The 71746-nt window shown below is 35.9% G+C and overlaps 6 protein-coding genes and 1 pseudogene across 18 annotated transcripts in view; 5 read left to right on the top strand and 2 right to left on the bottom strand.

The window, feature by feature from the left end:
* The window catches only part of LOC123905920 (DNA-directed RNA polymerase V subunit 1-like), a 19246-nt gene extending 15581 nt beyond the window's left edge, over positions 1-3665 (bottom strand). The window contains exons 1-6 of one of the 2 annotated variants that reach the window (XM_045955724.1): positions 3523-3665; positions 3328-3408; positions 3144-3198; positions 1976-2081; positions 1264-1390; positions 1068-1183 (exon numbers count right to left, since the gene is read on the bottom strand). In XM_045955724.1, coding sequence (XP_045811680.1) covers positions 1068-1183; positions 1264-1390; positions 1976-2056 — 324 coding nt within the window. In that variant the 5' untranslated portion in view covers positions 2057-2081; positions 3144-3198; positions 3328-3408; positions 3523-3665. The remainder of the gene's footprint in view (positions 1-1067; positions 1184-1263; positions 1391-1975; positions 2082-3143; positions 3199-3327; positions 3409-3522) is intronic. The other variant, XM_045955725.1, reaches the window with a different exon arrangement.
* Positions 3666-11557: 7892 nt separating this feature from the next.
* On the top strand, positions 11558-16429 carry LOC123905919 (pentatricopeptide repeat-containing protein At1g62670, mitochondrial-like). The gene is made up of 2 exons (XM_045955723.1): positions 11558-13265; positions 13450-16429. Exon 1 carries the CDS (start codon positions 11625-11627, stop codon positions 13251-13253), a length of 1629 nt encoding a protein of 542 aa, XP_045811679.1. The 5' UTR covers positions 11558-11624; the 3' UTR covers positions 13254-13265; positions 13450-16429.
* Positions 16430-17978: 1549 nt separating this feature from the next.
* Positions 17979-34103, top strand: LOC123905918 (pentatricopeptide repeat-containing protein At1g62670, mitochondrial-like). 4 transcript variants are annotated; one of them, XM_045955722.1, is made up of 4 exons: positions 17979-19216; positions 30578-30827; positions 31426-32925; positions 33063-34103. In XM_045955722.1, exons 1-3 carry the CDS (start codon positions 18051-18053, stop codon positions 31432-31434), a joined length of 1425 nt encoding a protein of 474 aa, XP_045811678.1. In that variant the 5' UTR covers positions 17979-18050; the 3' UTR covers positions 31435-32925; positions 33063-34103. The 4 variants fall into 4 exon arrangements, with proteins under 4 accessions (XP_045811678.1, XP_045811676.1, XP_045811677.1 ...); XM_045955720.1 differs by having other exon boundaries at positions 30578-32070; positions 32742-32925; XM_045955721.1 differs by having other exon boundaries at positions 30578-32070.
* LOC123904809 lies at positions 32421-34723 on the bottom strand (annotated as a pseudogene).
* Positions 34724-49717: 14994 nt separating this feature from the next.
* On the top strand, positions 49718-55577 carry LOC123905917 (putative pentatricopeptide repeat-containing protein At1g12700, mitochondrial). 6 transcript variants are annotated; one of them, XM_045955717.1, is made up of 5 exons: positions 49731-51848; positions 52070-52664; positions 52753-53005; positions 54413-54578; positions 55146-55577. In XM_045955717.1, the coding sequence occupies exon 1, from the start codon at positions 50011-50013 to the stop codon at positions 51682-51684; it is 1674 nt and encodes a 557-aa protein (XP_045811673.1). In that variant the 5' UTR covers positions 49731-50010; the 3' UTR covers positions 51685-51848; positions 52070-52664; positions 52753-53005; positions 54413-54578; positions 55146-55577. The 6 variants fall into 6 exon arrangements, with proteins under 6 accessions (XP_045811671.1, XP_045811669.1, XP_045811668.1 ...); XM_045955713.1 differs by lacking the exon at positions 55146-55577 and having other exon boundaries at positions 49725-51655; positions 52592-52664; XM_045955715.1 differs by having other exon boundaries at positions 49718-53005; positions 54922-55577.
* Positions 55578-60606: 5029 nt separating this feature from the next.
* On the top strand, positions 60607-65333 carry LOC123905916 (pentatricopeptide repeat-containing protein At1g62930, chloroplastic-like). 4 transcript variants are annotated; one of them, XM_045955711.1, is made up of 5 exons: positions 60644-63122; positions 63398-63482; positions 63704-63795; positions 64789-64863; positions 65209-65333. In XM_045955711.1, the coding sequence occupies exon 1, from the start codon at positions 60731-60733 to the stop codon at positions 62381-62383; it is 1653 nt and encodes a 550-aa protein (XP_045811667.1). In that variant the 5' UTR covers positions 60644-60730; the 3' UTR covers positions 62384-63122; positions 63398-63482; positions 63704-63795; positions 64789-64863; positions 65209-65333. The 4 variants fall into 4 exon arrangements, with proteins under 4 accessions (XP_045811666.1, XP_045811664.1, XP_045811667.1 ...); XM_045955707.1 differs by lacking the exon at positions 65209-65333 and having other exon boundaries at positions 64789-65060; XM_045955710.1 differs by lacking the exon at positions 65209-65333 and having other exon boundaries at positions 60607-63122; positions 63398-63795; positions 64789-65060.
* Positions 65334-67296: 1963 nt separating this feature from the next.
* LOC123905915 (putative pentatricopeptide repeat-containing protein At1g12700, mitochondrial) lies at positions 67297-69266 on the top strand. Its single transcript, XM_045955706.1, has one exon. It carries the CDS (start codon positions 67462-67464, stop codon positions 69097-69099), a length of 1638 nt encoding a protein of 545 aa, XP_045811662.1. The 5' UTR covers positions 67297-67461; the 3' UTR covers positions 69100-69266.
* Positions 69267-71746: the final 2480 nt, after the last annotated feature.

The raw sequence follows: 71746 nt of genomic DNA, 5'->3' as shown, positions 1-71746 counted from the left end.
GAACAAGAAAAGGAAAAAAACTAAGCTAACAATAAGTTATAAATTTATTGATTTAAATTTCAAAAGCATGTCCTTTTCAAGTGGGTCTGAATTAATGAAGTCACAGCTTTATATTGCAATGCAAATCAGCTGCATATTTACCAACCCGAAATTTAGAGTTGAGGAGCACTCTATATTGTCAGTCACCCTAAAACTGGGGAGGGCGGGGCGGGGGATATTTTGATATAGTTAGGAATTATTACAGTTAATACTAATAAAAACATAGCTGATGAAAATGAAACTGAGTACTCAATTCATAAAATATGTACACAAAATACTCCCACCACATGTAAACCCATTTATAATAATTTTTATTTCCGCAATCACCGTTAAGCAGACTTCTCAGAAACCGAAATATTTTTCACAGTTTCTGTTTACATATGATATTGATGTAAACACAACTGCTTCACCAAATTGATCATTAATTCTATTTACTATTTATAATAAAGCATGACAATATTATTTGAATATTGATTTTGTAAATTTTTCATGCAATCATATAAAATTGTCACAGCATAATTTGATAATTACTTATTACCAGTCAGTAACCAACTTCATTTATAGTAAATCATGTTTCACAATTTTTTTTATCATTAAATCAAAGAGCATATTTTTAAAATTATATTATTATTATTAATATAAGAATGAGTTTGACAGTTAAAAAATGAGACCACTTAGTTCTGGTTTAGGGAATGGGATTTACATGAAATTAAGAAAAACTTTGAACAATTCCTCAAAAAAAAAAACCTTGAACAAACAAAAAATGGGTTTATCCCACTACTCTCACTCAAATCCAAAAAGTTTTTTCGGGTAACAATGCACAAGACATTTATGTGGTCCAAAATAATGACAAGAAAGAGAGAGCATGGAAAAAGATAAGTATCTCAAAGGCAAATAGCTTTTCTTGAATCTTATAATTTGAATAATTAAACAAATAGGTAAAGGTGAAAATAAAAGTTTGGCACTAAATATCATTCACAAGTTATTAAAAAACTAAAGAACGTGTTTACGTTCCATTTGAGTGATACCTTTGTTTTCTTCAGTTTTAGGCAGCTTAAGCAGACTAGGCTCAGTATTCGCTTCACCTCGGTTACATGACTAGGATGGTATATTGGCACTGGAAGTTCAATATAACCAAAGTGGCCTGAAAAGTAATATTGATTTAGCCCCAATTCTTTTGAAATATAAATTTTTTTACATCAAAGTAACAATACAATAAAAGACCTTCGCATTTGCCAGCTTCGGAAGTGCCACAAGATTCACATCTTCCGAACTCAAGTGGAAGCCCAAGAAAGGGATTTGCCAGCTGACTAGCATGGCTAATTTGGGAATCGCTGATTGATGCAGTACTCTATCAACAAAAGAAAACAGGAAATTTCCCATTATATTGATCAAATCTAATAAATTATTGAAAAGACCATGACATCATAACAAAGCTTAGTAACCAAACACTGAAATTAAAAACTTCTTTTACTGATGAGAATTAAAAACCAAAACCGTGACTGGTAAGCAGCAATAGGTGCATGCATAAAAACTCCAGAATACAACTTTGCCTGTTTTGAGTTCTTTTCAAAAAAAAGATAAAACAAAAACCAACATCTCACACCATATATTTATATTGACACCAATAAATTTCAAGGAATATCACTAACAAAATAAAAACACTCAAACTAAGGTTCTTAAAGGAACCCAGCAGAAGAGACCACCAAAATTTTAGCAAGGATCCTCAAACCCAAGTATGCAAACCTCCATCCTTGGCGATGATCACAAAAACTGTCCAAATTTATACAGGCTTATCTCGTTGAAGTCATTTCGCAAAGAGATGATGCTTTCCATCAACCGAGTACCACAAAAGCCTATTGCCGACAGGGGCTGCATCTATCTGCTAGTCATAAAATTTAACAGGAAAAAGAAAAGAAAAACATTAAGTGCTTACAATTTCCTGGCGTGTAGCCATACTGAATCGGATCCCAACAACCTTCCCTTCCAAAAGACTTGAAGTAGGATTATCTTCCATCACTACCTTAGTAAATCTACAGTCCCTGTCAACAGATAACTCATAATCATGAGTCATTATTTGTAAACCTTAAAAGTTTCAACAGAATTAAGGCAGAAAAGCATATAAGAAAACAATGGAACAGAAAATTACTGGAAAGGTGGGCTTGTCAAAATCTAACTTTTATTTGCTTACTTTCACAGAATTAAGCAAATAAAAAAATTCTACAAAGACAATAAAAAAAATACATCCAACTAACATATCCATAATTCATAATCATTGACCACCACAGATGTTTGAAAGGATGACAACATAGATATCACATATTGCACAGCTAATACAAATCTTTTCGGATTAAGCACCTTGATGAATAGGTGGTGCCACCATTCTTAAAAGGATGTACCATAACCCAAAAAACACTATGGTGAAACAGTCGACTCAGAAGTCATACATCAAAGCACTTGAAAAATAGAGAAATTATGCAGAACTGTTCAAACCAGACAACGCAATGGCACATTTATAATTATGAACTACAACGTGCTAATCAAAGACAAGTGACAACCATTACTGATGAGAGATTATCTCCTAATAACAAAATTGTGTCTTAAACAGGACACTAATTGGTTTCACATACACATATAAATTCACTCATACATTTCTCTAGGGAACACAAAGTCACACCCCAACCCAAAAAAAAATATATGCATGCTTATCTTCATTTAACCCAACTCCTTAACTTGCTAAAAAGGGAAAACTCCCCAACTACATTGAATAATTTTTTTTTTTTAACCAAACACATTGAATAATTTTTTAACAAAATTAAAAAATAAAAAATCACTACCCATCACCCCATTTGAACACGTTAGAAGAATTTATTTACAAATAATTTTTTTAAAAAAAGTAAAATAAAACACAAAACTAGTGTGAAGTTTTCTAGAAAATTTAAAAAAAAAAAAATTTGTAAGAAAGAAAATATGTGCAATGAGTCAATGACCTTGAAATTTTTCCCCAAAATGATGATCTTCAAAGAAAATAAAGCAAGTCAAACTAAAATCAGCAAAAAAAAGAAACCCACAAAAAAAAAAAAAAGAATTTCAAGCGCTCTCACCTCAAAGAGAAATCTCTGGTAAATCAAAGCTTCTCAGCTAGCTGAACACAAAACCCTAAAACCACAAAAACCAAAACAAAAAATCAGAACAAAAAAGAGAAAAATCGGAACCAAAACACACATAGAGTGGCGTCTTTGCATGAAAGAAAAATGCAGAACCATAAACAAACAAAATCGAAGTTACTTAGTCGTAAACGTTGATCATCAAGCTGAAGAAGAAAACACGAAACAGTGCGTCGATGGTAGCTGATTCAAAAACCCTACACTGTGAAAAACAAAAAACGGAAATGAGAACTAAAAACCGCAAAATCGGTGATGAAAAACGTGAAATTGTTGCATAAACGAAAATGTAGAACGATTGAGGGAGAAAATGATGTACCGTTAGTGTTTGATAGAAGATGAAAAAGCGCGTGAGAGTGAGAGTGAGAGGTTTTAGTTTCAGAGAAAGAGAGTGAAGTGTGTGAGACTGAGAGTGAGAATTTGGGTTTTGTTTTTTTGCATGAAATGAAATGTGTTTTTCATGAAAAATGTAAATCAAAATTTGTTTTTGTTACGTTGTGGTTTGGTAAATAGTACTCCTCGTCGCAAGATCTCCTTTAACCGATTGTATTATTTATGTGTTGTTTTGATCGTATTTTTTTAAAAGTATATAAATATTGTTTGATTTGTCTCAATTAATATTTTTAAAATATCAATTTCTATAATTTTTACTAATAGATAATTAAATATATTCGTAATCAAAATTATGTATCGGCATGGTGGTCAATGAGTTTTTATATTTTGAGATGGATGGAGTATTGTTTTCCCATATGCTATTTAGTAGAAAGTCTTGTTTAACGGTCTCGTAGATTTACCTCAGTTGGTAGGACATCGATTATATATGTAGTGGGTCAGAATTCGAACCCCAATCATCCCACTTATCGACATTAAGGATGAAATTTCTAGGCACTTTCTTACTTTAATAACTATTACAAACAACTTCATCACTACTATATATATAACATTGAATTCAAAAAAAATAATTCAGTTTATACTAACTTCTCTCATTTTCTCTGTGCACACTGCAATCTAAGTTAGTTAACTTGGCCTTCACCTTATCACTCTGCAGTATGCACAATCGCACCTTCTGGTGGATATCAGTACTCAAGTCCATCACACACACACAAATTATGGTGGTCTGTCACTTTCGATTCCTCCATCACTATATCTTTTATGGCAGAAAACAAAGTTTCCCTCCCAACTTATAATTATGCCGCCTAAACCACTTTCATTAATGATCTCTTTCACTTAAGCCTAAAAGACTTTTCCAATTCTCATTGTCTCAAAATTTTGAATATTGCTTTTCTGCAATTGATTAAATATTTTTCATATATAAATTGGCATGTACTCCGTATTTCCATACCGTGATTTTTCAAAACATCTTCACATATCTTTGATTTTTTTTTTTTTGGTCTCAAATGGGTGCTTATCTATTCAACGTGGAAAATGCATATAATTGGTCATTAACGGTTCTTCTACTCATTCGTCAAAAAAACTGTTCATCTACTTTGTGATGTTGTACTACTAGAGTACAAAGTTTTCATCGTAGTATTTTAAATTTTCTTAATATACTACTACAAATTTTCATTGTAGTATTTTAAATTTTCTTAACATACTACATTATTTTTTCTTGACGCACAACATTAATTTTTATTTTTGACACAACATTAATTTTTATTGTTAATGTGTATTTTCTGCTTTTGTATAATGTCAATATTTTTGAGAGAGTATTTTTATGGAAAATGATAATTGGATATTTTTTATTAATATGTTTTTAATTTTGAAAGTATCGTTACAACAATGATTAAATTTGAAATACTATAATATATTAAATTTAAAGAATTCATATAAACTTCCTATAATAGAACTGACCCCTAATAATCCTTAGTTGGTTCAGTGGTGATTGACGTTGAACTTCGTAGGAAGGATCACGGTTCGATCTCCCGCAACTACGATCAGAAGGGGACTGAAATCATTTGATGTTAGAACTGACCCCGAACCAGATTAAATTAGTGGTGAAAGCTAAAAAAAAGTGACCCAATACATTCAGAGGCCTTTTCATAGTGATGTTATAATAAGTACAAAATTTACTTTTTTATATCGATGTCCTTACCATTGAGTTAAGCTTACGGTGATATATTTTAACGAGTATAAAATTTATCATTCAAATTGAAAAATTATATCATATATATAATTCATGTAAAATGTATAGAAATTTAAAATCATTTGGTATATTTGACATGTTATTAAGACTCACAAAAATTAACAATTTATGTATTTTTAGCCCATGATAGAAGAAAAAAAAAATCATGCTACATTGCGGCCCTCCCCAACAATTTAGTCTAGCTCCGCCATTGGGGGATAGTGTCCAAGTCTAAGGTGTTGGATATTTATCTTTAATTTATTTTAAAGTTAATTATTATATAAATAATTTTTTATAACTTATTTTCTCTCTTGACTTGGTCATGTGTCACCGTTAGAAATAAATTAAATGTGCTTCAATTTCCTTTAAGTGCCTAATTAAAAGGATGAATAATAACAATAGTAACGTAAAACTAGGAGTCGAAGGTTGGATGAACTCTTGGAGTATATAATTGAGCTACTGCTGCTTCTTGGAGACAAGGAAAATCGTATGTATATGCATAGAAGAATAATATAATATACATACAAACATATATGATAAGAAATACAAACTAAGTTCCCATGAGCATCCAAAAAGTAGTTCTACCAGACCTTGCTAATTCACGTGCAGTGCTAGCAAGATGTGACTGTTGTATCCTGGAGGGTATTAGCTATGTGACCAACTGCACCGGGTAACTTACCTGTGGTGGCAAAATACTCTTAAGCTCAGTGCAATTTGCACGCTTCAGTCAAAATCGATAAGCGTTTCTTCTTCTCTATTTTAGTTTATTTTATTATGTTACCAATTTTATTTTATGATGTATAATATTTATTTGTACCAATATTTCTTTGATTTATATTAATGAAATAATTCTATGTCTAATATTTTTCCAACAATCTTAAGAGTAATCGTTTTGAATTTGCATAGAATTATTATTATAAAGTATACTTGTTACTAATTCTATTTTTAGATTTGTTTATGCCGCTGCTGATGAAAGATGATTGGAGTGACATGTTGTGATGATCTTGACCACTAGTTAAAATTGAAAAACTGTGGGCAGTATAGCAGCTTGGCGAACTTAATTATACAGGAAAATGATGAATAAATTTTTGAAAGTTGTACCTTGTATATTTCATCCAGGTTCTATCTATTCTACCTTGTTTAGTTCTCTTTGTTTAAAAATGATTTATATGTCCTTGAGTGTCAATTTGTGCCCCTATGAATTGGGGGATATGAATACTTAATTTTTGTGTTGAATTTTTCCGAAAATATAGTAGTGTAGTTGAAAGGTATTAGCATTTTTTAATATATACTGATCTTACTTATACTTGTTTACAATGATATATTTGGGTTGATATATGAACTTGTATTTTTTATGATTGCTGCCATATAAGGAATGCCGTGTCTTTGCTATGCGTTTGAAAGGGTAATTAGTTACACCATTATATCATGTTAGTATATAGTGTTTACAAATTTATTTCTTATTCGATCATGATAATGGAAGAGTTTTGGTTTCCATGACTTAGAATCTCAGCAGAAGTGCATGTGTAGGAATGTGTAATATTATCTAGTCTCAATATAACTTGATTAATTGAGTTAATTATTAATTATGTAAAATTGATCTATGACTTGTATAGCTGGAAAAATAATAATTTGTGGGTATAAAATTTATTGATATATGCACTTTAATTTGTGTAAAATGGTTTTTGATGTGGGGGCTTATCCCATATTCTAAAAATTTAATTTGTACTTAATTTATATATGTGGAAATGATAAGTTGAATTTTGATTATATTATCTTGGAACTTATAGGTTGAACTTATTTGAGATGCGGTCACTGGTATAACATGAGTTTCTAAAAGATTTTGTATTGGTTTATTGTATTACTCTTTGTTTCAATTGATATTAGGGACATTGATATATTTTGATTTTGGAATATGTAAACATGATAATCTTTGATCTTGTTGATTATTAAGAGATGTCGTTGTGTTACGAGATATATTTTGATGTGGGGGGTTTATATTGAGTTTAGTATCATGTTAACTTATTTAGAGTTTCTAGAATTTTATAACCTCGTTAAACATGTAATTTGTGAAATCAGTTTTATGTGTATGACAATATTGACATGATAAAATTTATACTAGTTAAGCAATGGTGAAAGGATTTAGACTGTGAATATTGAATATCTTAATGAGTATCATATTGTTGAATCTTAGATGGTGCTAGCATTTTTTTTTTTTTTTTTTTTTTATTATACATACTGATCATATTTATGCTTTGCTGTGTTTATCGTGTTGAATATTCATAACGTCAACTAATTATTATTTAAGTGATGCAGTAAGTTTTAGTTGCCACTGGAGAAGAATAATATTGGAATTTGGAAACATCGAGTTTCTCGAGAATGGACACTTGCATCTATTATGTATTGAGAAACCATTGGACATATTTGAGCCCAAGATTTTAATATTTGAGAGATATTATGAAATATATATATATATATATATATATTGTGGAGTATCCATTGTATTAGAATAATACAATGATGATTAATAATAAAACTTTTGATAAGAATATAAATATTTAAGTGGATTAATTTCTCCAATGTGGGGGTTTGTCGCTTGAAATTATTTCGAGTAGACTTGGATAAATAATTTGTTTGGAGAATTAATTCTACAAAATGTGGGGGTGTTGTCACTTGGAAATTTTCAAGTAGACCTATACCAATAAATCTAAATATAGATTTAATTTCTCTCATAGTGGAGATGTTGTTACTTAGAATTTATCTAAGTAAGCCTATGATAATAAATCATAGATGTGCATTTGAAAATAAATGATAAAATATTGATTAAGAGACGTCTTAGTCAATGTATTGTGATTTTGTGAAACAACGCGTTGTGAGTGATATATATAAAGGATCCTGTGATAATCCCACTGAGCAAGAAACTAGTGGATGATATATACATCGAGGGGGATGGATTTATGTCCAATACAAAAATTGAGAGTGATGGTAACCCAACATAGATTGTGAAAATTCGCAAGGCTATGTTCATATGGGTAAGAACAAGTCACTTGTCAATTTGAGGAGACACTATCCAAATTCTATTTGAGTTCATCCCTATGGTGTAGGATAGTGTATACTACAGCGATGGAGGTTGGGTTTTTCTCTTAATGAATCTATAGCTCATGAATGAGTGGTGTGCTTGACTGTGGTGTACACTTGATAGATTCACCTATATGAGTGTTGAGGTGAGGCCGCTTCTATGAAAGCTTGGGCAGACTTTCTAGAGCCACTCATGAAATCCAGGAATAGGTGCAAGGCCAAAATGCATCACACCGCGTTGAACAACTTTGGACGAGAGATCAATGTGAGTGATGAAGTCACTGTTTCACATACGGAATGAGGTTCATAGAGGTTATAATCTCACCGACATTCTAGTGGATCAAATTTCATTTGCTCTATGTGCTAGTTCATAGTCCAAAAGACACTAGTGCTTATGCGTTGATTTTTCACGCTCTTGGGAACACTTAAAACTTAAAATCTAAAACTTTAAAATAAATTGTGGGGGATTGTTGGATATTTATCTTTAATTTATTTTAAAGTTAATTATTATATAAATAATTTTTTATAACTTATTTTCTCTCTTGACTTGGTCATGTGTCACCGTTAGAAATAAATTAAATGTGCTTCAATTTCCTTTAAGTGCCTAATTAAAAGGATGAATAATAACAATAGTAACGTAAAACTAGGAGTCGAAGGTTGGATGAACTCTTGGAGTATATAATTGAGCTACTGCTGCTTCTTGGAGACAAGGAAAATCGTATGTATATGCATAGAAGAATAATATAATATACATACAAACATATATGATAAGAAATACAAACTAAGTTCCCATGAGCATCCAAAAAGTAGTTCTACCAGACCTTGCTAATTCACGTGCAGTGCTAGCAAGATGTGACTGTTGTATCCTGGAGGGTATTAGCTATGTGACCAACTGCACCGGGTAACTTACCTGTGGTGGCAAAATACTCTTAAGCTCAGTGCAATTTGCACGCTTCAGTCAAAATCGATAAGCGTTTCTTCTTCTCTATTTTAGTTTATTTTATTATGTTACCAATTTTATTTTATGATGTATAATATTTATTTGTACCAATATTTCTTTGATTTATATTAATGAAATAATTCTATGTCTAATATTTTTCCAACATAAGGTAGGAAATATCTAAGGCTCAAAGAATGATTACAAATATATTTACATATTTATCTCCCTCTAAAGATTAATCCTTTTACCGCTAGATTAATCCTTTAAAGATACTCTCTTTGAATTTTCTAATATACATTAGCTTTTCTAATTATTTTTTCTATTTTTCTACAATTTATAAATGCTAGGATAATACCAGTTGGGATCCTCTCAATTTATAAATACTAGTGGCCAAACGGGCACGTTCCGTGCCCGTTTGTGTGATCCACAATTTCTATTTTGTTAACGTATAAAAATTGCAAACAATGGTTTATTATAAATTTGATTTTTATTTAAATTAATTTGTGTATTTTTAGTTTCCGACAAAATAAAAATTGTCATTTACGTGCATTGGTCCACCATAGATAAAGAATTACACATAAAATAGAAAAATAAAAAGAATTACACATAAAATAAAAATAAAAAAATAACATACATGTATGCACATAAAAAATAAAAAGAATTAATTACACAAAAAATAAAAAAATAAAAAGAATTACACATAAAATAGAAAAATTGCACCTAAATTTGTAAATAATAATATATATGATTGGAATCATGAGAGAAAAATATTAAAAGGACTTTTAATCAAATAGCGATCTTTTGAGTAAAATAGAAGGTATGAAGATGATGGAAGTTTATGGACTATGGACACACCTCCTTTCTTTTGAAAACCACTCAACTTCCTTTCTTTGTACAAAACATTGCACAAACTTATGGTGGGAACAAAGACAAATTCATATTTCATTGACAAATGTTAAAGATGTTGTAGGTAACCTTCAAACAAAATTAGGTACATATGCATGATAAGATGCATGAAAGAAAATGACACATTTAATGACAAAGTATAAACACCGGCAAATAATTGTAAAATTGTAAACATTCAACTCAAAAAAAATCTCTCAACAATATATACCATCAAGAATGAAATGAACCACTTGTAAATAAAACATAGCAAAAATGAATGCATATTATTTAACAATGTTCTATGAAATGAATGCATATTATTTATTCCTTGTTAAGTATCAATCTAAATCTATATATAATAGAAATCACTCACTAAATGCAAAATTGTGTCGTGTGTGAAAATCCTAATATCAATATTCGGTATCATAATTTTAATAAAAATAACATATAAAATAAAATTAAATATAAATAATTGAAAATTTTGGTGTGTAAAAAACAATCTATTAAAAAATTTGGAACTATAACTTCGGTTACGCAAAACTCAACACAGTAGGTCCGATATCTAATTTGCAATTCATTAACCAACTTCTCCCGATCAGATAAATGATTGGGATTCAAGGACCTATATATATATATATATATAAAGTTAGCATAAAGTTTTAAAACAATATCGATTTCAGGAATAAAGATAATAAATCACAAGAATGAAATTTTATACACACCTCTGAGTAAATTAAGTCGAATTGTGGTGAAGTTGTTAACATGAGACATTGAAATGTGGAATATATATTTTTTTAATAGATTTCAATATTGTTGAAGGTGTTATAGTATGAGAATATATATATATATATATATATATATATATATATATATATATATATATATATATATATATATATATATATATATATATATATATAACTTTCCAAATCACACGTGATAATAACTTTCCAAATCTCACATGATAATTATTCTCTAAATTTATGATCCGGTAGAAAAAAAATAATTGATCAGGAAAGACATAAAAATATTTCGTGATCAATAATATAGTCAACAATAATTTTGATATGATATACTTTTAAAATTGATGGTGCTTATTAATTTTAATTACAATTGTAACCCACTTGGGTTGGTGCATTGGTATTGGCTTGGGACCTAGGAGTGTGCTCCTCTTGAGGTCTGAGGTTCGATTCTCTCTGGCGCCAATTTGGGTGGGTCAATTTGGCTTGGGACCTAGGGTTTATGGTTTCCTTGTATACAAGCATATAATATAAAAAATAAAAAATATTTTATTTTCAATTAAATTTAACAAGTCTCTAAACAGTGAGTACTCCATTCCAATTGAAAATGAAACCCTAAATTGAAGCTCCGTTTGTTCCTCTCCATCATCGCTCAAATGTCATTCTTAAGGTTCACCTTTCGATCTTCTTCTTCTTCTTCGTCTCCCATTTCTTACTTAAGGCGATTTTACTCTCACTCTCCATTTCATGTTAATAACAATGTTGATAATGCTGTTTCTTCATTCCATAGCATGCTTCGTATGAATCCAACCCCATCCATCGTACAATTTAACAAGATTTTAACTTATCTTGTTAAGACGAAACATTACCCCACTGCTATTTCCCTTTCTAACCAATTACAATTCAATGGAATTATGCCTAATGTTGTTACTTTCAATATATTGATCAATTGTTACTGCCACCTTCGTCAAATGTCTTTTGCCTTTTCTATATTAGCTAAGATTCTCAAGTTGGGTTATCAGCCCAATGTCATAACCTTAAATACTCTTATCAAAGGTCTGTGTTTCAACGATAAGGTGAAAGAAGCTCTGCATTTTCACGACCATGTGCTTGCACATGGATTTCACCTCGATCAAGTTAGCTACGGGACCTTGATCAATGGACTCTGTAAAATTGGGGAAACAAGAGCCGCCTTGCAAGTTCTAAGACAAATTGAAGGGAAATTGGTCAAGCCTAATGTGGTAATATACACCACAATTATTGACAGCCTGTGTAAAGATAAGCTTATAAGAGATGCTTACGATTTATATTCTGAAATGATTGCAAAGAATATTTCTCCTAATGTTTTCACTTACACTTCTCTAATATATGGATTTTGCATTGTTGGTCAATTGAAAGAAGCATTTGATTTGTTCCATGAAATGCCATTGAAAAACATCAACCCAGGTGTTTATACTTTTACTACACTGGTCGATGCTCTATGTAAAGAAGGAAAGGTGAAACAAGCTAAAAATGTGATAGCTGTGATGATGAAAGCAGGTGTGGAACCTAATGTTGCTACATACAGTTCATTAATGGATGGGTATTGCCTAATCAATGAAGTGAATAAGGCCAAAGATATATTTAACACTATGGCCCAAAGAGGAGTGATGCCCAATGTTAATTGCTATAGTGTCGTGATTAATGGGCTGTGTAAAATTAAAATGATGGATGAAGCCATGAATCTCTTCAAAGAAATGCAAAACAATAAGATTATTCCTAATACAGTAACTTACAGTTCTCTAATTGATGGTTTGTGCAAATCAGGGAGAATCTCTCATGCATGGAAACTTTTTGATCAAATGCATGATAGAGGTCAACCTGCTGATGTAATCACTTACAATTCCTTATTACATGCTCTATGTAAAAACCATCATGTTGACAAGGCAATTGCATTGATCAAGAAAATTAAAATCCAAGGTATTCAACCAAATATGTTCACATACAATATACTTATCGATGGACTATGCAAGGAAGGGAGACTTAGGAACGCACAAGAGATTTTTCAGGATATTTTGATTAAAGGCTATAAGGTAACAGTTTGGACATATAATATTATGATCAATGGTCTTTGTCTAGAGGGCTTGCTTGATGAAGCTGAGGCCCTGCTGTCAAAAATGGAAGACAATGGATGCATTCCTGATGCTGTAACTTATGAAACAATTATTTGTGCTCTCTTTCATAAAGATGAGAATGAAAAGGCAGAGAAACTTCTTCGTGAAATGATTGCTAGAGGACTATTGTAACAGTAACTATAGGTAAGATGATTTCTCAATATATAATTTGTTATTTTGATGACAATTATGTAATTATTATGATTTATTTATTTTGTTGGTAGTTAGATATACAAAAGAAAAGGGGGGGACTACTCAGTGGTCTCACTATCCCTTTTGATATTAATCAAAAGTCATTAATGGTCGATTCTTTCTTTTTTTGACACAGTTATCCTTTATATTTGCATTGTACTGTCAATCAGCTTCATGGTTGTTATCAGAATGTATCCTGCTCGAGTATCATAAGCAGTGGTGGTGAAGTTAAAGTGTGTTGGTCTGTTGTTAAGCTTCAGAGGTCGTTTTCTTGTCCTTAGTGTAGTAGTGGCAGACTTGCCTATGCAAGAAAAGCAGATTACAAAGGTGTTAACTAATAGAGGAAGGCTTTGAGTGTTGGGGCTGAATTGCACAGAGTGGCAGTAGCAAGGGTAAGTAGAGGCTTTTCGAAGGAAGGGTGTGAAGGTATTGGGGGAGGCAACTTGGATAGTATGTTTCGAAACTTGGTAATTTCTTAAGTGTTGGTACATTGATAGATTGGTTACTGAGTTTTTAGTTTTGATTGCAATTGTACATTGAATGGCTGAACTCAGTGCCGTGTTGTAAGAGTGCATTTGGCTTCAGCCTGTTATGCTGAGACGATACTGCAAATTTATGCAGGTGGCAAGCATTTTAGAAATTGATGATCTATCTAGTACCTACTGTGATTGTTTTGAAGCACATATTGTGTTTAATCTTGTTTGTTGCGCTCTATCGGACCACTCAAGTTACGCTCTAGATGTTCATTCCAGAGTGTGGGTGGAGTGTGTTAAGAGTCTCACGTTATATAATATAAGGTCTGAAAATAATTTTATAATTGGGCTAGGACTGTTCAGTTCAGATAGATAACTAAACCGAACCATAACAATGGTTCAGAAGAACTGAACCGAAATGCTATAGTCTTCCTCCGAACCGAACTGAACCGGATTAATGGTTCGGTGAACCAGTTCTTAATTTCGAACCGAACTGTTGTCATACAATTTTTTTCCAAACCAAACTGTATTTTTTGGGTGAACCGAACTGTGTTTAAGACATCCTTATGTTGCTAGTAATAATGTAACATCATATTTAAAGCTTTACCACAAGATGTATTCTGGCCTTCTATGATGCTTGAATTTCATTTGGACTGTAACTCTATTCTATTTTAGCCGACTGTGAAGTTTATCATGCAAATATATTCACAAAGCTGCCATATTCTGTGAGCTCAGGTTCTCTCCATATGCAAGTTTTTGGTATGTTTACTAACTCTTCCTTTGTTTCAGGCTCAAAGGGATGAAATAATACTATGTTATTTTAGAATATTTTTTGTCCCTAAATCTAAAAAAATGAGGTGAAAAATATCTGGTTAAAAGTCAAATTTTCTCCTTCTTTCGAATAGACACATCACACTTGATAGTTACTTGTGAATACAAAGGCTGGTGAACTATGCAATAGGTAACTATCACACTTTAGATTTAATTAAAAGTCATGTGTTGTTATGTTCATTTTGTTATTATAATGGTAGCAACCGGTGATTTTTTTTTTATTCTTGACATAATTATACTTTTTTCCCAATGTATTGTCTATTTTCATCGTATGACTGTAATGATATTTTCATCCATGTGGCTGAAATTGTTGATTCATTCCTGCTATATTAATCGTAGCTTTTTCAAAGGTTATGGTTGTAATTATTTCAGGAATGTGTAGTCTATAGAGATAATCTTGAATTTACTTATAGGGGGTTCTGTTTGAATCGGAAGGGGAAACTCTGGGTGTATTTAGTGTTCACATTAATGTTGTTGTTTACCTGAAAAGAGTCATTCATAGGCATAGAAAATTCAACATTAGCCTAGAATCGTACGTTGTCATATAAGACAACATGATTTGTTTCAACAATATTGATTTGCTCTCCACGGGGCATCCTATTTTTTTGTGATTATAGTCTTGCTGTTGGCTTGATTAGTTACTGCATGGACTCCTTATTTCTAAAGTAAGTTAAATTATCTTCCTTTACCTTTTTTGTGTTGTATATTTGGTTTGTATCAATCACTAGATTTGATTATAGTGTCTGTAACTGTAATATTTGGTCGAGTTTGCATGGTGTGGATGATGTACCTTGGAATTTAAAAGGCTGTGGAAGGCGGAGGAACAGGGGCAGCGAAGAAGATGGGGGTAGAGCGTGAGCAGGCTGATTCAGTTGAGTCTGAGGAAGAACGTTAATTAAGGCTTTCAGAGTTTTGAAATGTGGTAGTGGCAGAATCGTGAGATTGAGTTCAACAATGTGTCTGTTACCAACAAAAGAAATGAACTTTTAAGAGTCTTCAAGATGTGTCAGTTAAGAGAGGAGGATACTATTATATTTTCTTCGAGTATTTGTTAGACTTCTCATCAGTTTTGCTGTTGAGAGTAATGAAGAGGTTTATTAAAGGCTGAGAGTTTTGAAATGAGGTAGACCTAGAATTGTGAGAGTGGAAGTGAATTTTACGTGTCTATGCTATAATGTTAATAATAAATTGGGTGCGAGACCATGTATAGAGAGTGGGAACTACAAATGAACTTGTTTTAGGAGTCTTCACAATATGTTTGTTAGAAGAGGAGGATACTACTAATTTTTTCTTTGAATATATGTTATACTTCTCATCAGTTTGTCATAATGAATGCATAACATAGCATACTATTCTTTCTTATCAGTTTTCGGGGCTCTCTTGCTGTAAAACTGAAAGTTTGAAGGTTTCAGAGATTTTATAGATTTCTGTAGTATGGACAATCTGGTTGCAGGATTTTTAGTTTGAATTATGATAGAACACTGAGTTCTATACGTGTGATGATCCAATCATTGGGCCCAATTCATACAAGCACATATTCTAGAATGTTATAGAAGCTGTGAGAATAACAATTAGTTAGTAGGGATTATGCGTTACTTAGTAGGCAATCTTCTATTATAAAAGAAAAGGTAGAGAGGTGAGTGAGGCATTGAAAATATTGTTATCAATTTGTTTACGAGAGAAGTTCTCTCTGGATTAGGAGCTTAGCTTTGGTAGGAGTTCATAGCTCTCTGGTTATCCCTTTCTTTTTCTGTTATTACATCCATTGTATTCACATACATTGCAATAAAAATCCATTTCACTGTTTCTGAATTCCTAAGCATGCAATGATGCAGAAAAACAAGTCTGCATATAAATACGTAGTTGATAAACAACCTTATTATAACTTATAAGAGGAAAAACAAAGACATGAAGTAAGCAAAGCTTTGGTGATTATAGTCTCCCAAGTTCGATTATTTGGGGCTACTATTTTGATTTTTAGTTGAACTTTTTCAAAAGAAATTGTCATGTTGATTAACACCACAAACCATAATGATATACTTGTTGCCAATTTTTTTTTAAAAAAAGACTGGTCAATATATCTATAAAATATTAGAGAAATAAAAATATATTTTAGACATTTTAACAAGGAAGTATAAATAAATTTTTGCTTAAAAAAAGTATAACTTTTTTGTTTCCTAAAAATGATTACTATGTATGTTGCCACCACAAATTGTGATCAAGAATATATATAAAATACATTTACGTTTATTTTAGATTTCAATTTGGTCCCTTACGTTTTAAAAGTATCAATTTAGTCCCTTACGTTTATTTTAAGTTTCAAGTTAGTCATTTCCGTCAATTTTGTCACAAGTGGCAGCCAATTTGCATATGTGGACTGACACGTGGCACTTGGACACACCGACACGTGCACTGTTCAAACGGTGTTAGTGGCAAAACTAATGGAAATGACTAACTTGAAACCTAAAATAAACGTAAGAGGCAAAATTGATACTTTTTAAACGTAAGAGACCAAATTGAAACCTAAAATAAACGTAAGGGATCAAATGTATAGTTAACCCTATAAATTTTCAACATATATAATATTAGAGAAATCAAATTGGGGGATTCATAGTGATGTTATAATAAGTACAAAATTTACTTTTTTATCGATGTCCTTACCATTGAGCTAAGCTTACGGTGATATGTTTTAACGAGTATAAAATTTATCATTCAAATTGAAAATTTATATCATATATAATTCATGTAAAATGTATAAAAATTTAAAATCATTTATTATATTTGACATGTTATTAAGACTCACAAAAATTAACAATTTATGTATTTTTAGCCCATGATAGAAGAAAAAAAAAATTCATGCTCCATTGCAGCCCTCCCCAACAATTTAGTCTAGCTCCGCCATTGAGGGATAGTGTCCAAGTACAAAGTAGGAAATATCTAAGGCTTAAAAATGCTTACAAATTTTTTTACATATTTACCTCCCTCTAAAAACACTAGTGGAGCTTGAAATCAGAACCTCTCGAATTCAAGACTTATATCTTTTTATCGCTAGATTAATCCTTTAAAGATACTCTCTTTGAATTTTCTAATATACATTAGCTTTTCTAATTATTTTTTCTATTTTTCAACAATTTATAAATGCTAGGATAGTACCAGTTCGGATCCTCTCCATTTTCTATTGTTTCTATTTCTTTCATTATCATAGTTTTTAAATTTTTTTGGGTGTATAAATAATATTTGGACTCATTTAATGTCTCATTTATTTTTTTGTTACATTTAATGTCTCACTTTTACATTTATATTCCCAAAACAAAGGAAACAGAAAGAATTGAAACATTAAAGGTAACAAGTCTCTAAACAGTGTGTACTCCATTCCAATTGAAAATGAAACCCTAAATTGAAGCTCCGTTTGTTCCTCTCCATCATCGCTCAAATGTCATTCTTAAGGTTCACCTTTCGATCTTCTTCTTCTTCTTCGTCTCCCATTTCTTACTTAAGGCGATTTTACTCTCACTCTCCATTTCATGTTAATAATGATGTTGATAATGCTGTTTCTTCATTCCATAGCATGCTTCGTATGAATCCAACCCCATCCATTGTTGAATTTTGCAAGATTTTAACTTCCCTTGTTAAGATGAAACATTATCCCACTGCTATTTCCCTTTCTAACCAATTACAATTCAATGGAATTATGCCTGATATTGTTACTTTCAATATATTGATCAATTGTTACTGCCACCTTCGTCAAATGTCTTTTGCCTTTTCTCTATTGGCTAAGATTCTCAAGTTGGGTTATCAGCCTGATGTCATAACCTTAAATACTCTTATCAAAGGTCTGTGTTTTAACGGTAAGGTGAAGGAAGCACTGCATTTTCACGACCATGTGGTTGCACATGGATTTCACCTCAACCAAGTTAGCTACGGGACCTTGATCAATGGACTCTGTAAAATTGGGGAAACAAGGGCTGCCTTGCAAGTTCTAAGACAAATTGAAGGGAAATTGGTCAAACCTACTGTGGTAATATACACCACAATTATTGATAGTTTGTGTAAAGATAAGCTTTTAATAGATGCTAAGGATTTATATTCTGAAATGATTGCAAAGAATATTTCTCCTAATGTTTTCACTTACACTTCTCTAATATATGGATTTTGCATTGTTGGTCAATTGAAAGAAGCATTTGATTTGTTCCATGAAATGCCATTGAAAAACATCAACCCAGGTGTTTATACTTTTACTACACTGGTCGATGCTCTATGTAAAGAAGGAAAGGTGAAACAAGCTAAAAATGTGATAGCTGTGATGATGAAAGCAGGCGTGGAACCTAATGTTGCTACATACAGTTCATTAATGGATGGGTATTGCCTAATCAATGAAGTGAAGAAGGCCAAAGTTATATTCAACACTATGGCCCAAAGAGGAGTGATGCCCGATGTTCATTGCTATAGTGTCGTGATTAATGGGCTGTGTAAAATTAAAATGATGGATGAAGCCATAAATCTATTTAAAGAAATGCAAGACAAGAAGATTATTCCTAATACAGTAACTTACAGTTCTCTTATTGATGGTTTGTGCAAATCAGGGAGAATCTCTCATGCATGGTGTTCTGGACTAGACTAATGCTAGTCCACCTAGACCCTCACAAAGTCCACATGGCTTGCCCAACCACCTCCATGTCAGCATGGCACAACCTCTCCACCAAGATAGGGTAAAATTACTACTCTACCCACTATCTAAGGGTGATATCTTGGCAGTCCCTCTTAATGGGCCTTGGCTAGTCCAGCCCACTAAGAGGACCTTTGGCCCAGAGCTGGGGGCTATAAATACTCTCCCTCTTGGGAGAGCAAGGTAGACACTATTCATTATTGCAATTACTCTCTCTCTCTCTAACTTCTCTCTAGTACCTCTTTGCTCTCTACCTTTACTGACTTAGGCATCGGAGCACCTGCAGGTACAACCCCCCCCTCCGTGGATCATCTGCTCGGACCTGCTGCCTACCACCTGCTCAACGGACTTCCAGCTGGCCTTCTACCTGTTCTGATCAACAGATAAGATCAGTGGCGCCGACTGTGGGGACCTGAGTTCTCCCCTTCTTTGTTTCGAGCAAGTAAACCAAAGAACAAAACCAATCAATCACTTTTTCATCATGGCCAGTGCATCTCATTTCAACAATGACATTGAGGACGCTGCTCCTCCCGCTTCTCCCCGCCTGTCTCCTGCTCTCATCCCTGACCACCAGGCCCTCCCCGAGTCTGACCCAAGAGACGGGCAGGAAATTTCCTGGACTTCTGAGGACGGCGACTTGGTCGTCTTGACTGAGAAGCAGGCAGGGAAGCGCCCTCAGTCCGAGCAGGGCAGATCAGCAGAAACCGACTTGTCCACTGCTTCAGTTACCAATGCTGAACTAGCAGCACTCATAGCTGCCCTAAAGCAAACCACCGAAGCTCTCCAGGGCCAGAATCGCCGAATGGACGAGCAGAATATGAGACTTGATCGCTTGGAAAGGAACCAGCGATTCTCAAGGAACAACTCTCCCCCGAGGAGAGCTCCTACTTCTCCATCCCCTCCTCGTCAGGAAACTGTCAGACAACGACGACCTGCCCTTGAGAGGATCGAGCAACCTGGCAGAAAAAGAGACCATGTCTCCCCTCCCCGCGAGGGTATATCCTCTCCTATTGTGAAGAAAGGAAAAACGGTGGACCGAACACCTCCTCGTCGTCATTCTCCTCAGGGACTTAGTTTGATGACCAAACAAGCGCAGCCCGTAAGTCGCAGCCAATTCTCCAGGAGCCCAACTCCTGATCGTGAGGACTCACCTCCCCTAAACTCACATGAGAGTGACGAGGAGGATCCTCGCTGCCCCTTGTCTCATGACATTCTCCAAGCACCTGTGCCAAAGGGATTCGAGCGACCACCTGCTCTCCCAGCCTACGATGGACTCACAGACCCAGATGAACACATTGCTTCAATCAACGCTACCCTGAACTTCTTAAGGGTCAGCGGAGCAATAAGATGCAGAATTTTCCCAACTACCCTCAGGAAGGGAGCTATGGCCTGGTATCACAGCCTACCTCCTCGTTCCATAGTCTCATGGATGGACCTCTCCGACCAGTTCCGCAGACACTTCACTGCTTCCCGCAAGCAGCCAAAGACCGAGGCAGTCCTGGACGCCATCTTCCAAGCCGAAAATGAATCTCTCCGCAGCTTTATAGAGAGGTTCAACAGGGAAGCCGTCCAGGTTGAAACAACAGATGATATGAAGAAATACTTGCTCCAAAGGGGCCTCAAACCAAACAGCGATTTCGCAAAAGCCGTGGGAATTGAAAAACCGCGCACATTCAGCGACCTCCTCCTCAAGTCTCAAGCATACATTCAGTATGAAGAGCAGCAAGCTGCAGACGCTGCCCGTTACGGGCGAGCAGGAAACAGTCAACCTGCTCCTCGTTCTAACGCGGAACATTCCAGCCGAGGAGGAGGAAGACAAAGAGGCGAAAGGCCTAGGGAAACCCGTGGACCCCCCAGCACATTTAGCAATTACACTCCCCTTAACAGGACAAGGGATGAAATTTGGAAAGAAGTTAACTCAGCTGAGTTTAACAAAGCAGGAATCAAATTCCCAAGACAACAACCCGCCAAGCCTGGCCAGGACAAGAGCAGGTACTGCAAGTACCATAAAGGTTATGGCCATTTAACTGAGAACTGTATCCAGTTGAAAGATGCTATCGAGATTTTGATTAGGAACGGACAGATCAAACAATACGTGAAGCGGGACAATGCTCCCCGGGCAGAGGCTGCTGAAACCAGCAACACAGAGGAGGCTGCACCAGAAAGATCCGGGCACAAACCAGTTGCCCTTGCTATCTCCAGACCAGAAGATTTCTTCGTCCCAGACCATCTGGATGACACATATGTTGCTCCTACATTGAACAAGTGGGATGCACTCGCCCAAGCAATGGTGATCTCCGCTGGGGGTTTTGACAAACAGACTGTGGGATCAATCAAAAGGAAATTTGAAGAATTACTGGATGGCTCCTCTAACATGAATGCAACCTTAGACAAACCAAAAGGGCAGTCAAGGCCCATATCTTTCTTTATGGAAGAGCTGCCCGGAGGAGCTGCAAACTCCCAGATACCCCTGCTCATCAGAGCGGACATGGCAAACATGGACGTCCGCAGGGTACTGGTCGACCAGGGAAGCTCCTGCGACATCATGTATTCCCAACTCTTTAAAACTCTGCAATTGGATGAAACCTACCTCACTCCCTATTTTGGATCCGATCTTTCTGGATTCAATGGGGCAACAACCAAGCCATGGGGCTACGTAGACTTGCTAGTCACCGTCGGCTCCGAAGAAACTGCAAAAACAATCAAGGTGAAATTCCTGGTAGTGGACTGCCCGTCTCTCTACCAATGCATCCTGGGCCGGACAGCCATTGCTGACTTAATGGCTGTCCCATCAACCGCCCATCTCAAAATGAAGTACTACACGCATAAAGGCCAAGTTGCAACCTTACATGGAGACATTGAAGCAGCAAGGAGAGTCTTCAATGCCTCCTCCAAGGGAAACGAGTACATCGGGCAGCTCCCCGAACCAAAGAAGCCCAAGGCAGCAGCTTCACTGCCCTTGCCAGAAATCAGCTCTATTGACCTCGACAGCCGCTTTTCCAAGCAGGAAAGCAAGGATGAAAAGAAGCTCCGCAAGGAGATGAAGGAGGACGACGAGGCGAGCCAAGAGCACCGTCGTCCAGTGCCGGATGGAGAGTTTGAGCTGATACCCTTCGGAGAAGACCCGAACAGGGCAGTGAAAATTGGGACTGGGCTCCCCGAGCTTGCTAGGAAACAACTTGAAGCCTGCTTGAAGGAAAATGCTGATCTGTTCGCCTGGCACGCTTCCGAGATGCCCGGCTTGGACCCCAACATAGCATGTCACCAGCTGACTATTGATCCCACTGCACTTCCCGTTGTACAACGTAGGCGTAGGCAGTCTCCTGAGAAATCGGAGGCTGCAGAAAAATGTGTAAAAGACCTCCTAGAGGCAAATTTTATTTCGGAGGCCAGGTATACAACCTGGCTGTCCAACGTTGTACTCGTCAAAAAATCTAATGGAAAGTGGAGGATGTGTTGCGACTATACCGATCTTAACAGGGCTTGCCCTAAAGACTCTTATCCCTTACCTTGCATTGATAGACTTGTTGATAATTCTTCTGGCTTTAAATTATTGTCTTTTATGGATGCTTATTCAGGTTATAACCAAATTCCAATGGCAGTAGCAGATAGAGAAAAAACAGCTTTCATGACCGAGTCGGGCAACTATTACTACAAAGTAATGCCCTTCGGTCTCAAAAATGCAGGAGCTACATACCAGCGAATGATGAACAAAGTCTTCCGAGGACAAATAGGAGACATGCTCGAGGTATACATGGACGACATGATCGTAAAATCCCCCGAGGAACTCGACCATGTCGTGCACCTTCGAAAGGTGTTCGAGCAGGCCAGGAAACACAACATGAGATTCAACCCAGAGAAGTGCACCTTCGGGGTCCGAGCAGGAAAATTCCTGGGATTTTACCTAACCGAGCGAGGAATTGAAGCCAACCCTGACAAGTGCAGAGCTTTTGCCGAGCTCCCCACCCCGAGCGATAAGAAGTCCATACAAACTCTTAACGGAATGCTAACATCGCTTTCCAGATTTGTATCCAAATCAGCACAACATGCACTTCCCTTTTTCAAATTACTAAAGAAAGAAGCGGTCTTCGAATGGACAGATGAGTGCGAGCAAGCCCTCCAACATCTGAAAAAGGCCTTATCAGAGCCACCTGTCCTCTCACGACCAAGTGACGAGGAGGTATTATACCTGTACCTTTCCGTCGCCTCAGAGGCTGTAAGTGCAGCTCTCATTCGTGAGACAAACGAAGGGCAGAAACCAGTATACTTTACAAGCAAAGCCTTGCAAGGTCCTGAACTAAGGTACCAACAAATTGAAAAAATAGCTCTTGCACTAGTTTACGCTGCGAGGAGACTAAGACATTACTTCTTGGCTCATACAATTGTGGTCCGAACAGACCAACCAATTAAATCCTTGCTTGGCCGACCAGATATGGCGGGCAGGATGCTCAAATGGTCCCTCGAACTCTCAGAATTCGACATTCGTTACGAGAGCAGAAAAGCTCTAAAAGCCCAAATCCTAGCCGACTTCGTCGCAGAGATGACGAGCTCCTCCCCTACAGTGGACGGGGCAGATAAATGGACAATCTTTGTGGACGGAGCATCAAGCGCCACAGGAGCAGGTGCAGGTATCATTCTTGAAAATGAGAATGGCTTACTAATCGAGGTCTCCCTAGCACTATCCTTCCCAACTTCAAACAACCAAGCAGAGTATGAAGCATTCCTCGCCGGACTACGTTTGGCCGAGGACTTGCAAGCCAAGGAGATAAAAATCTACACAGATTCGCAACTGGTCGCCTCACAGGTGCTAGGAGAGTATCAGACCAAGAATGATAACCTCTCTGAATACCTGGTGCTAGTAAAGGAAAAAATCACCAAGTTCAACTCTGTTGAAATATTACATGTTCCCCGCGAGCATAACAAAAGGGCAGATATCCTGTCCAAGCTGGCAAGCACAAAAAGGAAGGGCGGAAACAAATCTGTCATCCAAGAGATACTCCCTCGTCCAAGCATAGAAAAACCAAGCAAGGTTGTGGACATAAACGTCATTGGCGACAAAGACTGCTGGATGACTCCAGTATACAACTTCCTCGAGCACGGAACTCTCCCTGACGACCAGAAACAAGCAACTATAGTCAGACGAAGAGCCTGCTCTTATGTCATCCTTGATGGAAAATTATACAGGAGAGGATTCTCCATTCCTCTCCTAAAATGTGTGGACGAGGACACAGCAGATTACATCCTGCGCGAAGTCCATGAGGGCATTAACGCCCAACACCTGGGAGGAAGGTCACTTGCCAGGAAAGCTCTACGAGCAGGGTACTATTGGCCTACTATGCAACAGGACGCCAAAGACCACGTAAAAAAATGTGACAAATGCCAAAGGCATGGGGACATGCACTTAGCTCCCCCTCGAGAACTAAAATCTTTGTCTTCCCCCTGGCCCTTCGCCTGGTGGGGCATGGACTTACTTGGTCCTTTTACCAAAGGACTTTATCAAAATCGCTACCTAATAGTAGCAGTGGACTACTTCACAAAGTGGGTGGAAGCCGAACCCCTCTCCGACATCACATCACTCAGAGTCCTGCGCTTCTTCAAAAGAAACGTGCTAGCTAGATTCGGAATACCACAGGTGGTAGTCACAGACAACGGAACACAGTTTACAGACAAAGATTTTCAAGCATTCCTTGTTGCCCTGGGCACCAAGCAGCACTTCACATCGGTCGAGCACCCCCAAACCAACGGGCAAGCTGAAGCAGCCAACAGAGTAATCCTGAGAGGGTTACGAAGAAGACTCGACCAAAACAAAAAGAAATGGGTCGAAGAACTTGACAATGTACTATGGGCTTATCGAACAACCCCACACTCCACAACCGGAGAGACCCCCTTCCGAATGGTATACGGAACAGAGGCAGTTATCCCCGTAGAGATTGGGGAACCATCTCGTCGAACTGAGCAACCTCTAGACGAGGAGCAAAATGACGAGGCACTTCGAGAAGAGCTTGACCTCGTTGAAGAAATCCGAACGGGAGCTTCCTTAAAAGAGGCCACCCTGAAGCAGAAAATAGCTGCCCGTCATGACACCAAAGTCATCAAAAGAGAATTCGAGGTGGGCAGCCTCGTCCTAAGACGCAATGCAGACTCCCAGGATGGCAAACTTGCACCCAATTGGGAAGGACCATACCGCGTCATTGACAAAACAGAAAATGGTGCATACTATCTCGAGGACCTTCGAGGAAAGAAACTTCCTCGACCTTGGAATGCCCAGAAATTGAAACAATATTACAGCTAAGTTATTGCCACACTAAAAGGCTGCTCGCACTTCAGAACACAACGAATCGAGCACCTTAGACAACGGAGGGCACCATGGCACACGTGCTCATCTAAAACCATAGCAGGGGAACTAATTCACCATAAGGGAAATGGAACTCCTGCTAGACGAGGATAACTCTTGAAACGAGCCCATCGTCCCCGTGCCACGACCTAGCACCCAGCTCGCGATGGGAGGTTCAGGTTGCGAAGAAGGGTACACTAGCGTGCTTGTATTCGCGTAACTTAGAAACAACTCTAAGTGCTTATACAGTTCCCTAAACTGTTTAAGTCAAAACAGAGGAGACTACCCTCAATAAAACATGCTCAGTATCAAGCAGGGGAGACCTCCCCGGCGAAATAACAACGAGCGCAGCATTCATACATGCAAAAATATGATAAGTATACAAAATAGGCATAAAAATAAACAGGCAAAACTTAGCACACCAACTTGCTCGAATGAGCATACCAGCATGCCAGACGAGCACCTCAATAACGGGGAGGTAATCTCCCCGGCACGAAATTTAAACAACACATTTCGTTAAGTTAAAAATGGGGACAAGCTCCCCGGTTCAGGTTTTGAGCAATAAACTAGCATAAAATTTGGCTAAGTTAAAAAGGAGGAACCAAATCTCCCCGGTTGAAATTCTTAACAACAAATTTCATGAAAAATTTTCTAAGTTATGAGACGGGGAAGCTCCCCGGTTGAAATTTTTAACAACAAAATTTCCCCAAAATTTTCTAAGTTAAATAGACGGGGAGGCTCCCCGGTTGAAATTTTAAACAACAAATTTCTCCAAAAATTTTCTAAGTTAAAAAGGAGGAAACATACATGCGAGCAGAAAAATGTAAACATACATGCGAACAGGTATAGACGAGCAGTTATATACAAGCATATATAAATAAAACGGGCACCTGCCCGGAATTGTCATAAATATCAAACGGGGACAAAAGCCCACTTGTTCCAAAAATTACAAACCATGGCTCAAAGGCCCCAAAAATTCAAAAAGACAAAATAAATTACAATAGAAGGCCGGGGACATCTACTCCTCGCACCTGTCCTCCTGCTCAAGCCCGTCGCCTTGCTCGTCTTCTTGGCCCTCCTCGAGTGCCAGGTCAACATCATCCTCTTCTTCATCAGAGTCGGCCAGACCAGCCGGGATAACTATCTGCCCATCCTTGACCTGCCCGTTCACATGCATTCCTCGGGTCACCAGCTCCACATCAGGATTGAGACACTTGATTTGCTGCACGGCATTCTCGAAGGCGTACTCAGTACCCTCTACAAAGTCATGGGACAGCTGAGCAATCACCTTGACCAAGTCTGCTCGGGTGGTCAACCCCTCGGCAGCCTTATGCTCGTTCTCGCCCGGAGCCATGACAGCATTAAGCCTTTCAATTTCAGCCCGAGCAGCATCCAAATCCTCTCCCCTTTTACGGTGCTCGTCCAGCTGGTCACCCCAATGTTTTTGCTTCTCCCTGAGGTCATCCACAACAAGTTCGAGCTGGTTGATCCGACCTTTGGCCCGCTCGTGCTTGGTCCGGGCAGTGTCCCGCTGCTTGACTAACGTTTCCCGCTCGTCACCAAGGACAAGGCTGCTCGAGACCATTCGCACCATAGCAGCCATGTCACGAGCATGCTGCTGCCGGCGAACCTCTGGTTCCTGGTCAAGAATAGCAGCCCGTTCAGTTTCAAAGACCTCCGGAGGATACTTCTCAAAAAATCTATCCACGGTAAAGCACCGAGGAACTGGAAAATTTCTGCATCCTCCCATGCCCGCATCTTCAACCGGGGAATCTTCTTCTCTTGTCCTCTTCGCTGGAGGAGGCCGGGGAGCTGAGGTAGGGGTGCCCGAACCAACACCCGAGGTCCCAATCACCTGCACGGAAGGGGTCCCCGGCCTCACTTCCTGGGAAGCTCTGGCAACAATCTTCTTTTTTCCTCGGCCAGACCTGCTCGCCTTCTCATCCTGCTTGGCCTTCAGCATGCGCTCGGCAATGGTTTCCATTTCGTCTGCAAATAAATGACGAACACGTTAGTAAAGCACGAGGAATACACACAACAATAGCAGAAATTTTTGCTAAGTTAAAAATAGAAAAAAAGCAATACCCAAGCACAGCCTAACCTCCCCGGCATTCTTACACTTGAGGAGGTTCCTAGTATTTATAAAGCGGGGAGAGACCTTCGCCTTCCCATGCTCGTCCCTTAGAGTGACTCCCTTACGAGTCGTCCAGATGCCCGGAGTAAAACCGGCCACAAAGGCCTTCAAATTTTCAAAGGCAGCCATCTCCTCGGGAGACAAGTCTGCGTCCCCGGTAGTATACTCCTTAGGTTCCTTCCGGAAGTGATCATACGACCAACTAAGGGGGAACTTAGGAACTGCTCGGAAGATAACTTGCCCGTTGTCATCTTTACGAGCAACACCCTGCTCGTCCCTATCTTCTTCCAGTTCCAACAAACTCTCCCGGGCAGCTGGAGACTCTGGCCGGATGATGAAATACCTCTCCTTGAAGTCCTTAATAGAATCCACAAACATTTTAAACAATTTGACATCCTCGTGATGCTTTAAGGAAACCCAATTCTGACGAGGGGCACGCCCAACCTCCCTCGTCGGCTTACGTTGAATCTTGAAAATTCTAAAGAAAAGAGGAAGAGTGGGACGAACACTCCTATACGTGCAGAGGTGCTCGAACCCCATGATAAAAGACCATGAATTCGGATGCAGCTGCGACGGAGCCACCTGCAAGGCTTTAAGCACGCTGGCCGCAAAGGGGCTGAACGGCAGCCTGAGCCCCATCTCCTTAAATACAAATTCGTACATAGCAAAGTCGTGCCCGGCAAAGGACGAGCACACCCGGTCACCCTCCCCGGGTATACGGGTCGACCAATTCTGAAGCCCATCTGCTCTCTGCTGCTCGACAATCATATGTAATCTTGGGTCCTGGGAAGTAAGCGCCGAGGCTATCCCCCGGGGTTCTGGAGCAACCCAATCCAGCGCAGGATCGGTTATGCAGTCGACCAATGTATACTTCTCCGCACCTTGGCTTTCCACTACCTCCTCGGACTCTGACATTTTACAACCTGAAATGCAGCAAAAACAAAGTGAATTCGATGATCAAATCCACCCTTTCACCGCAATTCAAGTGAAAGGGCGCAGGATAGGACGAGGACGCTGTCCCCGACCAAAGCCCTTTTCAAATGGCAATCAAAATCGTTTCCGAGGAGGGTAAGGCAAATAAAGACGGGGAGATAAGCTCCCCGGCATGAAATTTAAACAGCAAATTTCATGCAATTTTCTCTAAAGACGGGGAGGTAAGCTCCCCGGCATGAAATTTCAACAACAAATTTCATGTAAAAATTTCTAAGTTAAAAACGGGGAGGTAAGCTCCCCGGTATGAAGTTTAAACAACAAATTTCATGTAAAAATTTCTAAGTTAAAAACGGGGAGGTAAGCTCCCCGGTATGAAGTTTAAACAGCAAATTTCATGCAAAATTTTCTAAGTTAAAAAGGGGGGAGATAGGCTCCCCGTCACGAAGTCAAACTATCTAAAGTTTCAAACGGGGAGGTAGGCTCCCCGTCACCTAAACAAACTATCCAAAGTTTCAAACGGGGAGATAGGCTCCCCGGCTCTTAACAAAATATCCAAAGTTTGAAACGGGGAGATAGGCTCCCCGTCACTAGTCGTCTAATCTAAAGTTTCAAAAGGGAGGAAAGCTCCCCGGCACTAAATCCATATGGTGCCCGGCATGTTCATCCTAATATTCATAAATTCATGCAATCTTCATAAAAAAAAACGCCCAAAACTGGGCAGGAACAACAAAAAATGGATCAAAAGAGCAAAATTTGAAAGAATTACCTTGAATATGAATGAGATCTGAAGAGCGATTTGACTAGTAAGTTGAAACTTCAGAGGATTCACAATTGAAGAGAGAGAGTGAAAAGTAAGAATGAAGTTCACTCTCCTCTATTATATAGATCAAGCCAGGGGAGTGAAGAGACGCTTTGATCCAATGGTCCTTACACTCCCTCGTAAAAATCAAAGCAGTAAATGCACCCTTTCACGTCCCCAATGAAAGAGGATGCTTGAATTTCACTCGAGCAAGTCTTCAAGCAAAAAGCTGCACTTCGCAGAAAACCTCCTCGTTGCTAACTTCCTCGTCATAGCAACGAGCAACAATTCTTTCTTGAAAAATCGTCTCCTCGTCATCATTGCGAGCAACAAAACTTCTCGTTGTTATCTCTTCGCTATAGCAACGAGCAACTATTCCATCTTGTGCAATATCTCCTCGCAGGAGATACGAGCAACACATACTTCCTCGTAACCATAATTACGAGCAGGATATTAAACACCCTCGAAAAATCGATTCGAGCAAAACACTGCAGATACTTGCTACGAGCAAGTCTTTGACGAGCAACTTCCTCGTCCACTTTTGTTCAAGAGAGGTTGCAAGGAGATTTCTTTCTGTACTTGGGCACACATCTAAAGTCATCACTCCTATGCCTAGGAGCAACGACTTGGGGGGCTCCTGTTCTGGACTAGACTAATGCTAGTCCACCTAGACCCTCACAAAGTCCACATGGCTTGCCCAACCACCTCCATGTCAGCATGGCACAACCTCTCCACCAAGATAGGGTAAAATTACTACTCTACCCACTATCTAAGGGTGATATCTTGGCAGTCCCTCTTAATGGGCCTTGGCTAGTCCAGCCCACTAAGAGGACCTTTGGCCCAGAGCTGGGGGCTATAAATACTCTCCCTCTTGGGAGAGCAAGGTAGACACTATTCATTATTGCAATTACTCTCTCTCTCTCTAACTTCTCTCTAGTACCTCTTTGCTCTCTACCTTTACTGACTTAGGCATCGGAGCACCTGCAGGTACAACCCCCCCCTCCGTGGATCATCTGCTCGGACCTGCTGCCTACCACCTGCTCAACGGACTTCCAGCTGGCCTTCTACCTGTTCTGATCAACAGATAAGATCACATGGGAACTTTTTGATCAAATGCATGATAGAGGTCAACCTGCTGATGTAATCACTTACAATTCCTTATTACATGCTCTATGTAAAAACCGTGATGTTGACAGGGCAATTACATTGGTCAAAAAAATTAAAACCCAAGGCATTCAACCAAATATGCGCACATACAATATACTTATTGATGGACTATGCAAGGAAGGGAGACTTCAGGATGCACAAGGGATTTTTCAGCATCTTTTGACTAAAGGCTATAAGGTAACAGTTTGGACATATAATATTATGATCAATGGTCTTTGTCTAGAGGGCTTGCTTGATGAAGCTGAGGCCCTGCTGTCAAAAATGGAAGACAATGGATGCATTCCTGATGCTGTAACTTATGAAACAATTATTCACTCATTCTTTGAAAATGATAAGAATGAAATGGCAGAGAAACTTCTACGTGAAATGATTGCTAAAGGTCTATTCTAAGAGAAAGACTAGTTAAGATGATTTCTTGCAACTTATTAGGCTACTTTGAATTTTGATGACAATGGTCTAATCTTTGTTATTCGTTTAAATATTTACTTAATAGTTACATATACAAAGGATGATCGACCACACAATGATCAACATAAAAACACATGACATCAAATAAAAACTATGTTGATTTTGCTATTATAATGATACAATTGGTTGATGTTATTTTATTCTTGACATAATCATATTTTTCTTTCCAATGTACTGTTCATTTTCTTCATACAGTTGTAAGGATTTGTTTCACTCATTGGTCATTCTTTGAGTTGCAAATCACAAACTAAGCTGAAATTAATGTAAATTTTGAATGGGGTTTGTAATGTTCGCTCTCACCCTGCAGGGTTCTTGACAGATGGACCAACATTTTTCCAAAGGACATATGGAAGGAGAATATAAGCTAGCATGATTTGATATTACTTTTTTTGGTTGTTCTATCGTTTGTTGATACCATGTCTGTCTTGTAGTATTTCTCATCTTTGGCTGATGTTTGTTGTGTGTGATACAGTTCATGTGTCCTGTGTTAGACTTGCACAAATTGCTGTTGTTGAGTGGTACGAGTTTTTGTGTCACTGTCATGGGTCTAATCACTTTCTTATTTTGTTACTATCTGGTATGACTGCGGTTCATTTTCATACACAATATGGATTATCTGAATATTGTTATTCCTCTAGTTGGTTGAGGATTTAGTTCCATTTTGTGCTTGATATTTTCTAACCTTACATTTCTTTTTTTGGTCTGTCTAATCTTTCAATTCTTTCTCTTTAGACAACAAAATAGAAAATTTATATATCAATGCATAGATCTCTTTTCTGACCTTAGAGATATGGTTTTAACAGTAACTTCAAAGATATTGGACGGTAAAGCTATGATAGAAGATACTGACATGCCATCTAAGATGCAGATTCAAGCCATGGCTTATGCTTCTGAAGCTCTTGATCTATTTGATGTTCTTGATTGCAAATATATTGCAGCCCACATAAAAAAGGTTACATTTTTCTCTATAGTCCTTGAATTTCACATACAATATCCTTAAAACTTAGTCTAATTTCTGTTTATATTTGAAGACTTAAGAAAAATGCAGATCATTTTCCTTCATCATTTTCTTCTTTTTTCCCCTTAGTTGTTTGATATTTTCAGATGGAGATTATATTAGCAACTCCCTGGTCATGAAGTGAATTAGACCGTCCCTTTGCAATTATGGATATTTAGCTCATTGAGTTCAGTATTTTTCATGATAAAGTTTTTCACCTTTTCTATCTATCATTAGTTTAGTATTGCTTTGAATATGGTCACCTTATCTGAAAGTTTTTTTGTGGATGCTCTTTTTTCAATCCTTCATTTATCCATAGTCTGATAGTGATAGTACAACAAAATTAGATTAATTACATGCACAAAATAATATATTTTATGAATCACAAGTTGATATATCCAGTGAAACCCACACTCTTTTATCGCTACTTCATCGTAAAGGGTTTCATCATTGAAGAATCTAAATGTTAGCTTTGGATTATAACTGGTGCTGTTCACATCATTAATGGCTTTTATTTCTTCAACTGCTTCCATTATCTGCTTGCAACTTGCTGGATCATACCATAAAAACACATGATTTGACATCATGTGGATTGACTAACTTTATTCGGCCATATCAAACTGAAGATGTTAGCTCTTGCGAAACTTGTTTTATTTTTTAACAAACTTGAGAAACCTACACCATATCCCATATGGCCTTGAGAAAGAAGCAAGTAGTAGGAAAAACTGAGCAAATAAGGAGGAAGCTCCAGAGTGACAGAAACTTGTGTAGAAGGGTAATGAAACCAATATTTTCTGACAGGCATAGCAGGTAACAAGTACCAACTAATATCATCATCATCATCATCTAAAGATGCATTTTCTGAATTTAGTCTTGCTCGTAGTTCAATCCCATCAATAGAATCTTTCAAAACTGTTCTATATGAATGTCCTTCCAATTTTATGCAGTTATAAGGAGCAGAAAACCACACTTGGCTTTGTCCGATGGTTCATTCATTGAACTCGTTACTTTCTCAAAAGATTCACAATTACTGATAACAAAATATGGAATGAACTGTGAAAGTGCCGGAATAGATTGAAGCATTTTACAATTGTAAACATATAGACATTTAAATCTGGGAAGATGCATAATGGTTTCAGGCAAGCTTGTCTGGGACGATAGTGTTAAAGACTCTAATGACGATAGTACGGAAATATTGGCTGGGATTTCAGACAAGATTGGAATATCAGTACCAAAGATTAAGTGTTTTACACTCAGGAAGACAGGACTATGAAGTACTTTATGTAAGGTGATGGAAGTGTCACGTTCACCTTTCAGTGGATTCACAAGCCAAATAGTATTGGCAAAGTTTGCAGGAAGATCTACAAGACTTTCACTCATAGGGAAAAAAAAAGATTCCGAGATTTTTTGTATGCAATATTGATGATGAAGTTTATTTATTTGCACCGCACTCTGCTAAACCCAAAAATAAACTATCAACTGAAGCAAATGTGACAGTGACCTCTTGGAGATTGATGCAATTTGTGGCAATAAATTCGGAGAGGGCTGGTGAACAAGTGTTACTGGAAAGGCTCTTAAGCAATGTGCATCCATTCATGATTAAACTTTCAAGCTTTTGGAGAAGAAAAATTGATGAATCAACTTCAGGCAAGCTTAAACAACCACTAAGTTTTACATATTTTACATTCGGCGAACCAGACACATTTGGAAACTCTATTAGCATTTCAGGACAAAAGGTTGGAGGTAGAGACTTCCACGGATATCCATCCCACAAAAAATATCTCAAATTTTCTGGCAATAAGTCAAGACCACTAGTAAGGCTTACAGATTTAATTCCCTTGCGGTCCTGAAAAGCAAGTAACCTTAGGTTTGACATCTTTTCAAATGCTTTTGAGCTTAAATTTATGTGTATATTCAGTAGCATAAAAAAAATATGACTTCAACAATCTCAGTTCCTTGAAAAATAATATAAAAAATCAATGTTTGTATTTCTGTAGTATTGTTGCATTTTCTGTATAGAAACATGTTATTAGCAAGGAAAGTCAGGGTATCATTCTCTTACTCTATTATTTTTCAATATACTACAAACGTCTTTAAGATCAAACAGTCTACTTCGTTGTCCTGGATTCTTAAGAGATTCTTCACGAACAACTTGTTTGCCCATCTGTTGTTTCAAGTCATGCATTTGTATGTGAATTTCTAAGTCAAGTCTTATGAGCAGTGTTTTAAAAACCGGACCGGATGGGCCGGTCAAACCTGGAACCGGAGGGGGTCTGGTCTGGTTCAAACGTTGGATCGGATAAGCTGTTAGATCGGTGGGAACCGCTCAAAACCGGTGAACCGGCCAGTTCGCCAAATCGCCGGTTCGATCGATTGCACACATTTTTTATTTCCCACCCAAAAGGACGTTTTGTTTTTTTTTTTTTGTTGGACAAAACGTCATTTTGTTATTAACTTATTATTATTAATTTTTTTTTTTAAAAAAAAGAAGAAGCTTACAAAAGAAACAGATTACACGAAGCAAATAATAGAAAGGTTGAAGTGTTGAACCCTAGCACACCATCGCCGTCCCCTGCATCTCAGTCCCGTCGCCGTTCGCTGTCTCCATCTTCGTTCGTCATCTCTCTCACGAAGCTTTCAGGTAAGCTCTATCCTCATTGCTTCTCATTTGTTTCCAATTTCTTGTTATTTCATATTTGGATCTTTCCCTCTACGTGTTTCATATTGAAAATACGATTAGTGATTCTTATTACCCATCTGGGTTCATCTTCTGCATTCCTCTCTATTTCCACAATTGTTAACCTTCTAGGTATTTGTAAAGGAATTTTTGGTAATGTTATGGGTTAATTGTTTCAAACCATGTTATCACTAAGCTTATAGTGAAAAATTTACCTAAAATTCTATTTATGCTTTTGTTCCAACTTCTGTTTATGTCTGTTAATTTGTGATGTTTATCCTTCTATTTCATGTATAAAATTTCATGTTTTTCTTCTATTTATTATGCTATGTTAATTTGTAATGTTGCTTTGTTTCTTACTTTCTTGTTACTTTTTTTTTTTTGTTTGGTTTGTGTTTGCACTTTCTAAATTAGTTAAATGACATCATCTTCTGAAACACCATCATCACAACCACCATCGGTGCCACAATCACACGAAGCTTCTTATGCTCCAAATTTAGTTGAAAGGAATGTTAGGAGGAAGAGTGATATTACTTGGGGACATTGTAAACTGCTTCCGAACAAGTCTATTGTGTGTATGTACTGAGAATACTGAAATTTGTAAGGATGTGCCTGCAGAAGTTCGTTTTCTGGTGAAACAAAATTATGATGAATAGAGCAAGAAAAGAAAAACTTCAGAAGTGGCTAAAAATGTCGCAGCTACTGCAGAGACAAACTCGGCACCGACAACATCTAAAATAGGAAAGAATGATGGTCTCATTGGTACTTATTTTTTACCTAGAACAACTCTGGGAGCTCAACCTACTTTAAAAAGTGCGATACAAAGTAAAGAAGTGGTAGAAATGTGTGATCTTGCTGTTGCCAAGTGGTTTATTGATGCATCTATTCCTTTTAATGCTGCAATTCCCCTTATTTTCAACATGTAGTTGATGCTCTTTATTGCATGGGTGCTGGATATAAAGTACATACTATGCATGCCCTTCGTGGTAACTTGTTAAATAAATGGGTTGCTGGTGTGAAGAAACATATAGAGGAATATCGTTCTTATTGGAAAGATATGTGTTGTACTCTTATGGCAGATGGTTGGATTGATCGATACAGTGGAACTCTTATCAACTTTTTAGTTTATTGCCCCGAAGGAACTGTTTTCATAAAATCTGTTGATGCTTTTCAACATTCTAAGACTGCGGACATGTTGTTTAAGCTTTTCAAGGAAGTAGTATTATATGTTGGCACTGAAAATGTTGTTCAATTCGTCACAGATAATGCTGCGAATTATGTTGCTGCTGAAAAATTGTTTGAAAATGAGTTTCCGAAGTTGCATTGATCTCCTTGTGTAGCGCACTATATTAATTTAATGTTGCAAGGCATGTGGAAATTAGAGGAAGTAAAGGAGGCAGTGTCACATGCTTCAAAAATTACCAAATTCATATATAATCATTGTTTTGCGTTGTATTTGATGAGGCAAAACACAGGTGGAAGAGAAATACTTCGTCCTGCTCCAAATCGCTTTGCCATTAATTTCATTGCCTTGCAAAGTATTTTGAATAAGAAAGATATTTTGAGAACCATGGTAACATCCAAAGAATGGACAACCACACATTATTCCAAAGAAGCCAAGGCAAAACAATTTGTGGAACAAGTCTTAGACTCAAAATTTTGGTTTACATGTGTGGACATGGTGAAAATCACAGAACCTCATGTACGTGTGTTGCGTATTGTTGATAGTGAAGATAAGCCTACTATGGGATATCTCTACCGAGCTATGTATATAGCAAGAGAAGAGATTGAGAAGAGGTTTAAAAGAAATAAGCTGATGGTGGAGCCTTATTTGAAGATTTTGGATATCCGTTGGGATGCACAACTTCGCAAAAATCGTCATGTTGCTGATTATTGGTTAAATCCTTCATCTAGATTCAGTCCAGAATATGAAAACTACGAGACCACCACATGTGGCTTGTTGGATGTCATTGAAAAGTATGCTCATGATAGTAGGGACCTTCAAACAAAATTAACAGCCGTAGAAGATCGAACTGAAGTGTTGCCAGGTAAAATTAGTTGATAACCCTTCCACGGCTGTTCGATCTTCAATTCAGTTCGATCTTCTAGCAACACTTCCGTTCGATCTTTTACGGTTGTTCTCCTTCCAAAACTACCTTCACAATTTTTGAATGATTTCATCTCAACTGTTAATTTTGTTTGAAGGTCCCTACTATCATGAGCATACTTTTCAATGATATCCAACAAGCCATATGTGGTGGTCTCGTGGTTTTCATATTATGGACCGAATCTACATGAAGGATTTAACCAATAACATAGCTCTCTTCACTATCAACAATACGCAACACACGTACATGTGGTTATGTGAGTTTCACTATGTTAGCACATGCAGACCAAAATTGAGTCTAAGACTTGTTCCACAAATTGTTTTGCCTTGGCTTCTTTGGAATAATGTATGGTTGTCTATTCTTTGGATGTCATGGTTCTCAACGCATCTTTCTGATTCAAAATTCTTTGCAAGGCAATGAAATTAGTGGCAATGCGAGTTGGAGCAGGGCGAAGTATTTCTCTTCCACCTATGTTTTGTCTCATCAAATACAATGGAAAACAATTATTATGTATGAATTTCGTAATTTTTGAAGCATGTGGCACTGCCTCCTTTACTTCCTCTAATTTCCCCATGTCTTGCAACATTAAATTAATACAGTGTGTTGCACAAAGAGACGAATACAACTTCAGAAACTCATTTTCCAACAGCAACATAATTCGCAGCATTATCTGTGACGAATTGAACAACATTTTCAGGGCCAACATATAACACTACTTCCTTGAAAAGTTTAAACATGTCTGCAGTTTTAGAATGTTGAGAAGCATCACCAGATTTTATTAAAACTGTTGGATATTTGAATTGGCTTAATTTTGCTAAAACAAATATACTAACAAGATGTTGGATAACATGTTACAACATCATATTTATTCAAGGAAATCTCGCGCATTTATGAGAGCATCTGCTATTTATGGAAATCCACTTAAAGAGCACGCTCAATGGAGATTTGATCTGATCAGGAGCTTTAAGGATAAGACAAACTTAATGGAATAGCTGGATGACTTATCCTATCACATAAAGTCCTTTAAACACTTTTGGAAAGTCTTGATATATCCTTAATGAAGATTGAAAAAGTATCAGATCATCCTTTATGATTCTCAAGGAGCGTCTGAGCATTTGTGAAGAAAGAGGAGCGTGCTAGATCATTATATATACGAAGACCAAGCTCAAGACTATGCATCTGATTGAAAAATATTAGTTACACATATTGAGTCTTTGTTGAGTCTTTTATTGTTTGATTGTAATTCTTGCTTGTGGATTCTATAACACAAGTTAAGAAGTAAGTTTATTATTTTAAGGTTACTCATAAGCTTTGAAGTACGGAGTTTACCGTGTGTGATTCACTTGAAGCTTTTAAGCAAAAGTGAAGTGTTGTCTTGGCAAGTTGTCGCCACATCATTCTCAACATTGTATAATCAACACAGGTTGTGTTGTGTGAGTGGAAGTGAGATGAGATCTCATGTCTAGGAGTTCCTAGGCAGAAGTTGCATGAGTAGTGTCGAGGTTATAAGGCGTAAACCAGGGGTTTGCTGGAGGTCTTAGTTTAAGGCGTAAATCCTAGGGTTTGCTGGAGGTCTTAGTAACTAGAGCTATTAGTGGATTTCCTTCCTGGATTGGTATCCCCCAGAGTAGGCAGTTGGCTGAACTGGGTTAACAATTACTTGTGTCATTTATTTATTCTCTGTCAGTTTTTATATGTTATATAAGATGTGCCAACAATAGAAAACAACATTATTCACAAAGTAGTTGTTGGGACATCTTAGGCAACATCATTCTAGTGATACCAGAATTTCAATTGGCATCAGAGCAGGCACCCTGTTCTGTTATTTTGGGTGAGCTCCAGGGAGAGTACTTTCTGGTACAATGGATAAAGAAGGAGGGTCAGTGTCTAAACCCCCCTTACTGACAGGTCCTGAGAACTATGATTATTGGAAATCTAAAATGGAGGCTTTCATAAAATCAATTGACAGCAGGACATGGAAGGCTGTGTTACGTGGATGGGAACCACCAATGGTTCTTGACAAAGATGGCAATAAAACTGATGTCAAGAAGCCAAATGATGAATGGACTAAAGATGAGGATGATCTGGCTCTTGGCAACTCCAAAGCCTTGTATGCTATTTTTAATGGTGTGGATGCAAACATGTTCAGGCTTGTTAAGAGATGTATTACTGCTAAGCATGCCTGGGAAATTCTGAGAAAAGCTCATGAAGGAACATCGAAAGTTAAGCTATCTAAACTTCAGATGCTCAAAACCAATTTTGAGAATCTCAGAATGAAGGAGGAAGAAACCATTCATGACTTTCAGATGAATGTGCTTGATTTTGCAAATTCGTTTGATGCACTTGGAAAACCTATCTCAGATGAGGAGCTAGTTGGAAAAATACTCAGATCTTTGCCTAAAAGATTTGATATGAAGGTGACAGCTATTGAGGAGGCTCATGATCTTTCAAGTCTAAATTTAGATGAACTCATAGGATCACTTCAGACCTATGAAATTGGCCTAAACAGGAGAAATGAAAAGAAAGATAAGAATCTAGCCTTTGCTTCAAAAAGTGCTGCTGATGATTTACAAATTGAATCTGAAGGTGAAGAAAGCTTAGCTGAATCTATGGCTATGCTTGGGAGACAGTTCAACAAGTTGATGAAGAAAGTGGATCAAAGGCACAAGCCAAATGGTCGACTCAACAACAACAAACAGTCCAGCTTTCAGAAAAAGACAAATGAAGATGAAAGAGGAGTGAAATGCCATGAATGTGAAGGATTTGGACATATCAGACCTGAATGTCCAACCTTTCTAAAAAGGCAAAAGAAAAGTCTTGTGGTTTCATGGTCTGATACAGATTCAGAGGAGGAAGAATCTGCCAAATTTGTTAATGCTTTAACAGGAGTTTGTGTATCTGACTCAGAATCATGTGATGAGGAGGTAACTTATGAGGAACTAGCTGCTACCTATAAAGATCTTCATACTAGAAGTATAGAAGTTTGCAAAGCATTAGAGAAACAAAAGAAGATCAATGGTAAACTACAAGCTGAGAAAAATGACTTACTCATAAACATTGATAATCTCAATGCTAAGGTTGAAGATCAGAGTAGTCAAATTCAACAGCTGAAAATGGAGAAGTCTAACCTCCTGTGTAAGGTTGCTGAACAGAATGAAGAAGTAACCAAATTAAATGCTGATTTAGATCAAGTCACTAAAGTGGCTAAAATGATGACCAAAGGTACTGATGCCTTTGAGGAAATGCTACAGAGACAAAACTATGGGAAACCTAAGCCCATTGGTTTTGAACATGAAAGAGTAAAGCAGCAGATGAAGTTCAACAATGCTACTATACATACTCCAATCAGCAGCACGTTTGTGTCAGGAGGATTGTCGCAACATCTGATGGGACATTCTATGCCCAGGTTCTATAACTGGACATGTCATCATTGTGGCAGGAAAGGACACATTAGGCCTTTCTGCTATAGGCTGCACGGATATCCAAGGAGAGTTCATCAAGAATTCTATACTCCTGTCTTTCCTAATGTTACAACAAGACAGGAATGGAGAGAAAAGAAGAAGATCACAGGTCTAATAGCTCATACATCCTTGAGAGCTTCTTCAAGAGAAACCTGGTACTTTGATAGTGGCTGTTCTAGACACATGACAGGTGTTGAACATTATCTTGAAGACTTGAAGTCATATGCTACCAGCTTTGTGACCTTTGGAGATGGAGCCAAAGGAGAGATCAAGGGAGTTGGTAAACTTGCAAACCATGGCTTACCAAAGCTAGATAATGTGCTGCTTGTAAAAGGGCTTAAAGCAAATTTAATCAGCATAAGCCAACTTTGTGATCAAGGCATGAAAGTTAACTTCACGAAAGCTGAATGTCTAGTTACAAATGAGCAAGGAGAGTTGTTAATGAAAGGAGTAAGGTCAAGAGACAACTGCTATCTCTGGATCCCTAAAGAAGAAGATGTACCAACATGTCTTATTAGCAAAGAAGATGAGGTAAAGTTGTGGCACCAAAAACTTGGCCATCTGCACCTTAAAGGCATGAAGAAGGCAATAGCTAAAGAGGCTATCAGAAGACTTCCAAAGCTCAAAATAGAGGAAGGAAGTATATGTGGAGAATGTCAAATAGGGAAGCAGACAAAGATGTCGCATCCAAAGTTGCAACATCTTACCACAACAAGGGTTCTAGAATTACTGCACATAGACTTGATGGGGCCAATGCAAGTGGAGAGCCTTGGAGGAAAAAGGTACGCGTTTGTCATGGTAGATGACTTTTCTAGGTTCACATGGATTGAATTTCTAAAAGACAAATCTGAAAGTTTTGATGCATTCAAAGAACTTTGTCTTCAACTCCAAAGAGAAAAGAACTCTGCTATTGATAGGATACGAAGTGATCATGGTAAAGAGTTTGAGAATGCAAGCTTTCTTGAATTCTGCATCTCTGAAGGAATCAAACATGAATTCTCAGCTCCAATCACACCTCAACAAAATGGTGTTGTTGAGAGGAAAAACAGGACAATACAAGAGTCAGCCAGAGTGATGTTGCATGCAAAACATCTTCCATATCAATTCTGGGCTGAGGCTATGCATACTGCTTGTTATATTCACAATCGTGTCACACTCAGAACTGGAACTTCTACTACACTATATGAACTGTGGAAAGGCAGAAAACCAACTGTCAAACACTTTCATGTGTTTGGAAGTAAGTGCTATATCCTATCTGATAGAGAGCACAGAAGAAAAATGGATCCTAAAAGTGAAGAAGGATTGTTTCTTGGATACTCAACAAACAGCAGGGCCTACAGAGTTTACAACCAGAGAACTAAGGTAATAGTAGAATCTATCAATGTTGTGATAGATGATTTGACATCTGCTAAAACATCTGATACTGAAGATGATGTTGCAACAACTTTTCCAACATCTGAAGAAGCTGTAGCAGAAAAGGAATCAGATTCAGATGATGAATCAACCATTCCTACACCTCGCCCTGTGAGCAAAGTTCCTTCAATAAGAATACAGAAGAACCATCCCAAGGATCTCATCATAGGAAATCCTAACCAGGGAATTGCTACAAGAAGGACAAATGAAGTGGTTACTAATTCATGTTTTGTCTCAAAGGTTGAGCCTAAAAATGTTAAAGAGGCTCTCACTGATGAGTTCTGGATAGAAGCCATGCAAGATGAATTAACTCAGTTTAAGAGAAGTGATGTGTGGGATCTTGTTCCTAGACCCAATGGTGTTAATGTCATAGGCACAAAATGGGTGTTCAAGAACAAGTCAGATGAAAATGGTGTTGTAACAAGAAACAAGGCAAGGTTAGTGGCTCAAGGGTACACTCAGGTTGAAGGACTTGACTTTGATGAAACATTTGCGCTAGTTGCAAAACTGGAATCTATTAGGCTACTTCTTGGTATAGCATGCATCTTCAAATTTAAGCTGTACCAAATGGATGTCAAGAGTGCCTTCCTTAATGGGTACTTACATGAAGAAGTTTATGTGGAGCAGCCAAAAGGTTTTGTAGATCCTGCTAATCCTGATCATGTGTACAAGCTGAAGAAGGCTCTTTATGGACTGAAACAGGCTCCAAGGGCCTGGTATGAAAGGCTGACAAATTTTCTTGTTAGTCAAGGATACAGAAAAGGAGGCCATGACAAAACCTTGTTTGTTAAAGAACAAGAAGAGAAGCTGATGATTGCCCAGATTTATGTTGATGACATAGTATTTGGTGGAATGTCTGAAAAGATGGTGCAACATTTTGTACAACAAATGCAATCAGAGTTTGAAATGAGTTTGATAGATTGGGCTGGAAGTGCTGATGATAGAAAGAGCACTTCAGGAGGATGCTTCTTTTTGGGTGATAATTTAATATCATGGTTCAGCAAGAAGCAGAATTGTGTGTCTCTATCCACTGCAGAGGCTGAATACATAGCTGCAGGTAGCAGCTGTTCACAGTTGATGTGGATGAAACAGATGCTGAAGGAATATAATGTCGACCAAGATGTCATGACATTATATTGTGACAACTTGAGTGCAATCAATATATCAAAGAATCCAGTTCAACACTCAAGAACCAAACACATAGACATCAGGCATCATTTCATCAGAGACCTTGTTGAAGACAATTGTGTGGAACTCAAGCACATTGGTACAAGTGAACAGCTAGCTGACATTTTTACAAAGGCGCTTGATGCTAATCAATTTGAATTTTTAAGGGGCAAATTGGGAATCTGCCTGCATGAAGAAGCATAGCAGTTACAGCAGTTGAGGCGTGCAAAAGGAAACCGTTTTCTCTCCCATCATTCAATGCACGCTAATTTAGGGAAATCATTACAAACTTTCCTTAAATGTGTCTGTACACGCAATCAATATACTTTCACTCAAATCCTAATTTTTTATCGTGAACCCTATTCTTCCACTTCCAACTTCAACTTTCATCTATTCAACTTCCTAAACCTCAAAAATCATCATTCAACCATGTCTGAATCTTCCCAAACTACAAAGTCCGGTCGTTCTACTCGATCAAAGGCACTAATCATCAAGGATGCTGTACCTGTTACAACTGTTCGTGCTTCCAAATCTAAAGCCCAAACAAATGTCGCTGAGAAGAAAGGGAAAGGAAAAACTGCTGAAAAGAAAGAAACTTCAAAAGTAAGTGATGATATCTCTCCTTCGACTGTTAAATCTAGTAAAGGAACCTCTAAAAGGAATAGAAGGGATTATAAATCTAAGTTTGCTCTGTCTATGTCCGATTTGGTTTTTGAATCGAATGTTAACACATCCGAGAAAGCAACCGTAGTAGAATCTCAGAACCCTAAATCTGTCTCTGAAGTTGTTGAAACACTTATTTCAATTGCTGGAAACCCTAATCAAGATAATTTGGGATCTGATGCTGAGAAGAGAGATCTGAATAATATGCCTGTTGATACTGAGATGGAAGACACTCCTACAGAGGTTGAGCCTAATATTGCTGAGAAATCACCAACAATTGCTGAGATGGTGGCTGAAAAATCAACCCCTGTTGTTACTGAAGAAGTTGTTATGAAGGATGTTGAAACATCTTTGAATGAGAATGAAGAAGTTGAAACTGCAACTGCTGAGGAAGAACCTGTGAAGGAAACTGTTGCTGAAAAGGATGTTGAGACAACTGTCACAACATCTGAAACCTCAGATGAAGAGACTGAAATTGCTGATGAAGGAGTTTCTGCTGATGAAGAGGAAACTCAATCTGAAGAGAGCAACCAGTCCATCCCTACAGATGAGCAAGAGGTTGAAGCTGACAAGCCTGCAAAAGCTGAGAAAGAGAAAGATGTTGTTGATGTTGATGATTATGTCACCACCAAGACTGCTGTAAAACCAACTGGTGGTATAACAAAAAGGTTGAGAAGCTGTACAGGGAAGGCTGTGGCCACTGCAAGCAAGACTCCTACACCAAGAGTGAAAACAAAAGGTGTTGGACCAGTCAAAGGTTGGAGTAAGGTTTTCTCCCCTCCCAGCAAGAAGAAGGAAACACTGAAGAGAAAGAAGGAGTCATCTAGTGACTCAGATTATGATGTTGCTGAAGATGTTGTTAACATCTCATCTACCAACCCTAAGAAGACTACTGTGAAGAAGGCTCCTCAAGGTGTTGAAGAAGCCCCCTGTGATAACATTTCCTTCCATCGTGCTGCCTTTGCACTGAGATGGGACTACATTTACCAAAGGAGATTGGCTGTTGAAAGGGAACTGACCAAAGATGCTCTCAAATGTCAAGACATCTTTGACTACATCAAGGAAGCTGGTCTGATGAAGACAGTCTGTGACTTCAGTCCCTGTTATGAGCTGCTTGTGAAAGAATTTCTGGTGAACATCCCTGAAGAATGTGATAACCCACTGAGCAAGGACTACCACAAAGTTTTTGTCAGAGGTAAATGTATCAATTTCTCCCCTGTTGTAATCAATAATTACTTAGGTAGGTCTGTAGAACCTAAGGCTGAATTAGAGGTTGCCAATGATGTTGTAAGTGCTGAAATAACTGCTGGTAAGGTTAAGGTCTGGCCCACAAAGAAGCTGATACCCACTAGTAAATTGAATGTCAAATATGCCATCCTCAATAGGATAGGGTCAACAAATTGGGTGCCAACCAAGCATGCAACCAATGTTGCTACAAACCTGGGTAGATTTATATATGCTGTAGGAACCAAGTTTGACTATGACTATGAGACCTTTATTTTTGATCAAACCATTAAGCATATTAGATCAACAGCTGTGAAGATGCCAATAGCATTTCCATCTTTGCTATGTGGAATTATCTTGGCCCAATATCCAGACATCAAGGTTGTGACTGACACACCCAAGAAGAGGGAATCTGGTTTTACTTTTCACCACAAGCTGTTTGGTAATCATAATGTCACTGATCATGTTGGAACATCTGCGGCTGGAGTTGGTGTTATGACCAAAAAGGAGATTATTGTTGGTTTGAAAATTCAATGTCAGGACATAGATAAACAGCAGGCTGAGCTTGAGGAAAGGAAGAAAGTGTTCTTGCAGATGATTGAAGGCTTGGAAGCTGATGAGGTCCCTGTCAAAGCTAGTGCAAATGTGGCTACTGCAGGTGAACAAAACAATGCAGATGAGGATGAAGGATATGATACTGCTACAGATGAGGAAGAAGCTTCTGATAGCAGTGATGATGAATGATTTTGTAAATCTGTTTAATATTTTACTGTACTTTGTTATTTGGTTTGTGGGTGTATTTGTGCCCTGGATTTTAGCACCTTCTGAGTGCATGGTCTGTACTTTTAATTCTGCACTTTGGATACTTAACTTTCCTGTTTTGGCACATTTTGTGGCTAAAAAGGGGGAGTAGTACTTTGCTTTGTTTGTTTCTGCTACATGTTGTTGTGTCTTTTGTTATGACATGTTTTTAAGTAGCAGTAAGCAAGTATTCAGGGGGAGTAAAAATTTTACCCTGAGATGATGCACAAGCTGATGAAGTCAGGGGGAGTTTGCTACTGAATGGATGCTGCCCTGATTGGACGAACATGTTCTAGAAGATGTGCTCCCATATGTCACAACACCTTTGATGACATATGACATATGATATATGTCTTGCTCTGATACCACGTTTTATTTTGCTCGAGGCTAATTGATGATAACTCCGCTGCTGCTGCCTCTGATGCATTTATTTTTCACCTATGTGAAATTTTGTTTAAATGATGCTCTAACATTCCTTCTTTTGTGTGACCATGGTGATTTGAAGGATTGCGCTTTTTAATCTCTCAAAGGTAATGGCCTGAAATTGTTTTAGCCAAAAATTGCCAAAGGGGGAGATTGTTGGATATTTGAATTGGCTTAATTTTGCTAAAACAAATATACTAACAAGATGTTGGATAACATGTTACAACATCATATTTATTCAAGGAAATCTCGCGCATTTATGAGAGCATCTGCTATTTATGGAAATCCACTTAAAGAGCACGCTCAATGGAGATTTGATCTGATCAGGAGCTTTAAGGATAAGACAAACTTAATGGAATAGCTGGATGACTTATCCTATCACATAAAGTCCTTTAAACACTTTTGGAAAGTCTTGATATATCCTTAATGAAGATTGAAAAAGTATCAGATCATCCTTTATGATTCTCAAGGAGCGTCTGAGCATTTGTGAAGAAAGAGGAGCGTGCTAGATCATTATATATACGAAGACCAAGCTCAAGACTATGCATCTGATTGAAAAATATTAGTTACACATATTGAGTCTTTGTTGAGTCTTTTATTGTTTGATTGTAATTCTTGCTTGTGGATTCTATAACACAAGTTAAGAAGTAAGTTTATTATTTTAAGGTTACTCCTAAGCTTTGAAGTACGGAGTTTACCGTGTGTGATTCACTTGAAGCTTTTAAGCAAAAGTGAAGTGTTGTCTTGGCAAGTTGTCGCCACATCATTCTCAACATTGTATAATCAACACAGGTTGTGTTGTGTGAGTGGAAGTGAGATGGGATCTCATGTCTAGGAGTTCCTAGGCAGAAGTTGCATGAGTAGTGTCGAGGTTATAAGGCGTAAACCAGGGGTTTGCTGGAGGTCTTAGTTTAAGGCGTAAATCCTAGGGTTTGCTGGAGGTCTTAGTAACTAGAGCTATTAGTGGATTTCCTTCCTGGATTGGTATCCCCCAGAGTAGGCAGTTGGCTGAACTGGGTTAACAATTACTTGTGTCATTTATTTATTCTCTGTCAGTTTTTATATGTTATATAAGATGTGCCAACAATAGAAAACAACATTATTCACAAAGTAGTTGTTGGGACATCTTAGGCAACATCATTCTAGTGATACCAGAATTTCAAAAACAATTCCTTTGGGGCAATAAACTAAAAAGTTGATAAGAGAACCATGTAATGGCACATCAGCTATGGAATTAGCACGACCCGACGATCAAATTCTTGGTGGGAATCATCAACTTTATAATGTTTTAATAACGGCTCACACAGACTAGAGTTCATAAACCGGCGGATAGGGTCAGAGGTTAGCATTTCTAAGTTGTTCTGCTTTGAATCTACTAACGCCATAGGATGTCTTTCAAGAGAACCTATCTTTGTGTTGGCTTTCCCAATTCATTCGTGAATAAGAGTTCATGGGCTAGAAGCGCGGGGCTAGAAGCGAGCGCTTCTAGCTGCTTCCCATGCTCTCCTTCATCGCTCAGTCTAACCATCTACCATAAAAGTACAACCCGTATATTTCCAATAAGAAAGATATTCCTCTATCTGTTTCTTCACATCAGCAACACACTTATTTAACAAGTTACCACGAAGCACATGCATAGTAGGTACTTTATATCCAACACCCATGCAGCAAAGAGCATCAACTGCAGGTTGAAAATAAGGGGAATTTGCAGCATTGAAAGTAATAGATGCATCAATAAACCACTTCGCAATGACAAGATCACACATTTCTACCACTTCTTTACTCTGCATCACACTTTTTAAAGTAGGCTGAGCTCCCGAAGTTGTTCTAGGTAAAAAAATAAGTACCAATGCGACCATCATTCTTACCTCTTTTAGGTATTGTCGGTGTCGGGTTTGTCTATGCAGTAGCTGCATCATTCTTACCATCATTCTTATATTTGTTATTAAAAATAATAAATTTGCTGACGTGGAATTATTATTTGCCGCATAGTATTGTCACATAAGCGTTTTTGTTGTTGACGGGTTAAAAAATAGGGTGAGAGACAAAAGTGCAAAAACATTCAAATTCAAAATAGGGGGCTAGAATGTTTTATTTTAAAGTAGGGGCCAAAATCGAGTATCTTGTAAAATATGAGATCAAATATGCAATTAAGCCTTAAAATTAAGTTATTGAAGTCAAATAGTTAATGAGTTTTATCAAAGAATGAATCTTTGAGAAAATAGATGACAATTACTAAATGGGATAATTTCATAGCTGAATTTTACTTGGCCGCCAAACTATAAATTATCAAACTTTTGCCACCAACCCGAGAGTTAACTTCAAATAAAAAAAGAATTTTTTTTCTGAAAACTTGGTATCCGATCCTAGGACCGACTAATCCAAGAGACCAATCCCACCGCCTATTTGCGGGGCCCATTTAAAGTGAAAGTTTTTTTTCCCACTTATCCACCGAAATTGGCACGGGGAAGAAATGCGACCTGGATCCTCTGCAGCGGCAAATATCTGCTGCAATGCCTGCTGCTAAATCAACAGCATTTGATTGATCACGCGGCTTGAAATAGAAGGCACGAATAACATTGATTGTGCGGTGGATACAAGTTAACTAAATCACATATTTCCTACAGACTTTGTGCGTCTTCTTCGCAGCGGCGGTGTCGACGTCATGCAATCTCATCTGTGGCGGAAAAGAGGAGGGCGGCTGCAGTGAGCAGTTGAGCTTGTGCAAAAGCATAAAGGGATAAATCTAATTTTGTTGGAGAGTATACGGTATCAATGAATTCTCCCTCTTCTCCATGTAATTTTGAGTTAATTATATAATTCATTGAATTGAATTGTATTTCTATTTGAGTTAATTCTATTGGGGCAAAAGCTGAGAAATTGATTTTTACAAACATGAGAGACTCTTTGATCGATTATTTGAGTCATGTTCATCTTGGGGATTAAACCAGAAGATATATGCTGTGAAACGAATGATTTTGTGTCTTTTATTTCAAGCCGTCGGATCAATCAGATAGTCCAAATTTAGCAGCAGACATTGCAACAGATATTTGCCGCAGCCGAGGATCCATTTCCGAATAAATGAAAGGTTAAATCGAAATGAGGACGAAACCCTAAATTAAAGCTGACTTTGTGTGTGTTTGGTTATGCATCGGCGATAATTGAGTTTGGTAGAATTGAGTTTGACATAATTGATTTTTATTAAAAGTGAGTTTGATAGAATTGATTTTTGTTTGGATACATTAATGTAAAAGTGATTCTCATTAATTTATGTTGTTTAGATAGTTTGAATCAAAATTGATTTTAGATGTACAATTACCAAAATAGGTTTTAAGTATATTTAAAACTAGATCTCATAGTTATTTTTTTCCTGGTATTATTTTAGTTTTTTCTTGTACTTTTTTTATAATAGTTTTTTCTTTTAAGTTATTTGACTTTGTAACCTAAAAATATATAGCAACTTGTGTCAAAAATAAAATGAAATAAGTATTTTAAAAACAAATAAAATAAGTAATAAAAAATATATAGCAAATTTTTTGGCCGTCAAAATATATATATATATATATATATATATATATATATATATATATATATATATATATATATATATATATATATATTGCAACTTTTTTTACGGAAGTTGGAGCATAACAATAAAATAGCAACTTTTTGTAAAAATAAATAAATATTTTAGTTCTTTTTCCCTTTCCTTCCACCACTAGTTCCGGCCGGTCGTTTTCTTCCCTACTGTCGTCGTCGTTTTCTCCCCCTTATACTAGTTTCGGGCGTTATCTATCAATTGCTAATATTGGCTGTTGAAAGCAAAAGTTAAATCCCTAATTTGGGGAGAAAAACCCTAATTTGGTGATTACCGTAAATTATAAGCTTGGTTTGTTTCGTCTCAAAACTCTGAGAGTTGATACACAGAGACATTCTTCTCCATCATTCGATCGATCAAATGTCGCTTTTAAGGTTCAGGTTTGGTTCTTCTTCTTCTTCTTCTATTCCCACTTTTATTATTCCCTTCTTCTTAAGGCTGCGATTATACTCTCACTCTACATTCATTCCCAATCATGATATTGCGGTTAAAAATGCTGTTTCCCCATTCCATTACATGCTCCGTAAGAATCCTACCCCATCCATTGTTCGATTTAACAGGATTTTAACTTCCCTTGTTAAGACTAAAAACCATTACACCACTGCTATTTCCCTTTATCGTCAAATGGAATTCAAGGGGATTACCCCTAACTTAATTACTTTCAATATATTGATAAACTGTTATTGTCACCTAACTCATCAAATTACTTTTTCCTTTTTTGTATTGGGAAAGATTCTCAAGTTGGGTTATCAGCCAGATACTATAACCTTCACCACTCTTATTAAAGGTCTATGTCTTAGTGGCAATGTTCAGAAAGCATTGCACTTTCATTACCATCTTCTGGCAAAGGGATTTCAGTTGAATCATGTTAGTTATGGGACTTTGATTAATGGCTTGTGTAAAACCGGGGAAACTAGAGCTGCCCTGCAAATGTTGAGACAAATTGAAGGGAAATTAGTCAACACCGATGTGGTAATGCATAACATAATCATTGATAGTTTGTGTAGAGATAAATTTGTAACCGATGCTTATGAGTTATATTCTGAAATGAGCACAAAGAGAATTTCTCCTAATGTTGTCACTTTCAATTCTCTAATCAATGGATTTTGTATTGTTGGTCAACTGAAAGAAGCATTTGCTTTGTTTGATGAAATGGTATTAAAAAACATCACCCCAGATGTATATACTTTTAATACATTGGTTGATGCATTTTGCAAGGAAGGAAATGTGAAACAAGCTAACAATGTGTTGGCTATGATGATGAAAGAAGGTATAAAACCAAATGTTGTTACTTATAATGCTTTAATGGACGTGTATTGCTTAGTTAATCAAGTGAACAATGCCCTAAATATATTCAACACTTTGGCCGATAAGGGAGTGACTCCTAATGTTCGGAGCTACAATATCATGATTAATGGATTATGCAAGAAAAAAATGGTGGATGAAGCCATGAGTCTCTTTGAAGAAATGCAAAGCAAGAAGATTGAACCTAATACAGTAACTTACAGTACTCTTATCGATGGTTTGTTCAAATCGGGGAAAATCTCTTTTGCATTGGAGCTTGTTGATGAGATGCATGATATAGGTCAACCTGCCGATGTAATCACGTACAATTCTTTATTACATGCTTTGTGCAAAAATCATCAACTTGACAAGGCAATTGCATTTGTTGATAAAATTAAAGGCGAAGGTATTCAGCCAAATGTTTGCACATACAATATACTAATTGATGGACTATGCAAAGGTGGAAGACTTAAGAACGCTCAAGTGATTTTTCAGGAGCTTTTGACTAAAGGCTATAATGTAACTGTTTGGACGTATAATGTTATGATAAATGGGCTTTGTAAGGAGGGCTTGTTTGATCAAGCACTTGCATTATTATCAAGAATGGAAGACAATGGTTGCATTCCTGATGTTGTAAGTTATGAAACAATTATTGATTCTCTCTTTCAAAACGGTGAGAGAGATAGGGCAGATAAACTTGTACATGAAATGATTTCTAAAGGTCTCTACTACAAGAGTAAAACGCAGTAAGTTGTTTTGGGTAGGAGAGGAGGAATGAGGATAATGGTATCATTCCCGATGCCGTAACTTATGAAACTACTATTTTCGCTCTCTTTCATAAAGATGAGAATGAAAAGGCGGAGAAACTTCTCCGTGAAATTATTTCTAGAGGTCTACTGTAACAATAACTTTAAGTAAGATAATTTCTCATTATATAATTGGTTGTTTTGATGATGACAATTATGAAATTATTATGATTTATTTATTTATTTTGTTGATAGTTATATTTACAAAAGAAAAGGTGGACTACTCGATGGCCTCACTATCACTTTGATATTAATCAAAAGACATGCGTTGCTGTTATGATCATTGCAATATTATAATGACATTAATGGTTGATTATATTTTGACACAGTAATCCTTTATCTTTGCAATGTACTGTCAACCAGCCTCATGGTTGTTATCAGAATGTATCCAGCTCGAGTATCATAAGCAGTGGTTGTTATCAGAATGTATCCAGCTCGAGTATCATAAGCTCGAGTATCAGAATGTACTCCCAATCATGATGTTAAAAATGCCGTTTCGTCATTCCATCGCATGCTCTGTGTGAATCCCACACCATCCGTTGTAGAATTTAACAAGATTTTAAATTCCCTTGTTAAGATGAAACATTACCCAACTGCTATTTCACTTTCTCACCAATTGGAATTTAACGGAATTATGCCAGATATTTTTACTTTGAGTATCTTGATCAATTGTTACTGCAACTCCCGTCAAATGATTCTTGACGCTGTAACTTATGAAACAATTATTTGTGCTCTCTTTGAAAATGATAAGAATGATAAGGCATTGAAACTTTTACATGAAATGATTGTCAAAAGGTGTACTGTAAGAAAAGAACCAGTTTGAGTTAAAGTTTCAATCCATTCCAATGCAGGAATGGACACAAATGAGCTCAGTATTTTGAGCAAATGATACTTCTGAGTCCTCACTCAGCTTAAGGACTCTTGGTTAGCATCATGACATGTCCTTGACCCTTTGTTGCATAAACAAATGTACAACTCATCTCAAGAGGCAAGTTTTTTCTTCTTCATGTAGGGTATGAACAATCCAAGAGTATTCCATGTGACATCCTATGGTGCAGACTGCAGACACAACAGGAAATTCAGATAGCACAGAAGCACTACTTGCAGCCATAGCAGATGCAGGAATGCCATCAAATGATCTACGTGAAGGACATTTGCTGGAAAGCATAAAAAACCTTGCAGGTGCACAGATTAATCTTGAAGGTGGAAATTACATGATCAGCAGGTCATTAAAGCTTCCGGTAGCCGGCGTTGTGAACCTCATGGTATGAACTGTCATTTGTTTGTTAACTTTACATTCGCATATAGTTTTTCATGAAAAGTATTCGAATATCTTTGCGTGCAACTGAAGAGACTATTTCTAAAGCCTAGTAAAAAACCACATAGGTGACAAAATTGCTCTAAAAGTTTTAACTCTGCTGCATTTCAAGACCGAGAAATATTTATCTTTGAGAAATATACTTCACGCTCTCATTTTTATAATATGAAAAGTATCTACCAAATTTTACATACCCCTTGTTATTATTTTGACAATTGGCAGTTTTTTAAGACTTTATTTCAAAGCCAAATTCAATTTTTTGAGACAAGTCGTCTCAATTTAGCATATTTTAGTCATGATGGTGTAGCAGTTGGTATAACTAGACCAAGAAAAATGAGTATTGACTATTTCTATTAATATATTAGAAAAATATTTTCCTTTTTCATTTGTTTATTCAATAAAGCATTCAAAAGAAATCAAAATATTTGACCTTTCAACGTAATATTTGTTGAATTTAATTTATATGCACCGTCAGTGTAAAGTTATTTTGCACATGCGTCCAATAATATACAGACACATCATGTATGGTAATTAAAAACACATGATGTGTCACATTCATTAAATGATGTGGCAACGCGTCATTGGATGTATGTGTAAAAATCTTTACACCGACAATGCACAACAATTAAACTCATATTTGTTTTTATAATTTGATGAAAAAACAGATACATGGAGGAACAATAAAAGCCTCAGATGATTTTCCTAATGATGGCTACATTATTGATTTATCAAATAATTCACCTTCAGCAGCCTACAATATTGTACATGTCTTTGTATATTGATTTCACACAACCATTTATTTTATTTTTTATATTTTGACAGATTTATATCATTATTAATTACTGTTTGCTAATATATATGTACATGATCGATTCTGTAAAAAAAACTTGTCATTGTTCACCCTACTTCAGCTGACAAGCTGGCATACCAGGGTTACTCATAACCATAAGAAAATCCCCCGAACAGCAATCCCATTGATTTGGGTGGACTTGCTAATGTGTTTTTTGTGTGACCAAATGATAGTAATGAAATCCCCCCCCCCCCCCCCCCCCCCCCCCCAATGATAGTTGAAGTTGTGCCTTTTGTCCCTTACCATATGTCGTCAAAGCACTGCTCGTCACTGTTTTGCTAAGAGTGAGGTTGTTATCGATGCACCACCAAGTCTTGGTTTTGTCGTCATTGTGCAGCCGTTGCATAGGGGCCTATCTTTGTATTGACATTGTTGAACCTATCTTCCCCTTTGATTTGCGCTATATGATCAATTGTTCTGTTTATGATGCTCCTCGATGAATTCTTATTTTATTATCAGCATGTTATAGTTCGTTGCCTTATTTTAGTTTAACTTGATCTTCAGTTTCTAGTAATCTGTACTTTGACTTCGAGGAATTCCGACATTGCAAATGTTGCTAACGAATTTGGGAGCCACACCACGTCTGATTTGTAAGTTCATCGCTCGTAGCAAGGCGAGCAATTGTAAACATAAAGACATTTGAATCTGGGAAGATACATAATGGTTTCAGGCAAGCTTCTAACATTACATTTTTTTTTTTTGGGGGGCACTGTTTAGCATGACCCTATTAAATATACTAATTGATTTAACTAAAAATATAAACCTGAAAATGTTATTTATAAAGAAATTAGAATCTCTTTGGAAATTAATGCAGAAACTGCAGATTTTTTAGAATCCTTCTTAGCAAATATGTGTATTTGTATCTTTCCCTTTTGGATGACCTAATGAACACTAAACATGGTTGTACTTGCTTTTGTATATTGATTTAACACTTTATGTATATGTATCTTTGCCTTTGTATATTGTACTTGCCTTTGTAACTAGTAATGATACAATTGTTACTACCATTACAGAACGTAATCCTGTTGTTGCAACTCCCTTGTTGCTGGAAGATTGATTTCCTACAATGTCTCAAGGATCAAATCAGCATGTTTACTTTGTTCCTGAAATAAACAGAACTTATAAAGTTCCATATCTTGAGATGATCAATTTCGAAAGTTTTGGTGTTTTTGTGTTTCATTAGATTTGATTACGGTGTCTTAACACTCTTTTTGTTCTGCATTTTGCCATCCACCAGGTTGTATATTATCAGGTGCTGGGAGGCAGCCTTACAGTAAGGGCTAGGTTTAGTGATTCTCAATTCTAGGTGTTTTGGTTGGACAGACATTTCACACTCTTTTTTAAACAATTAGGACAAATAAATAAACAAAAAGATTTGGTTACTTTGAAGGTTAACTATTTTTTATTTTTGTTAGTTGATATAAGAAGGTTGACAACTTTGACTTAGCCATTTGATCAGACATTTTTTATTTAAAAGAATTTTAGAAACTAGGATAAAACACTCGGTGACGCACCAGATACGGCGTTGCTGCAATTTTTTTAATGTAAGGCGAATTTGTACCGTTAAAAAAGTATTCGTCATCGTAAGATTGTTATATGATGTATGATAGCTATAATTGTAATATTTATTAGTGACAATTTCTTCATACATAATAATATTGAACTTGTTGAGGTGATATTTCTCACTTTAATATAATGATTTCTCATATACGTGCTCTACAAAACACAAAGAAAAAAAAACATGTTACTTGTGATAATATATTTGAAAATTATTTTTCTATTATTTTGAAACGAGGGAGTAATAATATGGATTTCTACTATATCGTAAACTTGTAGTTATTTTAGTCATTGTTGATAAGTATATGTTTTGTATTTTTTATTATTGCGCTTTTATTTGAATTATAAATATTACTGAATATAAAATTTGACAAATTTGATTAAAATATATTGTTTCCCGTGTATAGTAAATAGATATATTTTTTTTTTATGGTTTACAATGAGTTGGGGATCGAACTCAGGACCTATAACGTACTATCAAAAATTCTTACCACTAGACCAAATCTAGTGGCTTAGTAAACATATTGTTTTCGTGTAGTTAACAATTTGTCCCCCATATATAATAGTTAAAATAAAATTTTTATGGACAACAATTTGTTCCTCCTATATAATAGACTAATAGTTAACTTAATTGATATATATATATTTGTGGAGAGTTGAATTTTCAGATTTAAAATTTGGACAGAAAGAGAGACCGAAGTAGTGGGACATGCGATTCAAGGCCTGTTTGTTATGAATTTTTATAGTGGTACATAATTTTGTGTAAAAAAAATTTACAAAGAAACTTTTCATAAAAATTTCAAATGAAAATTTGGTTGTAATAGTTATTCTTAAAATGTTATTTTTTGATATCAAAATTTCGAAAAACCACTTAATTTTGAAGCTATTTCAAATAAATTTTCATAAAAATCATTTTTGAAATACAACTTTTTGAAAAAAATTATAATTTTGACTATGTTTTGATCTTCAATAATGTGTGTTTATGTTATATAATGTCAAAATTAGTGTTTAAATTTAGAAAAAACGAAAAAAACTTGTAATATTTTAAAAAACGGTTTTAGAAAATCTATTTTAACAAATACAAATAAAAAATCCATTTTTTTAAAGCTGAAACAAACAGGCCTTCAATGTGGTGGTACGAGCTCATCGGCGGACTTGTGTAAGGCTTGGTGTGGCTATAGCCACACCAGTCCAGCCCAATTTTTTTTTAAAAATAAATAAATATATTTTATAAATAAGTTTTAGTCATTTTGTATACATATTTGTAGTCTACCCGGTACGTTTTGTGCTAGGGAGGCTGATTTAGTTAACATATTTCATTTTGGCTTGTTCAAAAAATATTTGTACAAATATTAGTGTAAATATTAGTTTAGAGTTTAAACTAATATATGTACAAATATTAGTGCAGATATTAGTTCTGAGTTACTCTAGTATTAACGATTTCATGTATTTCATTTTATGGAGAGTATTAATTTAAGTTGTATAATTTAATTTTATAATAATTAACTTTGACATTGTTTGTCAAAAAATAATGGATAATTAATTGAATTTGTAGTATTGAGTAAAATTAACAATTAAACTAGCATATATAAATATGGAATGACATGAAGAAAAAAAATGTTTAATTGATATTTAATTTTTCAAGTAAGATAATATGAGTAAAATTCAGGGCCAGCCCTACCACACATACAACATATGCGACGACATCGGGCCTCCAAATTTCGATAAAAATTTAGGCCACAAAATTTCGAGAGCTTACATTATTAATAGTTATATATTGTCAATTTTTATTAAGTATTGCATTTGCATTAATAAACTAGTGGTAAGTTGTGATGTTTGTGTGTGCATGGTCTTTGGTTCAAATCCCAACAATTTCATTTCTTTGCATAATTTTAGCTTGATTTATTTCAAATTAAATTAAAATTGGCCTTGATTATGATAAATATCTTTTTATGTTATTTATAATGATAATTATTATGTCTTTAATGTTATTTATAATTTAAATAGAGAATGAATTTCAATTTTTTGTGTGTAAAACATGATTTTTTTTTTAAAAAATTGTATTTTTTTTTTATTAAGGGACCATTTTAATATTTAAGCCGGGCCTCCAAATACTCGGGACCGGCCCTGGTAAAATTGGATTTGCTTATCAAAATAAACTGATTTTTTTTTATACCCCTACGTTTATCTCTTTACCCCAACATATTTTAAAATATTCCTATTCTACCCTTATATATTGTGTTGGTATGTTAAAAGTGTGCTGATATGTTAATTAAAGTGTACCGATATGTTAAAGTGTGCTGATATGTTAATTAAAGTGTGTTGTTATGTTAAAACTACATCAAAATTGTGCTGGTATGTTAAAAGTATGTTGGTATGTTAATTAAAGTATGCTGGTATGTTAAAAGTGTGCTGATATGTTAATTAAAGTGTGTTGTTATGTTAAAAGTGTCTCTTCTTCTCTCTCTCAAACATATTTTTTTCCGAATTATTTCCGACACCATCACCAAATTCACCACCACCTTTACAAATGTTGTTTCTTTCGAAATCGAATCTTTGTTCTTTATAGTTTTCACGGTGGTAGAACGAAGCTAGCATAAGGGTTGAAGAGGTTCTTTCTTCAACCCAAGGTTTAATTTATTTTCAAGTTTGTTTCTTTTCTTTTTCCATTCTTACCCATTTGATTTTTTCTCTTCCATGATCATTCGACCAATACAATGATTTTTTTTTTTTGTCTCTTTCCAATTTCTGTTTCTTGGGTTGTTTTGATTCTTTATAATATAATAATATACGAAGCACGAGCACAAGACACGACACACACGTCAACACCGATAATAATTTGAGAAAACAATATAATTCAGTGTATTCATAAGTGTCGGTATCGTGTTGGTGTGTGACATCGACGCATGCCCGACATCGAGATACGCCTAATCTGAGAAGTGTATGTGCTTCATAATGCAATAAAAATAAAGTACCTAGGTGCAATGTTTTAAACCCTTTTTTATGTTTTTGTGTTGTGAACAGATTCCACAATGATTTTGATATAGTAATTAGCATCAAAAGATAGGAAATTTGAAGATGGGTGAATCCAATAATGCAACATCAATGGTGCAACAACAAGCTATGAATGTGAGCACCCCAAGAAAAAGATGACAAACAATTGACAGGAAAAAGGGATGATATACGTTTGCATTCTGCAGCAAGAGCAGGGATACCCTTAATTCTGATGAGGAGGATGAATTATTGGCTAGACAGAATCAAGATGGAGAAACAACTCTTTATGTTGCTGCTGAGTATGGTTATATTGATGTTGTTAGAGAAATGATTCAATATTATGATCTTGTTGATGCTCGAATTAAAGCAAGAAATGGTTTTGATCAAGGTTATCAGAACCGGATCAAACCGGCTGGTCGGACCGGTCGGACCGAGAACCAGGCATAAAGACGGTTCGGCCAGGCCTCAAAACCGGACAGCAGATGGACCGACAAAAAAACCAATCTTGATAAACATAGTTAATAAATTATAATTATTTTTCAATAAAGAATTACTATTTTTAATTGATTTAACATGTACTTCCTCCGTACCACAATATTTGTCACTTTGACATTTTTACGCATATTAAGAAATATAATTAATGTTGTATGAAAAAGAAAAATTATGAGCTATTTTACAAAATTGTCCTTCATTAATTGTATGAGAAAGATAAATTAATTGAAGATTTTTTTTTTGAATAAAAATAGATTTATAATTTGAGAGAGTAATAAATAATTAAGGGTATAATAAAAAAATAACATTCAATGCTTCATTGATATTATAAAACGATTTATCATTTGATATAATTTTTTTTCTTCTTCAAACTGACATATAATATGTTACGTTACACAGAAAGTTGATAATAGAATGTACAAAGTTGAGATCTCTCCATTTTCTATCATTTCCATTTCTTCCATTACCAAAGTTTTTAAATATTTTTGAGTGTATAAAAGTATTTGGATCCACTTAATATTACATTTTTGCATTTATATTCTCAAAACTATATAATAATGAAGGAAATAGAAATTATGAGAAATGAAGAGGCTCCTAACTCGAATGTACAGTACTAGAAAGCCAAAAAAAAAGTACAGTAGTACTAACAATTGAGTAAATCGACAAATACGCCTTGAATTTTCAAAATTCGTCAAATATCCCCAAAATTTGGAAAAAGACAAATACCCCAGAAATTATAAAACGTCAATCAAATTACCCCTGATGTGGTCTATGACTGGTAGTGTCAGGGGCAATTTAATTGACGTTTTATAATTCGAGGGAGTTATTTACCTATTTCCAAGTATTTGACGAATTTTAAAATTTCAGGAGATTTAATGGTGATTTTTTTTTCTACCCCAACAATTGTCAATCTACCCCAACATTAATTTTGAACGGATGAATTTGCCCTCATATATAAACTAAAACCTTGAAGAAAAAAATTTGGTTACCGGAACACTTTGAAAAAAAGTGTTCTTATAAGTAATTTTTTTTTTTACCTGAACACTTTGAAAAAAAGTGTGTAGGTATGTAAAATTTTTCCAAATTTATTTTGTTACCTACACACTTTGGAAAAAAGTGTTCAGGTATATAAAATTTTTCTAATTTTTTTTTTACCCGAACACTTTGAAAAAAAGTGTGTAGGTATGTAAAATTTTTCCAAATTTATTTTGTTACCTACACACTTTGGAAAAAAGTGTTCAGGTATATAAAATAAATTTCCAAAAATAGCCTATTTTTTTACATACCTACACATTTTTTTTTCAAAGTGTTCAGATAAAAAAAAATTAGAAAAATTTTACATACCTACACACTTTTTTTTTTAAAGTGTTCGGGTAAAAAAAAAATTAGAAAATTTTTACATACCTGAACACTTTTTTCCAAAGTGTGTAGATAACAAAATAAATTTGGAAAATTTTAACATACCTACACACTTTTTTTCAAAATGTTCAGGTAAAAAAAAAATTTACATATCAGAACACTTTTTTCCAAAGTGTTCCGATAAACAAATTTTTTTTCTTCAGGATTTTAGTTTATATATAAGGGTAAATTCGTCCATTCAAAATTAATGTTGGGTAGATTGACAATAAATAAATTTTTTTTTCCTTTAATGGTTTACTCAAGTTCGAAAAAAACTGAAACCTAGAGTTCGGGTTCTATTACAATTTCAGTTTGAAGGAAACTAGTCATCCTAGTCTATCGGGACTGTCTAATCCTTTCTTTCTGCCATACGCTTCAACCATGAGATTGAGATTGAGAAGGTTATGTTTTCTCTCTAACCCTTCTGTTGTTATTATTCCCTTTTTACCCTTCAGAACCCTATCATCTCACTCCAATTCTTTCCATCCATCAATTACCTATGATATTGATGTTGGTAATGCCGTTTCTTCATTCTGTCATTTACTCCATTTACATCATACTCCACACATTCTCCAATTCAACAAAATTTTAACTTCAGTTGTTAAGATGAATCATTACCAAACTGCTATTTCTCTTTTTCGACATATCGAAATTAAGGGAATTGTTCCAAGTATTGTTACACTTGGTATTGTTATCAATTGTTATTGTCATCTAGGTCAAATGAATCTTGCATTTTCTGTATTGGGTAAGATTCTCAAAATGGGTTATAAACCCGATACCATAACCTTGAATACACTTGTTAAAGGTATGTGTCTTAAAGGTGAAGTTCGTAAAGCACTTCATTTTCATGATAAAGTTGTTGCACAGGGGTTTCATTTGGATCAATTTAGTTATGGGATCTTGATTAATGGATTGTGTAAAATGGGAGAAATAAGCGCGGCTATGGAGTTGTTGAGACGGATTCAAGGAAAATTGGTAAGGCCGGATGTGGTAATGTATAGTACCATTATTGATAGCTTATGTAAAGATAAACGTGTAATTGATGCTTATGATTTATATTCTGAAATGATTGGGGAGGGGATTTTACCTAATGATGTCACTTACAATGCTTTAATATATGGTTATTGCATGGTTGGTCAATTTAAAGAAGCAATTGGTATGATTGATGAAATGATGTTGAAAAATATTAAACCAAATATTTATACTTTTAGTATATTGATTGATGCTTTATGTAAAGAAGGAAAGATGAAAGAAGCTAAAAATGTATTAGCTGTGATGGTTAAACAAAGAGTGCAAATAGATGTTGTTACATATACTTCACTAATGGATGGGTATGTCCTAGTTAATGAAGTCAATAAAGCCAAAGTTATATTCAACACTATGGCCCAGAGAGGAGTGGTGCCCAATGTTTATTGCTATAGTGTCATGATCAATGGGCTATGTAAGATTAAAATGATAGATGAAGCCATGAATCTCTTCAAAGAAATGCAAAGCAAGAATATTGTTCCTAGTACGATAACTTACAGTACTCTTATTGATGGTTTGTGTAAATCAGGGAGAATCTCTCGTGCTTGGAAGCTTCTTGATGAAATGCATGATAGAGGTCAACCTGCCAATGTAATCACTTACCATTCCTTAATGCAGGCTTTATGTAAACACCATCATGTTGACAAGGTTATTGCATTGATTAAGAAAATTAAAGACCAAGGCATTCAACCAGATATGTACACATACAATATGCTTATTGATGGACTATGCAAAGAAGGAAGACTCAAGGACGCACAGGTGATGTTTCAAGATCTTTTGATTAAAGGCTATAATGTAACAGTCTGGACATATAATATTATGATCAACGGTCTTTGTTTAGAGGGCTTGTTTGATGAAGCTTTTGCCATGCTGCAAAAAATGGAAGACAATGGTTGCATTCCTGATGTGGTAACTTATCAAACAATTATTTACACTCTCTTTGAAAATAATGAGAATGATCATGCAGAGAAACTTCTACGTGAAATGATTGCTAGAGGTCTTTTGTAAGAGAAAGACAAGTTGAGATGATCTCTTGTTGCATATTAGGTTATCTTGATTTTTAATGGCAATGATCGAAATTTTAGTATTTGTTTATACATATACTTTATAGTTACATATACAAAGGATGGTGAACTACACAATGAGCTCACTATTACTTTAGTTTTGATAAAAAGTCAGGTGTTGTTATTAAAATGATACCAATGCTTGTTTTTTTATTCTTGACTTAGTTATATTTTTCTTTCCAATGTGCTGCCAATTTTCTTCGTATAGTCTTTTCATTCATTAGTCATTCTTTGTGTTTCTAATAAAATACCATGCTGATACTGATGAGTTATGAATACTTTACCTTTTATTGTTTACCCTATTTTCCCTTAGCTATAGAAAGTAGAACTGTTTTATATTTCCGTGGTAGATATTGATTATATGGAAGATAATCCAACAGACAAATAGTGATAGACCAACAAAGACTTTATGTCCAACTATTAAAAAGGATTTAGATATAATATTTTGTCTTTACTAAATTGTGATGTTGATGATGGTTCATGTAGTCGACCCCATTTAGAGGAAAGAAGCATTTTCTTTCTGTGCATTGTTTTCGCAAAAAGGGAAAAATGTACGGATTCAATCTTTTCTGTTTGTACCATCTGAGTTTTCTTTAGGGCAACAATTGTTGATATATTCTTTGAAGTCATTGCTGGCCGTTCATTTGGAGCATTTTCCAAGGCAACAGCTGTAATTATTTCAGGTATGTATGGTCTTGCGTTACAGAAGAATGAAGAAAACATATATAATGAATTGGATGATTTATAGAAGTCTTGATTTTATATTCTAGTGTTACTTGTGATCATTTTTGTGTTAACAGTCAACTCGTCATCATTATACTTTTCTTTTTTTTTGTTGCTCGTCATCATTATACTTACTGTCAGTTGTGTTGTGTCGTGTCAACTGTGTTACTCATGGCATAATTTAATCATCTATTTTCTTTTGACATAGTTGGGTGTTTCATTTTTGTGGTATCAGGAAGAAAAGGCGTGGAGTTACATGTCAATGATGTTGTCATTGTCAGACCATATGTGAACTGAACTATTATTTATGGACATTGAAGGTACTTGGACAGTTAATTCATAATTATTTTCTTCTAAACTCTATTTACATGTTACCAATTAAATAGTTATGTTCTTTTTGGTAATTGATTAATTAAACTAGATTAATTTTCCCTATGTTTGGTTTAGCCACTGATTTTGATATTTTGTTTTTATTTTGATGTTATTGTAAACTCTCTTGGATTGTTGATTCTCTGCCATCTTGGTTGTGGACATCCCTAAGCATTGAAGCTGCCTTTATGTGCGTTCAAGGCGTTGGACAGTGATGGTGTTGGGAGGTTGTTGCGGCTGGAAAGCGAAATCCGTAAATTTCAGGTGGGAGCTGATTTCTCATTAAGGGGTATTTTGGAAATTGAATTGTGTGTGAATATGCTTATTGAATTGGTTGTTTGTTTGTTTGGTTGTGTTGGATCAATTGTTGGCTTGAATTGTTTTTCATAGTTAACCGTAACTATGCTAGATATTTGATGATTGCGTGTTCATGAATAAGGTTTTCCCACAAGAACCTTATTATGCTATGTAGTTAGGCTCTATGTATGGCCTCTAAGTTTCAGTTGTCTAAGTCGTTTAGGAGTTTTGTGTTATGTGCATTTGTTTTTGGACTTAGATCCGGAAGGGTTGGAACGAGGTTTTGAATTCGGTAAATTTGATTTGATAACGGGTTGGATCCCTACTTATTGTATGGTTCAATTCTTTTTGAGAAAAAGAGTATTATGAGCATATGTCATTTATCCAAACTCAATAGACTGAAACATGATTGTATTTTAAAATTGGTACCGTTACTACTCGGGAACTTATGTTCCCTTTGTTTGTCTGTTGTACAACAATTCAACCAAACTATAGTCGTTGTCGTTTGAAGATTTGGATCCCTTTTTAGGAGATTAGGAATGTGGGGGCCAAAGAGACCTTGGGGATAGATTGGCGTGATTAGATTCTCAATGGCTCAATGGATAGCTACATTGATTGCCGGCAATCATGTGGACAACAGAGCTATCTCGACACTCCACTGCACTAATTCAGGATCATAGCAGAGCACTCTAGCGAAAGTTCCGAGGAGTAACATGATGGTAACTACCATTTGCAGGCTTGTTAATTATGAGTTGCTAGTAGTCTTGATCGCCAAATCGACAAACCTTGACAACTATTTTATACAAAATTATGATTATTACTTCTTATTTTCCTCAATTATGTGATTTGTGTGTTTGTGTTTGTATTGTTGGTTTGAATTTCCATATTTACCCGTATAACTTAATGCGTAATTTGACTCCCATATTCTTTTCTTCTACTTCTCTTTGGTTTTGTTAGTAGCTGCCTATGAGGATTGGATTGCACAAGTGTGACATGATTGAGACCTTGTCCGATTTTGATGGTGGCAATTGAAGTGTAGGTTGTTTAACTTAGATGATTATATGATGTGATATTAGTTTTGTAGGTCCTGGATTTGTGTATATATGTATTTATGAGAACTTTCATTTTCATGTTCGTTGGATTTAGAAACTGTGTATTATCATTATGTAATACCTCCCTTGTCATTTGAAAATCTATTGCAAATCCAAAGAAAAAATTTATTTGAGGATTTACTTTTTTTTAGGCTTAATTGCATATTGTCCCTTATGTTTATTTTAGGTTTTAATTTGGTCCCTTATGTTTAAAAAGTTTCATGACCCGATTTCTGCTCGATGACATTCTAATGGCTTTCGATGTATAAACCCTAATTTTGAGGTGCAGCAAATTGGAGTTTCTGATCCATAGCAACTCACTGTGATTCCAATGTCATTCTTAATGTTGATGAACAGGTTTGTCTATAATCACATATCCACCTACACACTCTTAAGATCATATTCTCATGAAAGGTCTATGTCTTAGTGGCTATGTTAAAAAAGCACTGCATTTTCATGACCATGTGGTGGCAAAGGGATTTCAATTGAATCAAGTTAGTTATGGGACTTTGATTAATGGGTTGTGTAAAATGGGGGAAACTGGAGCCGCCCTGCTTTTGTTGAGAAAAATTGAAGGGAAATTGGTCAACACCGATGTGGTAATGTATAACATAATCATTGATTTTATGTAAAGATAAACTTGTAACCGAGGCTTACGAGTTATATTCTGAAATGACCGCAAAGGGAATTTGACCTGATGTTGTCACTTTCAGTGCTCTAATCTATGGATTTTGTATTTTGGGTCATTTGAAAGAAGCATTTGCTTTGTTTCACGAAATGGTATTGAGAAACACCAACCCAGATGATTATACTTTTAATATATTGGTTGATGCATTTTGCAAGGAAGGAAATGTTAAAGAAGCTAACAATGTGTTGGCTATGATGATGAAAGAAGGTATAAAACCAAATGTTTTTACTTATAATGCTTTAATGGATGGGTATTGCTTAGTTAATCAAGTGAACAAAGCCTTAGATATATTCAACACTATGGCCGATAAGGAAGTGACTCCTAATGTTCTATTAAAATATAGCAGCATCAACATTCACTTAATTGTCTTTGTTGTCGGAATTCACATTTTAATTAAAAAAATACTCCCTCCAATCTTTTTTTTTTTTTGGCTTTTCACTTCCGGTTTAATCCGGTTCGGGGGTCAGTTCTGACATCAAGTGGTTCCAGCCCCCTCCTGATCGCAGTTGCAGAGGATCAAACCGTGATCCTTCCTACCAAGTTCAGCGCCAATCACCACTGAACCAATTAACGATTGAAATTTTAGTTTATAAGTTAATTGAAAAATTAATGTATCTATTTTACAAAAAAATTAATGTATTTTTATAAAGAAAAAATATATTTAGACTATGATAATACATTACATTTTCAATGACATTATAAAGTAAAATTTCTCCGGGCGAATGTACCCAAAAAAAAAAAAAAAATCTCCGGGCGAATAAAAAACTTATATAGACTACAGAATACCCCATCAATTCCTAATTATAAAAGGGGAGGGATCAAATTACACTAATGTTACACCGCTCAATAACGCTTTAGCGAATACAAATTTTACAAAATCCACCGTTGGATTGAAAGTTTATATCGTCTAAATCATCTATATTAAATTTTATAAAAAAACTAAAATCGTTTTAATCGGTTTATGCGTTTTTATTGAATACCGTTAATCTTGATCTATCTCAAAAACATATAAAACGATTTTAGTTTTTTATAAAATTTAATATAGATGATCTAGACGATATAAACTTTCAATCCAACGGTGAATTTTGTAAAATTTGTATTCGTTAAAGCGTTATTGAGCGGTGTAACATTACTCAAATGTTACACCGGTGTAATTTGATCCCTCCCTATTAAAAAATCCTCTTATAAAAAAAGTTTGTCGACCCTCTATGAAATTTTAGTGCATTTATTAGTCATTTTCTAAATATAACTTACAATTAAATTAATCCTAATATCAACTTGTCTTAAAATATTAAAAATTAAACATAAATACTGCCTCAGATCCTTAATATAAGATAAGAGAGAATTTAATTTAAATTTATAGAATGTTTAATGTATTTATTCTACTTTTTAGTTCAAATACATAGATCATCTCATGAATTTAAAAAGTTAATTTTTTCTTATACTATGGGTCCGTTTGGCCCAACTTTTTTTAAGTTTATGCAATCAGCTTATGCAATATAAATTAAGTTTTATGGTATTTTAATAGTTTATACTGGTGAAAATTGTTATTTTATAAGCTATTTTATCATAAATTACCTTGATAAACTTATAATAATATATAAAAATTGCATAAATTGTTTGTATAAACTCTAAATAATAGGGAGGAAAACATTTATACACTTTTGTAATTCAGAAATTTTTAAGTCAAATTTATTACTCAGGAAGTGTTCACTTCACATCCATGATTTTTTGTTAAAGGTTCCTGACGAAGGTATTATATCTACTTTCTCCAATATCTATAAACCCTAATTTTGAGTTACAGCATATCGAAGTCTCTGATCCATAGCTAGCCAGCAACTCACTGTGATTCCAATGTCATTCTTAACGTTGATGAACAGGTTTGTCTATAATCACATATCCACCAACACACTCTTAAGATCATATTCTTATTCTGTCAATCGATTCATTCACAATGATGTTCATGTTGATAATGCTGTTTCCTCATTTCATCGTATGCTCCAAATGCCCCATACTCCATCCATCTATCAATTTACCAAGATTTTAGGTTCTCTTGTCAAGAGTAAGCATTACACCACTGCCATATCCCTTTACCGTCAAATGGAATTCAAGGGGATTACCCCTAACTTATTTACTTTGAACATATTGATCAATTGTTATTGTCACCTAAATGGTCAAATTACTTTTTCCTTTTCTGTATTGGCAAAGATTCTCAAGTTGGGTTATCAACCAGATACCATAACCTTCAATACTCTCATGAAAGGTCTATGTCTTAGTGGCGATGTTAAAAAAGCACTGCATTTTCGTGACCATGTGCTGGCAAAAGGATTTCAATTGGATCATGTTAGTTATGGGACTTTGATTAATGGCTTGTGTAAAATGGGGGAAACTAGAGCCGCCCTGCAAATGTTGAGAGAAATTGAAGGGAAATTGGTCAACACCTATGTGGTAATGTATAACACAATCATTGACAGTTTGTGTAAAGGTAAATTTGTAACCGAGGCTTACAAGTTATATTCTGAAATGACCGCAAAGGGAATTTCTCCTAATATTGTCACTTTCAATTCTCTAATCAATGGATTTTGTATTGTTGGTCAACTGAAAGAAGCATTTGCTTTGTTTGATGAAATGGTATTAAAAAACATCACACCAGATGTATATACTTTTAGTACATTGGTTGATGCATTTTGCATGGAAGGAAATGTGAAACAAGCTAACAATGTGTTGGCTATGATGATGAAAGCAGGTATAAAACCAAATGTTGTTACTTATAATGCTTTAATGGATGGGTATTGCTTAGTTAATCAAGTGAACAAAGCCTTAGATATATTCAACACTATGGCTGATAAGGAAGTGACTCCTAATGTTTGGAGCTACAATATCATAATTAATGGATTATGCAAGATCAGAATGGTGGACGAAGCCATGAATCTCTTTGAAGAAATGCAAAGCAAGAAGATTACACCTGATACAATAGCTTACAGTTCTCTTATTGATGGTTTGTGCAAATTAGGGAGAATCTCTCATGCATTGGAGCTTGTTGATGAGATGCATGATAGAGGCCAACCTGCCAATGTAATCACGTACAATTCCTTGTTACATGCTTTATGTAAAATCCATCATGTCGACAAGGCAATTACATTAGTCAAGAAAATTAAAGACCAAGGCATTCAACCAGATATGCACACATACAATGTAATTATTGATGGACTATGCAAAGAAGGAAGACTTGAAGAAGCACGAGTGATTTTTCAAGATCTTTTGATTAAAGGCTATAAGATAACAGTCTTGACATATACTATTATGATCAACGGTCTTTGTTTAGAGGGATTGTTTGATGAAGCTATTGCCCTGCTGTCGAAAATGAAAGACAATGGTTGCATTCCTGATGCTGTAACTTATGTAACAATTATCCGTGCTCTCTTTGAAAATGATGAGAATGATAATGCAAAGAAACTTCTTCATGAAATGATTGCTAGAGGTCTATTGTAAGAGAAGCACTAGTTAAGATTATTTCTTGTAACTTATTTGATGATAATGGTCTAATGTTTATTTTTTGTTTAAATACTTACTTGATAGTTACATATACAAGGGATGATCGGCTACACAATGAGCTCATTACCAGTTTAGTTTTAATGAAAAGTCATGTGTTATGTTCATTTTGTTATTAAAATTATACCAATGGTAGAGCTTGAATTCTGAGAGTTAGATTGACTTCAAACAATATGATTTTAACATATCATCGAAGGTCGTGGACTAGATATGAAATAACACAAGATCTTTCTGTTCTCTAAATGTCAATTAGACTTCTCATTAGTTTGGCATATATAGTGAATACATATCAAACTATTTTTTGTTATCAGTTTTTGGAAACACCTTAATGCAAAACATAAAGTAGGGAGTTTTGACAAATTTTATGAATTTTGTTAATATGGACAATATAGCTGTCTAGAAACTTAAGAAGGATCAGATATTGGCCACTGGTCTGCTGTCATAATTCTTCTTGATTGCTGCTAATTTTGAATATTGGATGGAAAGTAGGCAGTGTCTTGTTTTTGATGTGGCGTGTTGCTGCTATTGGTATCGGATGGAAACATGTTATTCGCTATTCTCTACTGCTACTCTTGGGGTTGATAGTCTTTGTAGTTTGTTTGGTGTTCATGGATCTTGCTGCTGCCTAGTTTAGAAAGTGTTTTTTAATTTTTTTTTAATAAAACTGGACTATTTTGAAATGGCACAAAATTATAGTAAAGCATATTATGCTCTCAGCTAGTTCATGTTCTTGCATTTGAAATTTTGTCTTGTAACATTTATTGGAACCAATCACCGGTATTGGTGGCTAGGACTCTTTTGTACTCCTCATGTTATAGTTTAAGTTGTTTGCTTTGTCTTTGATCTCGGTTTGTAATTGGGCTAGATTGCCCGTTATAATCCATTTAAAAAAATGTATTGGAAGTAATCTTGCCATTCGATATATTGTCCTGTTTTAGACTTATACAGATTGCTGTTCTTGAGTTAGGTACAAATTTGGGATGTACATCAACTGCCTTTCATGTTGAGCAATTTGCTTCCTAGTGATTTGTTACTCAGAAATGCAAAAGGTATGTTCTATTGATTATTAGTTATTTAAAACAATTACGACAAATAATAATTTTAAGTCGGACGTTTACACAAAAATAATGTGGCACCACTATTCAAAATCTCATTTCATTTAAGAATAATTACAATCATACTTTGCTTTATATGTTTTCTTTAGTTGTTACGTTCTGGTTTTATGTTATTCATAATGGATATAGTTGCTATAGCTGATTTTTTTAGGCTTTTCCTGATCACAACCTTAAGGACAAGGTTGTTGTGAACTAGTGGAGTCATAATATGTAGCTGGAAGATAATTGAAGAGATTGGACCTGCTTCAAAAGAGACTTAATGTATGTTTGGATGGACAGTGACTTTAAGAAATTCATGGTGGCACCATGATTTTGTTGAAACTCCAAAATATAGTTTTTGCAAAATCAATGTGACTCACTATGAATCCAAACATGCACTAAATAAGACAGCTCAGACACATTAAAAGAGGCCGAAAAGGGGATGCTGAATATGATTAAGGTTTAAAGCAAACTGCATAGACTATGGTATCAATCAATGGTTTTGGAATCCAAGAGCTTGCCTTGGAATTGTGGACATATGAATTTGGTCTCGGTTTGGTCAGATTCTGGATTGAGGTGTGTATATCTAAAATTAGGCTATGTTTGATATACTTTTGTGTACTATTTTCAGGACTGGATTACCCGTTTTTAAGTCAGAGGCGGGAATTGATAGGGGAGTTGAAGATTTGCTGTCAAATTTGCGGTGGAGGCTGCATTGTTGCCTATTATTAGCTGGGGCTGGGAGGGGTGCAACTTAGCTTGGGTATAGCACTTGTCTTTCTTGTTTTTCAGCTCATTGTTGGTACTCTATTTTGCCTGTCTCTTAGTACTGTGGACAGTTTCATCTCAGCTTGTTGTCTAATAGCAAAATTGCGGTGTCTTTGTTGCATCTCATCTTCCTCTTGCCTATCTGCGGAGCCGAAGAAAGAGCATTATTCTCTTTTCCTTCATACATTCTGTTAGATGTCGGAGGCTTGGTGCGAGATCCTGAGTCGTCCAATCTTTATACTTACCTCATTTTTATGATGCCGGTTTAGGTTGTATCATTCTCAGAGCCAGGAGACATATCAGTTGGTTTCGGTTATGGATCATAGCTCATCAATCGTATATCTATTTTGAGGAGGTGTTCATTGTTGCTTGAATTTATGGAGACTTCCTTCCTTCTCTTAGTAATATTAGTGTAGCAGGATTGGGTGCTTGGAACTCAATTATCATCCTAGTTTTTCGATTTACTATGTATTTTGTACTCTATTGGCATATCCTATGGTAAGAGGTGATTTTTAGTGTTTTTTTTTTACAATGTTGTCAATGAGATCAAACCTAAGACCTCATGAATACTACCAAAATCCTTCACTGCTAGATCAAATCTAACGACTTAGGTGATTTGTAGTTTAAAATCCATCTTCATATCTCTTACGACATTTCTTAGGAAAAGCTCTTTCACTAGTTTAAGGACTTTTTTTTTTTGACAAAAGTTTAACGACTTTTTTTAA

This window comes from Trifolium pratense, linkage group LG2, assembly GCF_020283565.1.
Source record: "Trifolium pratense cultivar HEN17-A07 linkage group LG2, ARS_RC_1.1, whole genome shotgun sequence".
Taxonomy (NCBI): Eukaryota; Viridiplantae; Streptophyta; class Magnoliopsida; order Fabales; family Fabaceae; genus Trifolium; species Trifolium pratense.
The sequence above is the reverse complement of the archived record's forward strand: the minus strand, read 5'-3'. Positions and strand labels throughout refer to the sequence as shown.

What these genes read in the sequence shown, in the direction of transcription:
- LOC123905919 (XM_045955723.1), top strand. Translation starts at nt 11,625, where the DNA reads ATGTCATTCTTAAGGTTCACCTTTCGATCTTCTTCTTCTTCTTCGTCT.
- LOC123905918 (XM_045955721.1), top strand. Translation starts at nt 18,051, where the DNA reads ATGTCATTCTTAAGGTTCACCTTTCGATCTTCTTCTTCTTCTTCGTCT. An exon ending in TCAGGGAGAATCTCTCATGC is followed by an intron (nt 19,217 to 30,577) that starts ATGGTGTTCTGG and finishes AGATAAGATCAC; the next exon opens with ATGGGAACTTTTTGATCAAA.
- LOC123905917 (XM_045955713.1), top strand. Translation starts at nt 50,011, where the DNA reads ATGTCGCTTTTAAGGTTCAGGTTTGGTTCTTCTTCTTCTTCTTCTATT. An exon ending in ACATGAAATGATTTCTAAAG is followed by an intron (nt 51,656 to 52,591) that starts GTCTCTACTACA and finishes ATTCCAATGCAG; the next exon opens with GAATGGACACAAATGAGCTC.
- LOC123905916 (XM_045955711.1), top strand. Translation starts at nt 60,731, where the DNA reads ATGAGATTGAGATTGAGAAGGTTATGTTTTCTCTCTAACCCTTCTGTT.
- LOC123905915 (XM_045955706.1), top strand. Translation starts at nt 67,462, where the DNA reads ATGTCATTCTTAACGTTGATGAACAGGTTTGTCTATAATCACATATCC.